At 35.7% G+C, this 72,089-nt stretch overlaps 2 protein-coding genes across 3 annotated transcripts; one reads left to right on the top strand and one right to left on the bottom strand.

The window, feature by feature from the left end:
- Window positions 1-2,557: 2,557 nt before the first annotated feature.
- LOC131166838 (protein WHAT'S THIS FACTOR 1 homolog, chloroplastic) lies at window positions 2,558-4,792 on the bottom strand. Its single transcript, XM_058125433.1, has one exon. The coding sequence runs from the start codon at window positions 4,559-4,561 to the stop codon at window positions 2,969-2,971; it is 1,593 nt and encodes a 530-aa protein (XP_057981416.1). The 5' UTR covers window positions 4,562-4,792; the 3' UTR covers window positions 2,558-2,968.
- A 41,172-nt stretch (window positions 4,793-45,964) lies between these two features.
- LOC131166225 (uncharacterized) lies at window positions 45,965-54,116 on the top strand. Of its 2 annotated transcripts, XM_058124574.1 has the most exons (9): window positions 46,004-46,316; window positions 46,567-46,640; window positions 48,902-48,982; window positions 49,522-49,606; window positions 50,313-50,410; window positions 51,350-51,437; window positions 52,255-52,606; window positions 53,208-53,432; window positions 53,713-54,116. In XM_058124574.1, the coding sequence occupies exons 1-9, from the start codon at window positions 46,065-46,067 to the stop codon at window positions 53,736-53,738; spliced, it is 1,281 nt and encodes a 426-aa protein (XP_057980557.1). In that variant the 5' UTR covers window positions 46,004-46,064; the 3' UTR covers window positions 53,739-54,116. The 2 variants fall into 2 exon arrangements, with proteins under 2 accessions (XP_057980556.1, XP_057980557.1); XM_058124573.1 differs by lacking the exon at window positions 53,713-54,116 and having other exon boundaries at window positions 45,965-46,316; window positions 53,208-53,654.
- The last annotated feature ends 17,973 nt before the right edge of the window (window positions 54,117-72,089 follow it).

Genomic DNA, 72,089 nt, shown 5'->3' with positions numbered 1-72,089 from the left:
TTTTCAAAGGCACAACTCAATTGTCTTGAGAAGAGTGATTATCTTGTATAAAAAAGAATAAAAATTAGAATTAATGAAAAATTCAAGTCAATTAACTTGGTGAGTAAATGTCTATCTAGTGACATAACCACTATAAATTTTATGTCACTCTTTATATATCACTCTAACTATCTCACTCTCTCTAAACTATGCATTAGTGATTGATATGAGATAATTATGTGGGTGATTATGGTCTGCATTATGTTTCTTGCCCTATTTTAAAACTTGGTGAGCATCATTTCAGAAAAGTAGAGTGTGCACTAAAATTGTTGTTTTTAACTTAATAGATATTTTTTAAAACTCAATTCACCCCCTTTGATGCCTCAGTGGACCAACGGTTATCACTGCATCCTGGTTATTATAAGCCATCACCATAGTTTCCTTCTTTTCCTTTCCTTCACATTACCTTTTGAATAGATTAGCAAAATCAGCATTAATATCCTTTTTTTTATCCATTTTGATTTAGCATATCTTCTTGTAGCAAGTCCAAGATGTAGAAAATTTTTGACATTTTTTTTTTGCCTCCAAGCATACTCAATTTAAACCGTGATAAAGTTTATAAGGAGTTTTCAATTCCACGGAAACATGCAACTCATCATCAATATTAATTTCAACAGACTCTTGCATATGAAAAATTTCTCAATTGCTTAATAAAAGTCTTAAAAACAAAGGAACTCCAACAACACTTACAATACAAACTCAATCCATTTGAAGTCTAATAAATTCATGGAATATTATGATATTTAATCCATATTGGGATCTCATCACCTTTTATCCTAGGTTTGAAGAGACCTTAGTTTCAAATTTGTATTGAGTTTAAATGAGACGTAATATAAAATTGTGTTGAAATTTGTCCAAATCTATCTAAATCCAAATTCACGGTCCAAAATTCATGCTCTTAAAAGACAACTTTATTCTTCGACCTTCCAATAGAGGATCCCAATTAGATGAGAAGATATATGAGTTCTTAATAAATCAAGGGTCATTTTCTCTAAAGCAAAAAAATTTTCCTCCTTTTAATAAAGATTTGAAGACATAAGCTCACAATGCTGAGAAAAATATTTCAATTATTCCAGCCATAATCTAAATTTTATCAATGATCGCCTTAATGTTGAGTAAGGAGTAACCTTACTAATAATCCTCCCCATTTTTTCCCAAGCATTTAAGACTTTCACCTAAACAGATTTTGCATTCATGACCAACTTTATCTATCTTCCTACAGCACTGCAATACAGTTTTGTTAAATTGTGTGACTTAAAATTACAATCTGATCAACCAAACCGGCCAAAAATACTTCCCTTACAAGTGGTGCAGCATTTTGTAAAATAACCAAAAAAACAAGAAACTAAAATTAAATGATGTTGATTGTCAAAGCATTCTTCAAATTTATGTGAGACAAAAAGATCTCTCTAGCCAAATTATTGCATGCCATCTTTAAAATGTTCGATTCTAAAATTTAATTTTACTTCAAATCTATCACAAATAGTCTCATGATAAACTTAAGTAAATCTTAGAAAACTAAAATACATTTATAATTTCTATATATATTGCAAAACCAAACTGCATTCATGATCATTATTCTAAGATTTTGATAGATATATTACTTGCTCGCTAGTCGCAACAGCTCATGCCATCAGCATCGCTCCCACACCTATACTTCTGCTTATTAAACTGTAGAAGAATTTATAGAAACCCAATGCCTTCCAAGAAATCCAATAGAAACTTGACCCAATACAGGTTAGTAGCTGGCAAATACAAGAAATACAAATAGATATGACAACATTTCATATCAACTAGGTAAATAGAGCTGAACAAACATTTATGATATCATCTTTGTCCACAAAATAACTGAGAACAATTCGTGAAAACCTTTTTTACTGGAAAAGTGAAGTATAGAGTAACTATCAAACAAGTAAATAAATGAAATGATTTGAAATGTCAGCAATTAAAAACTGAAAGAAAGTAAACAAGACTAGTAAGCAGCTAAGAAGCTTTATCATTTTGAAGGAAAAACTGTGAGAGCAATAAGTCAAATGCTATAGCTTGATTAGTCATTCCTTCTCAAACTATGGACCATCATACATTTCATGAAGGTTATAATGCAGGTTTCCTAACACCTTGGTCAAGACAATACATAGAGTAGCCATTACCAGAGAAAATGTCAATACCTTCATGTCCATGGAGTAGCCATTACCAGAGAAAATGTCAATACCTTCATGTCCATGGAGCAGCCATTACAAGAGAATATGTCAATACCTTCATGTCCAATATGCATTTTAACAACACAAACAAGGTAGTTTTATTGCTTCCCAACCTCCACCATTCAATGATTTTACAAGTAACTAGTCCAAAAGATACATTACCTACAAGTAGGATTTCGAAGCTCAAGGCCAATGAAAACAATCTTTCAAACATCCCAAGCTCAAGCTTGAGCATTTCTTTGTCCATTTCACAGAAAAAAAAAAAAGAGTAATAAAAAAGAATTTTACGCAAGCATAATTCACAAAAGGACATTATGTTAAAGAAAAAGAAAAGCTTCACATTGACATGCCATTCACACAGAGATACTTGTTCAGTGCTCTTACAGGATATTAATCAATTATATTAACAAAAGTCATATATTGTTACACAGTAGAGATGAGCTATGCTAGTTTCTGTTGAGTGCTTTCATGAGCAACTAAAACCTTTAATTATCTTGCATAAAGACAAAGGAAAAAAATATTTATTATCAATCTCTGCTTCTTTCCTCGAGCACTTTCCTGAACCTCATGCAAGAATGAAGAACCAGATCTTGCATCTTGCATTTATCAAGGGATAAAGAACCTCAGAGAGCAGTAAAGTGCACTGGTACTCCAAGGCACATAAGAAGGCCTTGTAACTCAATTTACCAAAGCATTTTTATCCTCTAGACAAGGGCCATTTTTATCATTTACCACCGTTCTCTTCTCCGACCATCAGGAAATGCAGGAACAAGCACCTTCTCTTCATTTTTAGTTAAGTGTTTAGCCTGTTTAATCATTTGATCTGATTCAAGCTTCGGGGTTCTATCATCTCCATAGAAATCTGGTGGCATATCATCATCTTCATCACTCCAATCATCCTCATAGTCAGCCTCGTCATCGTCGTCATCATATTCTTCTTCTTCATCCAGTCCATCAATCAATAAAGTATCCACATCAGACCATTCTTCTTCCTCCTCCCCAGCACTTCCACCTTCGGGATTGTCAGATCCTTCTACACCATCTATATCACTTTTATGTGCACTCCTCTTGGGAAACTCAACAAGTGCACGAAATTTTTCCTTAATGAGCAACCGCCTATCCTTCTCAATCAGCTGAGAATCATGATATGCATCCCTGAGGAAAACTGAATCCCTATCCCCCTTCAAGGACACATAGAACATATCAGGATGCCTTATCAGCATCCCCCTCAGCTGCTGCGAAAATTTGAACTCCTCTCGAAAATGAGTGAAGTGATCCACAAGTGTTCTCTTCTCAATAGTGAGACTCAAGATCTCATGAACAACCCCACAAGCATGCTTTTCTTTCTCCATTGTACCAGACCTCAATCCAGAAAAATCAGAATATGGCGACATGTAAGGCGTGTCTCTAAACCTACAAATCCTTTTCATCTCATCCTTAGGAAGATTAAGACCCTTTGGTAAATTAATTCTATTAAATTTAAGGGGTCTATCTATAATTAGATTCTTCTCTTCCAACACTCTCGCGCGCTTTTCTTCTTCATAGAGCTCAGCTGCAGAAACAGCAAGCCTGGGATCCCAATGAGTTAATTCTAGAGCATTGCCTCGCGCAGTTGGTACGACCTTAAAATAGTGGGGATACCTTCGACAGATTGTATCGCGAAATTCAAATGGAAGCCCAAAATCAGTTCTCCAATGAGCAATCTTCTCTAAAAGAATCCGCTTCTCTGCCGACATCATCAGCAATTTCCTCAACTTGACAACTGCTAAATCTTCCATTTCATTCCTAGCTTTCAACTCCTCCAAGTAGAGTCTCTCAGCCTCCGGAGTCAATTTGAATTTAAGTGAAAAAGCCCCTTCTTCCACAATCTGGAAGACCGCAGGGAACTTCTTCAATAAAGCAGTGAATCTTCGCTTTTTCTTAATACCAAGATGCCGCCTGAATCTACCCAAGTACTGAAGCGACATTATCCTATCAGGTTGACTCAACAAAATATGCCTTATCCTCAAAACCAGTTTGAGCTTTTTGTCTCTTTGGATAACATTATCAAAGGGAAGCTCTTTTCTTCTCTTCACAAAAGCTCTTATTGGGTGAAATGGGACATGGGCCTTTCTCGAACTAACCAAAGCAGCGTTTTTCTCTCGTAAAATCAAACCTTGGCCAAAAAATTGTGTCCTCTCCGCTTGTTTTGATGGGAAGGAGAGATGGGACTTCACAGAAAGTCCCGAATTTTCAAGGAAAGGGGCCTTGTATGGGAGAAAGATGGGAGAATGAGTACATGCTAAAGCTTTTGGGGAAGAAAGGCAGAGATTGGGTTCCATGATAGCTTCAAGGGATTGAGTTCGATAAAAAATTATGATGATGAGAGAACATTAGAAAAGTGTAGAGGAAAAGAAATACAAAATTTACGAAGATGACTCACCACCTCTGCTTGAATATAGTGGAGGACTGAAAGCAAAGTCCGAGTTAGGGTTTGTGTTTCTGGTAAAACCCTTTCCGGCACCGCAGCTTGCAGTTTTGCGTTCTCCGATCTCTTTCATCTAACAAGGTAGAAAGTTGGTTATGTTATTAATTTTTTTATTTTTGTTATCAATTTTTAATTATTTTAAATTTAAGAAATTAAAATTTTATATAATTTTTAACGGTTTTAACAACTTGTAATCAGAAAACTTTCATATGTAAAATTAAATTTACACGTAATTTAAAATTAAAATAAAATGATTATGTGAACTTTAAATATAATTAAATAAAAATACTCATGTAATTTCTTTAAAAATAAAAGAAAATTAGTTTTACTTTTTTTTTTCTCATGTACCATAGCTAGCATCTTTTTGGTGCTAAAAGATGAGTTTAAAGATGGAAAATTATAAAATTTTGTATTATAGTATTTTTGAATTATATTTTTATTTTTTATTTTACTGAAGAATAAAAATGAGTATTCCTTCAATCAAAATTATAATTTGTATTAATTTTATAAATGTTAACCGAATAAGTTGTTGGTTCGATTTTCAATTTTTGTTTTTTATTTTTAGTTTTCTTATTTTTTATTTTTATATTTTTTTATAATAATACTAAACGGTCGCCCAACTTTTGTTTAGTATCAATTTTATTTTTTTATTTAAGTTTTTGATTTTATAAAATGAAAAACTAGATTATGAAAATACGCATGTCAATGTTATTGGTTTTGAGAAATTTTTTAACTACTTTAGAAAAAATCTAAAACTAAATTTTATAATTTTCAATTATTTTTACAATCTATTATCATAATATTTTTTTATATTCAAAAGTGGAGTAAACCATTCATTTTGTACATAATTTTAATTAAAATTGAAATAAAATGACATTTTAAAGCTAAAATATTATATATATATATATATATATATCATCTTTATTTTGAAAAAAATAATAATAAAAACCACTATTTTTACTATTTTTCAATTGTGATGAGAAGTAAAATTATTTTTATAAAATGAGCTTTGAAGTTAAGTAAAATAACTATAAGAATTTATATTACTTTTAATTTGTATTTTTTTTATTTTTATGATTTTTGATTGTTATGTGTTTTAAGGGCAAAAAAATTGGATCTCTTTAATCAATTTTTTTTTAATTTTAAAAACATTGACCAAATGGATTGTTCATTTTCAATTTTAAATTAGTAGTTGCTTGTTTTTGTTTTCATATTTTATTTTATTTTTTTACAATGATCTCAAACAACCCACATTAGACTTTAAAGCCCAAACAAATATGTGAATGAGATGTCAAGGTCATCACATCTTGAGAATGTTGAATGATGTTGTAAAAATCCCAAAAAAGAGATATAAAAGATTAGTGGATTGATTTCTAAAAAAAAAATTAAAGAATTAAAAATTTTTAAAAAAAATTAATTAATTAATTAATTAATTAATCAGATTTAAAAAGAAAAAAAATTAATTAAAATTTATTTTTATTTATTAATAAAATATATTATTATTAATATTAATTAAATATATTATTATTATTATTATTATTATCCTCCTATTCAAAGTTCCTTTTCTTCTTCTATCTTCTTCTTCTTTTTTATTTATTTTTTTTTTCTTTTACCTGCAACTCTCAGAACTCTCTCTCTCTCCTCACGTTCTCTCTCCCTCTCTCCTCGATTTCGTGATGGATTTTCACCCGATCAAAAATCCGAAGATACCACTGGACTCCATTCGCTGCTGCCGTCATTTCTACCCGAGCGGATCGGTGATAGGAGCGGCGTAAACGTATTCACTGGGGTAAGCCATTTTTTTCTTTTTCTTTAATTTCTTGCAAAATATAAGCCCAATTGACGAACGGACACCATCACGAGAATCTAGAGATGATTCTCTACAAGTCTAGTGGGACGAAATTCTCGTGGGGGTGTCGGGCCAAAACTCCAAATTTGGGGTGCGGCGATTATTAAGGGGCTTATTTTTAATTAATTAGCATTAATTTAGAAATGTTAAAATATTAAGCATTTGGGACTGAAGTAGGATTTCTGGAATTTAGGCCTCGGGTGAGCGCCGCGGGTGTAATTTTGGGACCCGCAGGCAAAATTTGGAAAAATTAAGTGGGGATGTTAAATAATAGTTTAAATGTTAATTTGAGGTATATGAAGCCTAAGGAAGGCTAGATGAGTATTATTTTGAAGAAATAGATTAATTAATCTAGGGAAAAATGTAAATTGTAGGAATTAAATTTCGGGCGCCAAGGGTGTGAAATTTTGGGTCCTAAGGAATTTCTCAGTAGTCAGGTAAGGGAATAAACTAAAGCAGTAATTTTCCATACAAATTATTATTGATTATGAGTAAATTTATTTTCAGAAAAGCATATGTTATATTGTGTATTACGAATGAAATGTACGATTGGGAAAATACTGCTATGATGATTAAAATGTATATGTATGTATGAGATGCAAGTAATTCACGATTTTAGAATATGAAGTATGACTTTTCACAGTATATGTGTGGCATGAATATTATTTTGTGTGAAATGTATTATGATGTGAAAGATTTTACGAACAAAGCATGATTTCAGGTATTATGAAAATATGAGTTATGTTGTGATGGTTTTGACGATTATGTGATAAATGATGTATTTTCAGTATATATATACCTGAAACAATTTTGGCACGAGGCCATATATTTATGTTATCGGCACGAGGCCGTAGTTATGTTTTTGGCGCGAGACCATATATTTATGTTATCGGCACAATGTCGTATTTATGTTATTGGTGCGAGGCCATGTATTTATGTTATCGGCACGAGGCTGTATTTATGTTATCGGCATGAGGCCGTATTTTTGTTATTGGCGCAAGGCCACGTATTTATGTTTTCGGCACGAGGCCGTAATTACTATATTTTCGGCACGAGACCGTAATGATGTTATATATATGATCATGTATTATATGTTTTCACAATCAGGATGTTAGTTTAGTTCAGACCAGGAGTTCGGTACCATAACTATGGGTTAATTTTGGCACAAGGCCTTATTAGTGCTACCGTCCCACGAGGGGATGGGAGATGGATAGTCGATGTGGCTTTCAGTAGAGTGTGGACGTCCACCTGGCAGTCCGGACCAGGGTGTGGCGGGCCCATCGTACTTACAGACATATTTGATTCGGCAGTGGTCGGCCAACCATTGTCGGGTCCCGCCTTCGGGCTGCACAACCCGTCATGGGGGGTAATACATGACACCAGCTAGTTATTCATCCTAGGTTTGTTTTCAGTACTACAGTTATAACAGATGATTTTATGTATGATATGAATTATTAACAGATGTGAAAATATATGTTTACCCAGTACGATATGATGATGTTTATGGAATTATGAAATGTACTATATATGTATAAATGCATTAAATATTCATGTTGCTACACAGCTGTATTTAGTTTATTTTCCCTTACTGTGAAGTGTCTCACCCCTGAACATTAATTGATTTTCAGGAAATCCAGTGAGACTGGCGGGCTAAAGCCGCCGTTGAGTGATTGGAGCTTCCCTACTAGAAGGGTAAGCATTGAACTAGGATCGGGAGTTTTTGTTATTTAATCCTAGTGTTATTTTGACTTTTGGAGGTTGTATATCATAACAGTATTTTGATGTTATAGAAAGCTCTGGTATTATGTTTTATAATTGGATGTTTGAGATTTTATGTTTACTGCTGCTAGGTTTTCCGCTGTGTTTGACAGGTGTCCCCGCTACCCATGGGTTAGGGTTGACCATTTGATTTATTATGTGACATTTTATGTTAAGAAATTGAGGGACGTTACAGATGTCGAATGCCCGAAACATTGCAATGATTAAAGTTTGACAATTTCTTATTTTAAGTATCGTGTTCAAATTCTTTGAGGGGTGGATAAAGGCATGGGATGTGACAAAAGACGACTCTTTTTCTTGTATAGCCTAAGGGGTGTTTGTTTGATCTTGAATGTCTATAAATAAAAGTTATGTCTGAATTGGTGCACTAAATTAGTGAACCAATTAAATACCATATCGTTTGGTCCTAACTCCTAATTTTTTAAGGGGAGTTTTACTAAAATTAGTTTTATTAAAATTAATTAAGTAATAAGTGTTAAATATTGAATTCAAATATGATTCTATAAACAAACTTTAAATTTTAACTTGAACGCCCATTTTTTAAATTTAATACTAATTATTTTGTCTATTTGATATCTAATATTTGAATATCCATTATTTATTAATTTTGACCCTCTGAACTATGCAGAACAATATTGTTTAATAAAATTAAAAAATCGCATAAACAAAGTTTTGTTATACATTAACAATTTTTTTGTTATGTATTTTAGTGAATATTCATAAATAAAAATAATATATTATTATTAGACAAAATTAAAAGTTTATTTTTAAAAAAATGTAACCATTAAATTTTATCAATTACCCAAAGGCATTAGTGATCAGTGTACCATCTAGCATAAAATATCAAAATTAGTGAAAATAATGGGTTTTTCTTTTTAACTAAATGAGGGCGCCACCTCCAATTATTTATTGATATACTCTCACTTTTGGAGGAAAAATACCGTGGTTACATGACAATCATTGGGAGATTGCAGATAAAAAAGACATTAAAGGCCTCTCAAAAACAACACCAACAACCAACCAAAACAGGACTACAAATCCAACCAAAACTAAATAAGAAACAAATCTAAACAGACCTAACAAAAACAAAAATAATAAAATAAACTCAAATCAAAAAATCTAAACCAATCAAACAAAAATCGAGAGGATGAACTAATGATGAAGGAAAGTGAGACCCAACCTATCCATACCAAGGATACCTTTCGGAGAATGTGGTAAAAGATGTTGTTCTTCGTAGATGACATTATTTCCCATTTCTCCTTCTCTAGTGAGAAAATCAACCGCACTATTGCATTCCCTATATTGATAGATCACCATGAAGTCCACTCCTTCTAGCTCCGCCACAAGGTCCTCCCAAAAATCTTAAAGATACCACAAGGTACATTTACCTTCCCGAAACCAATCAACAACAATTCTCAAGTCACTCTCAATAATCACATTAAAATAATGAAGTCATTTACATAAATGAATTCCTTCCAGGATTACTTTTAATTCTGCACTATTGTTCATACCATTGCCAAAATAGCTTGAAAAAGCCGCTTTCACCATGCCATAGCAGTCCCGAATGATTCCTCCACCTCTTGAAGTACCCAGATTGCCCCTACAGCTCCCATCACAATTAAGTTTTATTCACCCTATTGGAGGTTTAACCAACAACATAATTTTTTCAGGCCTAGAGCAAACTCCCTGATGCTGAATTTGAAACTCTTTCAAAATCGTAATGTCTGATATCTTCGATTTTCAAAAAGAAATAGAGCTCTTAGTTAAAGAACTAACCCAGTATTGAACACTTCTCCACGTATGATCTGCACTTTGGTAAATTCCTTCTATTCTTACTTTGCATCTTCGATTTCAGAGGCACCACGTAATCAAACACGAAATCAGACTAATTAAAATACCTTTAATAGATGATTTTCGAGCATAGTGGAACCAGTTTGCAATTTTGTTTTTCCAGGGAAGGAACCATTGGAAAGGAATCCCTAACACCACACTAGTCCGATGTCAAACCTCTGAAGCCACCTCGCCTAAAAAAAGAATGTGATCAATGTTTTCCTAACTTCTCTGCACCCAGTAATCACAAGCCGAAGCTATCGATATTCCTTTTACTTGAATTCTATCATCTACTGCCAAGCATCTAAACTAGGTTTTTCATAAACACATTGAGATTCTTCTAGACAATAGAGAATGTCAAAACCACTCATTTCACTCAAAATTATCACTTCTACTCCTCACTGCCTCTCATGCCATTTTTGTAGAGAAATTGCCGTCAGGGGCAAGCTTTCAGATGATAGATACTATGAAATTCCACTAATCCGATACCTTCTAATATATATATGTATGTATGTATGTATGTATGTATAACTATCAACCTATGCAGTGGTAAGTTGAATTCATATAACCAAAAATGCAAATATACAATACTAGAGTGCTAAAATGCTCCCAAATACATATACTTAGACCTGGCAAAGCGGATCGGGTCGGTTTATCCGTGGCGGATAAGGGAGATTATCGGGTGAAAAAATCATAATCCATATTCGACTCGTTTAAGTGGCGGATTAGGCGGTTTCGGGTCGGATAATTCATGGCAGATGGGCGGATAATCCGCCATTCTCAAATATAATTTTATTAATAATTTATTTTTGTCATAATAATTTAAATTGTATACAATAACTTGTAATTAGTTTGTGTATTAACTTTTTTAGTAACTATATCAATCATTCAATCATTTATATTAATTAACAACTCCTAATTCATGCAAGTAAAATTGTAAGCAATAAAACATAATAAATTAATCTTAATCCAATTCAAAATAAAAACTCAAACTGTGTGACTCTTGTAAGTCTAAAATCTAAACATTATAATTGTTCTTACAGCATGTGAGTTTCTTTAAATACAACTATTTTCAAATCGTGTGAATCTCTCAAAATAAAACTATCAACAAACTAAAAAAAAATCTCAATCCATCCTTCAAATAACTTCAAAATCATTTGAATGCCTTGAATTAATTGAAATGCTTTCATTTGTGACATCAAAGCTTTCATCTTCTTCTCCTCGTGTGCCTATTATGAAAGAATTCAAAATATAATTTAAGTTATGAATTGAATAACATAAATTGAACTTATTAATTAGTATCTCAAAAGTTACAAGTTATCAAATTGGAAAAAAAATTACAAATAATTTATTCAACACTACAAGTTAAAACAACAAATAAACAATAATTTATTGACTACATAATTTTCAAAAATAAATAGAAGCACTAGCTGCACAGCCTGTGCTAGTGTAGTAATATTCAAATAAGGTCAAATAGAGCAAGATGATACACTAGATGAGGTACGACCTGCTCTTTCAGCTTGAGCAATATCTTCAGCAAGTTCTTCCTTATCTACAAAATCTTCAACTGCATTCAAAATTCAAAATATAAATAAATAAATAAATATTGCATAATACATAATAATTATAATAACATAGAAATATAATTAAATAAGCATACCTCCTTGACTATACAGCCAATCACGAGTTAAAATGATAGTTTCAGCATTATCAGGCGTAAGAGAACTACGTGACATATTTATCACTTTTCCTCCAATACTAAATGTTAATTCCGATGCAACAATTGATATTGGAATTGATAAGATATCTCTTGCCATTCGAGAAAGAATCGGATACCTATATTCATGACTCCTCCAAAAGTCCAAAATATCCAATTCTTTATCACAATCTACCATCCTCTCTCTAAAAAACATTTCTAGTTCTGACATAGGAGCTTCTTCATCTTCCTTAGCAAAAGCTTTAAAACCCTAAAAACAAGTATATAACAATAGAAATATAAAAATTCTATAGATGTATAATAAAAGTAAAATAAAAGTTGTACTTCAAAAAAAAATCTTACTTTTAGTGTCACATCAACTGATGTTGCAATAGGTGTCATATGACCACGGTCATGACTAATAGTTGCTTCAAAGGAATGCATTTTCTTAGAAGTCGAAGGAGAGTGGTGCTTCACATACTCATCAAAAAGTGAATGCATCTCACGTTGGATGTCGTTTACTCGATCTTTCCAAGACATTGGTTGCACTTCTTTTAAACAAAAAGATACAAATTGTATCTTGAAACGAGGATCCAGAATAACAGCCATTGCCAAAATTTTACTATAATCTGACTAGTATTTGTCAAATTTCCCTTACATTTGAGTAGCCACATCCCTTAAAAAGACATCATCACCCAATGCCGCATTAAGTAAAGTTACTTGTACCTTCCATACTCCTTGAAAGTACAAATTTGCAGTTTGATAAGATGTCCCAGAAAAAAGATTTGTCAAGTCATAAAAAACCTTCAAGAAACTAGCAATTTTCTCAATTTCCTTCCATTCATCATCGTTTGGGTAAAACTTGAAATTCTCCTCACTAAACCTGAATTGGCAAATAGCATCTCTATAGTATAAAGCACTTTCAAGCATTATATAAGTAGAATTCCACCTAGTAGGACAATCTTGGCGAAATCCTCTCACACATGGCACTCTCACCTTTTCACAACATTCATGAAATCTAAACTTTCGATGTTGTGAATGCTTCACATATTTGACATAATCTCGTATTTTGTCCACAGCGAAATGAGATAATTTTAGGCCATCTTGGACAATGAGATTCAATATGTGAGTGCAACAACGAACATGAAAAAATTGTCCTTCCCTTACCAAAGCATTTTTCAAGTTCAGTTTAGATTTCAAAAACTCTACAAAACAGTCATTGGATGAAGCATTGTCCAATGTTATGGAAAATAATTTCTTGTCTATACCCCAATTCACCAATAAGTCCATAACTTTGTTACTAAGTGCTAGACCAGTGTGTGTAGGAGGCATGCTTGAAAAACTCAATACTTTCTTCTAAAACTTCCAATTTTTATCCACAAAATGTGCAGTTAAACATAAATAGCCATCAGTATTTAACGAAGTCCATAAGTCCGAAATAAGAGAAATTCTACTATAATTATTCAATAAAAGCTCACGAATGTGCTCTTTTTCCTTGAAAAAAACCCTCATAACATCAGCTTTTACAGTATTTCTTGTCACAAATTTTGTCTCTGGATTTAATTCTAAAGCCCATTCATGAATTCCTTCATACTCAACAAAAGAAAAGGGCAAATTGTGTCTCACAATTGCCATTGCCAACTTCCTACGTTGTACAACTTGATCAAGTTTTCGTGTATGTAAAGACAACTTTCCATCACCTTGACTCATTAGCATTTGTTTCAGATCATTATTTTTCTTTTCCATGCATTTTTTTATATGACAATGTAAGTTTGATGTCCCAGAGTTCTTACTACGGTAGAGATATCTCTTAGGACAATACTTACATTGGGCATATTGTTTATCTCCATTTTCCATCAACTCAAAATCTGTCCAAATAATAGATGTTTTTTTCCTAGCTCTTTTTACCTATGGAGTTGTTTCTTTTGTAGGTTCTATGTTTGATGAATCTGGCAACTGAACTTCTTCTTCACTCATTTCATCATTTTGATCAATTGAATTCGCTACTAACTGAGACATTTTTTTTTCTCAAATCCTTGTAATGCACTGCAAAAAATTAAGAAATGGGATTAAAAGTTTTCATTGCCCAGCGAATGATTAAATTCATCTTGAAACAGAAACAATGCTACTATGCAGGCCTACAACAATAGCAATGCAGAGATGTCATCATGTCAAAGTATTTAAAATGACAAAGGTATACACTTAGTTTCCCTTAGTCCTCTGTACTTTTTATGAACTACTATATTTGTGTACTTTTCCTCTTATCATATCACAAACTCTCCTTTGAAAAACTCAAAATGTTAAAAGGATTAATGCTTATAGTAATAATTTTAACAAGTTAAAGAGAAATACGATTAATGCCACCATACTTTTATCATGATTATTACCAAATACAATCACTTGAGTACTTAAAGAGATAACTTTACCACCGATCATTTGATTTTTTTTACTAATAAAACACGTAGTCACTCTGATTTGGTATTTTTCCTCCATGAGGGTTTTCCTGGAAGACTAATTCTAGAAAAGGATTCCAATATGCAAGCAAATATGATTTTCAGGTCAGTCAAACAAAATGGTGAAAGGCTGGAGTAAAAGATAACATTCTAACCAAATTAAATCACTAAAACAGTATGCCATACAAACAAAACAAAAAAAAATGCATAATACCCTATTCAATTATACAATCAAGACATTAAAAACATAACAAGATAAATTAATGAAATCACAACCTCTTTAGCATCAAGAAAGGGAGTCCCAACCAAGACTGCATTATGAAAGCCCTCATTTTGACCAACAGAAGGAACAACAACAGAAAACTGGTCTAATTCGTGGGAGCCTCGTACGAGTAAAAGCAAAGTTCAAAAAAATTTGAAATAACTGTGACCTTAAAAGAGTTTCCAAAATATCACAAACGAGGTTTTTAAAATCAGGATCCTATGTAGTTTGCAGGAATAGTTTGCAGAATTGGATCGTACAGTGAGGGGAGTTGAAGACCATAAGATTCTACTAAATACATAAATAAATATGAAAAGTGAATTTGTATGTTGTTTTTTTCATGAACATCTATAATATAAACCTACAAAATTAGCTGGTAACTGTAGAAAGAGTCAAAAAATTATATCTATTGTAAAGCCCTCATATTACAAACATATGAACAAGGTCTTAAATTCCGATTTCGACTCAAATTTTGAAGCTCCGAAAGTACGAAATTTTTTATTTCAATGTCAATTTCAATGTCGGCATGTGAAGACACAAACAAAATGGTGAAAGGTTGGAGCTCAGAGTCGGGACTACCTTCTGAGAAGTGAGATCTGAAGCCCCTTCGGATAGAGGAGATGAAGAACACCCGTGACTTGCCAGTTCTAAATAAAGGTGTTGCTGGTTCAAAGCGTTGAAGAAGAAGGATCAGAGTCGTTGGACACTTGGAGGGTAGAGGGCTTCGAAGGGTCGAACTGTCGAAGAAGGGTTCTTGTGCGGCCACCGACTGGCTCTCTTCTCCTTCTCTAAGTCTCTGTTGGCTCAGGCTGAGGCTCAAATGAAGACGATGAGGAAGGTCTAGCCGGCTAGGGCTCTTTTCGAATGGGAATGGGAATGGCTGAAATCAAATGGGGCTGGAAATCTGGCATTAGGACTGGCCTAGGCTGGGCTGGGGGCTGGGACTGGGAGTGGGGTAGGGCGTGCCGCGTGCGGGATGTGTGTGTGAAGGCACTTGGGACTTTGGGCTTTGGGGGCAGTGGGCTGCTATAGCGGGCTAGGCAGCAGGCTTTCATGGGTTTGGGTTTATATTTCATAAGCGGGTTGGCGGATATCCACCAGATAAATCCGACCTGACCCGCTAAGGGGGCGGATATGAAAATGAAAACTCATATTCGACTCATTTAGCAAACGGATGATTATGAGTCGGTTAAAACGAATTGGATACGGTTCGAATTAATGGATTTTTATCCATTTTTCCAGGTCAACATATACTAATGTTCCCAAAATACCCTCAGCTGAAACTAGGCTATACAGAGGTGAGCTCCCAAAAATACTCACATTACTGACAGTGCAGCACTGTAGCCCCTCTACCTGTGAGCCTGATCTGCTCGCCTACTTGGATCACCTAAAAAATGTTAATTTAATGGGATAAGACGACGCTTAGTAAGACGAAATATGTTATTGCTAGTGTGTGGCAAGTGAATTACATTTCTACAAAAATCTTATTCTATAAAATCATAAATAATTGAAGCTGGGAATACAGGTACAAATAATATATAATATCACCTTGTTCACGTTGCTTAACATAACTAATTTTATAAGTTTTCTATTCATAATACTTCTAATATACATAAGTACATCCTCTATTTCTGTAAACTGTATATACATATAAATACTGAAAAACTTCCCTATGAATAACTGTATGTCATAATTTAACCCCTCATGACAGGGTTGTGCGGCCCATAGGCGGGATCTATCACTGGCTAGCCTACCAGGATAAATCACTATACTCCATCAGTAAAATCGGCCCCCTCAACCCATATCTAATGGAGAGCCTGTCCACAACATAGGCACGATCGACTCTGTATACCACATATTATCTGAATATGTGGTTGCACTCTGAACTGTATATAGCTACGATACTGTGCTCTGTAAACTGTATATGTAATGGTCCATTAGGGTTTGATACTATATATTACGTTTCTATATACAACTATATGTTTCACCATGATTCTGTAATAACTGTATTAACCATGACGTTGTAATTAACTGTATCTATATTAACTGTGTTTTTGAAATTAACTGTAAACTTGTATGTCATGGTACTGTAAAACTAAATAGTCATGGTATTCTGAAAAATACTATAAAATATGTCCCCTGTCTGTATATTCTATAAAACACAATCCTGAAAATACTATAAAACATATTGTTATATTGTATCCATATTCTCATGCCACACAGTAATTAAAACATCTTAAACATAATTGATAACTGTATAAAATTCCTGTTGTGAATAATAATCTGGTAAAAATATATATATCATATTGAAAATCATACTAGAACTTCCTAGCCTAGCATATTCCCTTACCTAATTCCTACTAAAATCCCCTACTATGATGGGTCCTACACCTGCAGGGTTCCCTACTCAACACCATGAAAGCAACATTTTCCAGAACAAAATATCATTATTTCTACGTCTACTATATTTTCTACAACTGCTAGAAAGTCTAACTTTGAATAAATTGTCTTACTCTGAATCTGGGATGGAATTCAACTCAGTTCCACGAACGATCCTCTCTGACAAACTTGGAGAGAACCTCCCCAAGAGTGTCGTGGTGGCCTCTGATCGTCGATTCAGTGACTAACGGGGCCGAAATTCAAAAGAGAAGAGGGAGGAACTATAAAGGGGAGAGAGAGGGTTTTTCGGCTGAAAATTTCTGCGTAAAATCCGAGTTTAACACTATTTATACACTAGCCTTTGTCGACGAGCCACGTCACCTTCGTCAACGAGCCACATCACCTCGTCAACGAGGTCAAAAAGGCAAATCGTCGACGAACTTCCCCCCTCCCCCCTCGTTCACAAAATTCAAAGTCACCCATGTATCCTCTTAGTATCTACTCGTCGACGAAGCATACCCTCGTCGACGAGCCTAAAGTGCAACGTCGTTGATGAACGTGAAGCGTTCGTCGACGAAGTCTGCTACCTCCTTTTGTTCTGTTTCCATTTCCCTCTCTCTTTATTATTTAAATACCATTAATCTTCGGGTCATTACATTCTCCCCTCCTTATAAAATTTCATCCTCAAAATTTACTATTCATATAACTCATCATCCCTTAAAGGCAAAACAGTCTACTTATTTTATTACTTACCCTCACTTATGGCGGAGGAATACCGTGGTTACATAAGTAGCTCTAGGAGATTAAAATTATACAAAAGAAAATTCCCCCAAAACCAAAGTACTACCTATCCTATACTCTACATTACAATTACACGGTACTAAACAAAATAAAATTATTATTATCTTAACATATACATCACTGCTATAATTCATGAAACAAGTGGGGGTATTTCTGTATGATCTCATCTTCAAGCTCCCAAGAAACTTCTTCTATCTCGTGATTCCTCCATAAAACTTTCACTAGTGGTATCTTCTTATTGCGCAATTTATGTTCTTTTTTTATCTAGGATCTGCACTAGAGCTTCCTCGTATGCTAAAGCATCACTGAGTTCCAATTTTACATAGCTGATGATATGGGAAGGATCTGAGACGTATTTTCTTAACATGGAAACATGGAATACGTCATGAATCCTGAATAAAGATGGTGGTAAGGCTAGCCGATAGGCAACCGGCCCAATCTTCTTGAGTATCTCAAATGGGCCAATAAACTTAGGGCTCAACTTACCCTTCTTCCCAAACCTCATGATTCCCTTCAGTGGTGCTATTTTTAGAAATATATGATCACCCACTTCAAATTCTAATTCCCGACGGCGAGTATCTGCATAGCTTTGCTGCTGACTCTGTGTTGCACTGATTCTATCTCGAATAAGTCAGACTTTATCATATGCCTGCTGTACCATTTTTGGCCCCAAAACTCGCCTCTCTCCTAACTCACTTCAGTATAAAGGAGAACAACACCTCCTACCATAAAGCGTTTCATAAGGTGTCATGCCTATGCTAGCCTGATAGCTGTTGTTGTAGGAAAATTCCACTAGCGGCAAATATTGGGTCTAGCTACCCCCAAAATCCAACACACACACACTTGCAGCATATCTTCAAGCACCTGGATTATTCTCTCTGTCTGACCATCTGTCTGAGGATGGAAAGCAGTACTGAATGCCAACTGAGTCCCTAAAGCCTCCTACAAGCTCCTCCATAACCGCGACGTAAAACGTGGATCACGGTCTGAGACTATGGATATCGGCACTCCATGGGGTCCAACAATCTCCTGTATATAAATTTATGTTAATTTGTTCATAGGGTAGCTAACCTTAATGGGCAGAAAATGATTCATCTTTGTTAGCCTGTCAACAATCACCCGAATGGCATTCTAACCATGCGGTGTCGGCGGTAGCCCAGTAATAAAATCCATGGATACGTGGTCCCACTTCCATTCAAGAATGAAAAGTGGTTGTAATTTTCCTTCCAGCCTTTGGTGCTCAGCCTTCACCTGCTAGCACATCAAGCACTACTGCACAAATTCTGCAATCTCTCTCTTCATGCCGCTCCACCAGAAATACTCTCACAGATCCCTATACATTTTCGTACTGAGCCTCTCCTAGAATTGTTCTTCTAATGCCATCATTTGCAGGCATGCACAATCTAGTGCGAAATCTGAGAACCCCGTCATCTGAGATGCTAAATTCCTCTCCTTGACCCTCTTGTATTTTGGCTATTACTTCTTCTAATTCTGGATCATTACCCTAAGCAATTTTTATCTTTTCATATAGTGTAGATTGTACAACCAGACTGGCAATAAACGCCTAAGGATCATCTTCGAGTAACTCCACGCCGAGCCTTTCCAAGTCCATCTGAATTGGGTGCTGAATTGCTACTGCTAACTGCACTGAGTCCTCAGACTTACGCCTCAATGCATCAGCCACCACATTTGCTTTACCTGGGTGGTAACTTATGGTGCAATCGTAATCTTTGATGAGTTATAATTGAAAAACTTCCTTGTGGATAACTGTATGTCATGATTTAACCCATCATGACAGGGTTGTGTGGCCCGTAAGCAGGATCTATCACAAGCAGGCCTACCAGTATAAATCATTATACTCTGTTAGTCAGATCAGCCCCCTCAACCCATATCTAATAGGGAGTATGTCCACAACATAGGCACGATCGACTCTGTATACCACATATTATTTGAATATGTGGTTGCACTCTGAACTGTATATAGCTACGATACTGTGCTCTGTAAACTGTATCTATAATGGTCCATCAGGGTCTGATACTAAATATTACATTTCTATATACAACTTTCTGTTTCACCATGATTATGTAATAAATGTATTAACCATGACGCTGTAATAAACTGTATCTATATTAACTGTGTTTCTGAAATTAACTATAAATATGTATATCATGGTACTGTAAAACGAAATAATCATGGTACTCTAAAAAATACTGTAAAACATGTTCCCTTTCTGTATATTTTGTAAAACACAATCCTAAAAATATTGTAAAACATATTACTGTACTGTATCCATATTCTCATGTCACACAGTAATTAAAATATCTTAAACATAATTGATAACTGTATAAAATTCCTGTTGTGAATAATAATCTGGTAAAAATATATATTTCATACAGAAAATCATACTAGAACTGCCTAGCATAGCGTATTTCTTTTACCTGATTCCTGCAAAAATCTCTTACTGTGATGGGTCCTACACCCACAGGATTCCCCTCTCAACACCCTGAAAGCAACATTTACTAAAATAAAATATCATTATTTCCACGTCTACTACATTTTTTACAACTACTGGAAAGTCTAACTTTGAATAAAAGGTCTTACTTTGAATCTGGGATGGAATTCAACTCAGTCCCACCAACGATCCGCTCTAGCAGACTTGGAGAGAACTTTCCCAGGAGTATCGTGGTGGCTCAGTAGGTTATGGCTGAGAATGCTATGAGCTCCAGAGAGCAGGGTGGGCAATCTGCAGGCCATGGGTGCACGATAGAGAAATTTACCAAGATGAATCCTTCGGCATTTTCAGGAGGATTTGATCTTGCAGCTGTTGAGAAATGTATGCAGGAGATTGAAAAGGTTTTGGTAGTGTTACAGTGCACGGAGGAGCAGAGGGTCCTCTTTGCCACCTATAAATAACAGGAGAGGCCGAGAGGTGGTGGACTGCAATCAAACTTCAGGAGTAGCAGAGGACGACACCGATTGTTATGACATGGGATCAATTTAAAGAATTATTCTTTGACAGATATTTCCCAACTACTGTTAGGGAAGCTAAAGTGGAAGAGTTCTTGAATTTAAAGCAAGGATAGCTAACAGTCCAGTAATATGCGATGAGGTTTATCAAGTTGTCTTGCTTTGCCCCCTATATTATTCCTAATGAAGTAAAGAAAGCAAGACAATTTGAAAGGGGATTAAGGCGTGAGATCTACAGGCAAGTTATGGTATTGAAAATACAAGACTTTGCTAAGTTAGTTGATAGAGTAGCTTTGGCTGAGGCCGGTGAGCGGTTAGGTGTGGAGGAACAGGGACAGAAGAAGAGGTCCACACCTTCAGGCTTTCAGTAGGGTTTTGGACAAGGTCATTGGAGGAGAGGAAACTACGGCAGAGTTCAGAGGCAAGAGACTAGGGGCCATGAGGTTCAAGGTGCTCAGACCTACCCTGTATGTCAGATATGTGGAAAGAGGCATCAAGGGGAGTGCCAAGCTAGGAGAGGTGTATGTTATCATTGTGGAGGATCGAGGCATCTGGCACAAGATTGTCCTACACCTATTGGTATTGCTCCTGCTCCTAGGCAGTTTATGGGAGGTTACCTGGCGCCTCATGGAGGTCAGCAGAGGAATGTGGCCCTGGCGAGGGTTTATACTCTGACGCTAGGAGACGCTGAGATGGCATTGTGGAGGATCCGGCATCTGGCACAAGATTGTCCTACACCTATTGGTACTGCTCCTGCTCCTAGGCAATTTAGGGGAGGTTACCAGGCGCCTCATGGAGGTCACCAGAGGAATGTGGCCCTGGCGAGGGTTTACGATCTGACGCCAGTAGACCCTGAGACGGTCGCAAACATCATGACAGGTACCCTTACTATTTTGTCATGCCATGAAATTGTTTTATTTGATTCGGGTGCTATTCATTCTTTTTTGTCTGCGAATTTTATTAAATTGTCTAGAGGCGAGACCCAGTTATTAGATGTAGAAATGCCAGTAGTTTCATCGGCTAGTTCAATGATAAAGTGTCGTAGGGTACTGAGGGGCTATCCCGTAGAAATTTAGGGGAGAGTGCTACTTGCCGATCTAATTTTACTTGATATGCATGGGTTCAATGTAATACTGAGTATGGATTGGTTGGCAACTAACTATGCTAATATTTACTATCATTTGAAAGAGGTGATTTTCAGACCACCAGGCAAGCCAGAATTTAGGTTTATGGGGTCGCAGGTGTGTTCCTCGCCTCAGTTAGTGTCAGCTATGCAAGTGAGAAGGCTACTCCTAGATGGTTGTCTGGGATTTGTGACTTTTCTAAAAGAGATGTTAGGAAATGAATTGAAGCTTGTTAATACGCTAGTGGTAAAAGAGTTTTCAAATGTCTTTTCAGATGAATTACCTGGGTTGCCTCCTGATCGCGAGGTAATTTCCCCTATTGATCTACTTCTTGGGACGGCACCGATATCTAAAGTTCCTTACAGAATGGCTCCTGCAGAGTTGGGAGAGCTAAAGGATCAGTTGCAAGAGTTGTTGAATAAAGGGTTTATTCGGCCCAGCATATCACTGTGAGGAGCTCCAATGGTATTTGTAAAGAAAAAGGATGGGTCTATGAGGATGTGTATAGGTTATAGGGAAATTAATTAGGTGACAATCAAGAACAGGTATCCTCTACCCCATATAGATGATCTATTTTACCAGCTTCAAGGTATGCTAGTCTATTCAAAGATTGATCTTAGATCAAGCTAACACCAGGTGAAAGTAAAAGCAGAGGATGTCTCGAAGACAGCCTTCACGACCAAGTATGGGCATTATGAATTCCTTGTTATGTCTTCTGGTTTAATGAATGCTCCTACAGTATTCATGGATTTGATGAATAGAATCTTTCATCAGTATTTAGACCAGTTTGTTGTGGTTTTCATTGATAATGTACTAGTCTATTCGAGAAGTTTTGAGGAGCATAAGGCACACTTGCGATTGGCACTTCAGATGCTCAGAGAAAAGAGATTATATGCCAAATTCAGTAAATGTGAATTTTGGTTGGAGAGAGTGACATTTTTGGGGCTTGTCATATCAGGGGATGAAATTTTAGTGGATCCCAGCAAGATTGAAATAGTAATGAATTGGGTCAGGCCAAAGAATGTTCAGGAAATCAAAAGTTTCTTGGGGCTAGCAGGTTATTACCATCAGTTTGTTGAGTGATTCTCAGCATTGTCAGGGCCTCTAATGCATCTGACCAAGAAGAATGTCAAGTTTGAATGGGATGACAGCTATGAACAAAGCTTTTAGAAATTAAAACAGAGGCTTGTCACTGCACCAGTGTTGATTATTCTGTCATAGGGTAATGGTTATGTCATTTACAGTGATACGTATTTAAAAGGGCTCGACTGTATTGATGCAGCATGGTAGGGTTGCAGCTTATGTCTCATGACATTGTAAAGAGTTTGAAAAGAACTACCCTACCCATGATCTTGAATTGACTGCAATGGTACACACGTTAAAGATTTGGAGGCATTACTTGTATGGTGAGAGATGCGAGATATTCTCCGATCACAAAAGTTTGAAATACTTTTTCACTCAAAAGAAGCTGAATATGGGACAGAGGAGATGGTTGGAACTTATTAAAGATTATGACTGTACTATCAATTACCACCTAGGAAAGGCAAATGTGGTAGTTGATGCACTGAGTAGGAAATTAGTGGGATCAGCAGTGGCAGCTATGGAGGTTCAACATCCGATCCAGATGGATCTGGAGAGACTCGATGTAGAGTTGGTAAAGAGTGACCCTTAGGCAATTATTGACAGTCTGGTAGTACAACCTACTTTACAGGAAAGGATTAAGATAGCTCAGAGAGATGACGCAAATTAGCATAACTGATAGTTAGGGTGCAAAATGGACAGGAAGAGGAATTCGGTATTTCTGATGACGGGGCTTTGAGGTTCTGTTCTCGATTGTGCATACCTGCAGATATGGACATCAGGAGGACGATCTTAGAGGAAGCTCATAGTTCCTTATACACGGTTCATCCAGGTAGTACTAAAATGTCTAGGGATCTGCGAGAGTCCTTCTAGTGGAACGATATGAAGAGGGAAATTGTCGAGTTCATACAGCAGTGTCTGACGTACTAGTAGGTAAAAGTTGAGCACCAAAGGCCAGCAGGCCAGTTGCAGCCACTTTATATCCCAGAGTGGAAGTAGGATCATGTATCTATGGACTTTGTGACGGGTTTGCCACTGACACCGCATGGTCAGAATGCTATTTGGGTGGTTGTTGATAGATTGATGAAGACCAATCACTTCATTCCTATTAAAGTCAACTACTCCATGGACAGACTGACAGAATTATATATTCAGGAGGTTGTATAATCACATGGAGTGCCAGTGTCTATTGTATCAAACCGAGGCCCACGATTCACGTCACGGTTTTGCAGGAGCATGTAGGAGGCTCTAGGGTCTTAACTATCTTTCAGCATAGTGTTTCATCCTCAGACAGATGGCTAGACTGAGAGGTTGATTAAGACATTATAGGATATGTTGCGGGCATGCGTGCTAGATTTTGGGGGTAGTTGGACCCAGTATATGCCGCTGGTAGAGTTTGCATACAATAACAGCTATCAAGTCAGCATTGGCATGGCACTTTATGAGGCACTCTATGGTAAGAGATGTCAATCATCTCTTTACTAGGACGAGATTGGTGAAAGGCGAGTTTTGGGACCAGAAATTGTGCAACAGGCATATGATAAAGTTTGGCTCATCAGATACAAGATCAGTGCAACCTAGAGTTGGTAGAAAAGTTACGCCGATACATGCCGCTGAAAGTTGGAATTTGAAGTAGGAGACCATGTATTTTTTAATATAGCGCTATTGAAGGGAGTTATGAGGTTTGGGATGAAGGGTAAGTTGAGCCCTAGCTACATTGGCCCTTTTGAGATTCTTGAAAGAGTAGGGTTAGTTGCCTATCAGCTGGCTTTACCAGCAGCATTACTTAGAATTCATGACGTATTTCATATTTCCATGTTAAGGAAATACATCCCAAATTCCTCCCATATCATCAGTTATGCCGAATTAGAACTCAGTGATACTTTGGCTTATGAGAAAACTCTAGTGCAAATTCTAGACAGGAAGGAACAGGAACTGCGCATAAGATAATTCTGTTAGTAAAAACCTATGGAAGAATCATGGAGTGGAAGAAGCTTCTTGGGAGCTCAAGGAAGAGACACAACAGAAATACTCGCATCTATTCAGCAGGGAAATGCAGTAATCAGGAAGAGATACAAGTAGATATGTAATGTTTCTTTTATGCAGGTTAGTCAATATATGTAATAATTTTCAGTTGTAGGTAGTATTTTAGTTTTGGGAGAATTTTATTTTATGTGTTTGTAATCACCTAGAACCCTGAATGTAACTACGGTATTCCTCTGCCATATGTGAGGGTAAGTAATAAAATAAGTAGCCCATTTTGTTTAAAGGATGGTGTCAATACAGATAGTAAATTTCGAGGACGAAATTTTATAGGGGGGGCGAATGTAAAGACCCAAATAATTATAGTATTTAAATAATAATAAAAAGGGAGACTCAAAAGAAGACATTGTAGGGCTCGTCGACGAACCATTCGATTTCATCGACAAACTCATTACTAGATTCGTCGCACGCCACGTGTCTCGTCGATGAGAAATTACCGAAAGGGTTGTTGCAAGGCCTAAAATTCATCAAGGATAAGTAAATGTTCATCGAGGAAATCTCTTCTGGACTTCGTCGACGAAATCAGTGGTATAAATGGCTCAAATTCAGATTTCAATGACCATTTTTGCATGCAAACCCACCTTTCTCTTTCTCTCTCTCTTCATCCTCCACCCCTTCTCTCTAGAAATCTAGTTCGATTCTTCACCAGATCGACGGTCCGAAGCCGCCACGCTACTCCTGGGAAGTTTCTCTTCATTTCTGCAAGAGTGGATCATTGGTTAGGCTTACTTGGGAACCATCCCAAGTTTTGGGTAAGTTAGTTAATTTCAATTTTATTTGGTATTTGGAGTTTCTATTCTAAGGAGAATATGTTAGGAAAGAAAATACTGAAGTTTTCTTGGGAAAAATGTTAATTTCAGGGTGTTGTGTTGGGAACACGGCGGGTGTAAGAATCGAGGGTTTTGTGGGCTTCTCAGTAAGCCAGGTAAGGGGATAAATTAATAGGAATTTTCTATGAAATAATTTATTATTTTATAGCATTAAATTTTAGGAAAGTAAGTATATTATATAATTATGTTTGGGAAATACTATTATGAACAAGGATATGATTTAAACGTGTTTAATCAGAAAATATGATTTTGGAACAGATTTTACATTCAGGAGGTTACTCTAATTCTGTGTGGCATAAGTTTAATTTCCATATAATTGTGTATATCAAAATAGATGTGTTTCCTAGATCAAGCATGATATGATAGTTTTCATGGCAATTATAAAACAATACAGGAATCATGATTTTACGTATTTAAATAGTATAGAAAATTATGTTCAATATATTATGTTATGCCAGCACAGATGTCGTAATTCATGTTATGTTATGCCGGCACAAATATTGTGTTTCATCTTATGTTATGCCAGTGCAGACGCCGAGGTTCATGTTGGCGCAGATGCCATAATGAAGTATGATCAGACAGAATTTATGAAATATGTACATGACAGTTATTATTATGAAATACGAAACAACTATGTTTAGTATATGAAACTTATTATATGTTATCAGAACCCAGATAGTATGGTTTAGTTCAATTTCAAGAGCACGATACCGTAACTATATGTTTAGAATTATGATAGTGCTACCACACGACCAGTAGTGTAGGAGATGGTAGTCGATGTGACTTCAGTGTAGAGTGGAGTAGTCCCCTTGGCAGTCCGGGACCAGGTTGGGGCAGGGCCATCGTACTTAAAGACTTATGATTGATCTAGCATGGTCGGCTAGCCATTGCTAGGTCCCGCCTTTGGACTACATAACCTAGTCATGTGGGGGTAAGACATGACATCAGTTAACTATCCATCGTAGGTGCAATTCAGTGTTGTACAGTTATATAAGATGATTTTCATGTTAGTAATTTAGTACGTTATATTATATTATGAGGAATCATGTTTTATTCAGGTATGATATCAACAATTTTTACCAGATATGATGTATGTACTGATATTATGTATAACACGAAAACACTCTTGTTGTCACACACTGATATTAGTTTATTTCTATAACGACCTACTATTTCTTTAATAAGTTTTTTTTTATATATTCATAAATACAAATATTCTCTTTATGTAATACTACTGATAATTTCTCAAGCTCAAAGGAGCACTGACAAAATTCTAGGCACCATACATATCTAAGCAGCGGTATACAAAAATTGGGAACTACTATATACAATACCAAATAACTACCCTATTCTGAAATATATTTACAATACAGAAATACCCAATGATGTCACTATAATCTGAAAACTATCCCAAAACTCTGGTATCTCAAAATACCTACCCTTTCCTGTATAGACAGTACAAGCTAATCTCTATCCGCGAGCTTGATTTGCTCACTTAGCTGGATCTCCTAAAAAATAGTAAGTCACTAGGATGAGACAATGCTCAGTAAGAGGAAATATGCTATTACTAGTGTGTGGCGGCTGAGTTACACATTTGAAATACTAAAATAATACTGATATTGTAATCTGAGTAAGCTGATAAACTGTACAGAAAATATATATATATGGAATATAATTTAAAACATAGTTGTGTATCTGAGTTTGCTATCTGAAGGTACTGCTAATATAATAGTATAAACTTTTGCTATATGATATAGTTGTACATAGGTACTTCTACTATACCCTGGGATCTGTATATCATGATATATCCCCTCATGATAGGGTTATGCGGCCCATAGGCTGGACATACTCTGGTTGTCCTACCAAGCAAGTCAATTTGAATCTCTAACATCCGCCAATCTATGTAAATCTAGCCCACTGCAATCACTTTGTGCCATCTCTAACATTTATCATCGTCTAACCGATTACCTCAACCCAACATGCTGGGGAGACTGCAATCTCTCCTCGCATGGTTAAACAGAATCCACATACCTCTAAGTCATGTGGTTGCACGTGTCTGAAATAGCAATGGTACCGTGCTCTGCTGTATATCTTTGTCTATAATATCCACAGGGGTCTGAAACTGTGTAATAATGTATACATATATAAATATATAATCATCTTGCTGCTTTTAACATGATTTCAAAACAACCATAACACTATAAATATGAAGTATCTGTAATTTCTATCTGTAATATCTGTGATTACTATCTGTAATATCTATATTATCTATCAATAACATCTGTACTATATGTTTGTAATATATGTACTATCTGTATATAAAATTTGTAATTTCTAAATAACATAATTGTAGCATATTGATGCTATAACTGTATAATCTGTTGTATAAACTGTCTAAGTGTTATGGTTTAGGAATTGTGTTATTCTAAGAAATACTGTAAGTCTCATTCATTACTAATAATCTGTATAGCTGAATATCTGTAATATTAAAAAATCTACGTACTATACTGTAATAAACTCATGCCACACATTTGAGTAAACAAAGTCTCATGCTTAGTTTCTGTAACCCTGCTGTAAAAATAACATTCATAATATTCCGAAAAAATAATCTGATCTGCATGCTTATAAATACACATTCATAGTCTTTTGAAATATATAACAAAATTTCTAACATAGCATATTTTCCTTACCTAAACTCTGGAAAAACCCCTACTGTTCTCTGGCCCTATACCCGCAGGGTTCCCTATTCAACATCCTGAAAATATCATCCCTTAGTGCTCCCCAGGGTGACACACTGGGCCTGATAAATCCCTTATCCAATAATTCTTGCAATTGTTCCTTTGATTCTTTTAACTCGACTAGGGCCATCCGATAAAGAGCTTTAGATACTAGCGCTGACCCCGGTAGAAGATCCACGGTAAACTCAACTTCACGATCTGGTGGCAAGCCAGGTAATTCTTGTGGAAATACATCTGAAAATTCTCTAACCACAGGAATATCAGCTTGTTTCAATTCTTCTTTTGACAATTCCTTAATATAGGCTACAAATCCCTGGCAGCCTTCTTGAATCAGTTTTCTCACCTGAATGGCCGATACAAGCTGTGGCGAAGAACGTACTCGCGAACCAAGAAATATGTATTCTCGCTCGCCTGGAGGTATGAAAATCACTTCTTTCAAATGATAGTCAATACTAGCATGATTGACTGCCAACCAATCCATACCCAAAATTATGTCAAACCCCTGCATATCTAATACCACCAAATCAGCTGGTAACATCTTTCCCTGTATAGTCACTAGAAAGTCCTTGAGTACCCTCCTACATCTCACCACTAACCCAGTCGGCGTAGCTATAGCTAACCCAATATCCAACAATTAAGCCTCATACCTTGTAATTTAGCATATACCAAAGAAATAAAAGAGTGGGTGGCACTTGTACCAAATAAAACAACAGCTGTATATGAGAAAGCAGTAAGGGTACATGTAACTACGTCTCCATTTGCATCGGCGTCACCCGGCATCAACGCGTATACTCTCGCTAGTGTAGTGTTCCTCTACTATCCTCCATGGGGCGCCTGATAACCAGCCCGGTATGGTCTAGGAGCTGGTGCCTGAGCTAGCAATCCCTGACACAACCAAGATCTATGCCTGGGTCTCCCACAATGGTAGCAGACGTCCTCTCCCATCCTACATTCACCTGTATGTCTACGGCCACATCTAGGACAGGTAGGAATAGCCTGTCCACTCTAAAATCCACCACGACCCATCATCTATCCCTGACCACCCCCATATTGATCTCTTCTCCATGGCCCTCGGCTAGAGCTCACCTGTAAATCCTGAGGCGCGGACCTCTTCCTCTGACCCTAAGCTGCAGCACTCCTCTGCATACCACTCTCAATAATAGCAGCTCTATCCACCACCTCTACAAATGTCTGAGCCCAAAAGCCAATAACTTGCTCAAATAAACTCTAATTCAGACCTTCTTCAAACTTCCTTACCTTTTTCTCCTCGTCCAGTGCCAAATGTGGGGCGAAGCGGTACAACTTAAGAAATCACGCAGCATACTGTGTCACTGTCATCAACCTCTAAGTCAGATGCATAAATTCCGCTGCCTTTGCTCTCTGAACGATAGCAAGGAAATATCGCTCAAAGAATAATTCCTTGAATCGACTCAATGACACTGGCACTGGATCTGGCCTCTGCTCCTCAACGATCCGCGCTGATCTCCACCAGCGTTTTGTTTCTCCTGTTAATTTAAACAATGCAAATGCCACTTTCTGCTCATTTGTACATGCCAGTACTGCTAAAATCTCCTCAACATCCTGAGCCCAATTCTCAACTACTATCGGGTCAGGTCCTCCAGCAAAAGAAGGATGCTTCATCCGCATAAACTGCTCAATCGTGCAGCTATGCTCTCCTCCGCTCCTAGCCATCTTAGTTATCACCTGCGGGGTGACGCATCTATATCTCCACCTCCCATATTGGAGGGTTCTAGTCTATCACCTCTAGCATCTATACCATTGCTACCCGGATCCATCCTGAAAATACAAAGAACGCTATTTCAAAATCCTATTTCCCGCACAGATCTAATTTATCCTATTCAACTAAAATCTCAGTTTCTCTATTAGCAACTCCTTTGTTCTTACCCCAAAATCCAATCATGCAACCTAAACACATGACTCGTTGATAGTTTACTATGGTTTTCCTAAAATCGTCACCCCAAGAAAAAACACAAAAACCATCACGAAACTCCTATATTCAGACCACAGAACAAATCCTCAAATTCTTTTCCTATATTCTGGTATTGTATCCACTGCATTCTAGAGTCTACAAAACCTAGAAACCTAGGCTCTGATACCAAACTATAACGACTTGCTATTTCTTTGATGAGTTTTTTTTTTATATTCATAAACACAAATATTCTTTATATGTAATACTATTAATAATTTTTCAAGCTCAAAGGAGCACTGAAGAAATTCTAGGCACCATATATATCTAAGCAGTGGTATACAAAAACTGGGAACTACTATATACAATACCAGATAACTACCCTATTTTGAAATATATTTACAATACAAAAATACCTAGTAACGTCACTATAATCTGAAAACTATCCTAAAACTCTAGTATCTCAAAATACCTACCCTTTCCTGTATGGGCAGTACAAGCTAATCTCTATCCGCGAACCTGATCTGCGAGCTTAACTAGATCTCCTGAAAAATAGTAAGTCACTGGGATGAGACAACACTCAGTAAGGGGAAATATGCTATTACTAGTATGTGGCGGCTGAGTTACACATTTGAAATACTAAAATAATACTAATACTGTAATCTGAGTAAGATGATAAACTATACAGAATATATATATGGAATATAATTTAAAACATGGTTGTGTATTTGAGTTTGCTGTCTGGAGATATTGCTAATATAATAGTATAAACTGCTGTTGTGTGATATATTTGTACATAGGTACTTCTGTTATACCCTAGGATCTGTATATCATGATATATCCCCTCATGATAGGGTTGTGCGGCCCATAGGCTGGACTTACTCTAGTTGGCCTACCAGGCAAGTCAATTTAAATCTATAACATCTGCCAATCTGTGAAAATCTAGCCCACTGCAATCACTTCGGGCCATATCTAACATCTATCATCGTCTAACTGACTACCTCAACCCAGCATGCTGGGAAGACTGCAATCTCTCCTCACACGGTTAGACAAAATCAACATACCATCTAAGTCATATGGTTGCACATGTCTGAAATAGAAACGATACCGTGCTCTGCTGTATATCACTGTCTGTAATATCCACAAGGGTCTAAAATTTTGTAATACTATATACATATATAAATATATAATCATCTTGTTGCTTTTACATGATTTCAAAACAACCATAACACTATAAATCTGAAATAACTATAATTTCTATCTGTAATATCTGTGATTACTGTCCATAATATCTATATTATTTGTCTATAACATATGTACTATCTGTCTGTACTATTTGTACTATCTGTATATAAAATCTGTAATTTCTAAATAACATAATTATAGTATCTTGATGCTATAACTGTATAATTTATCTGTATAAATTGTTTGAGTGTTATGGTTTAGGAATCATGTTATTCTGAAAAATATTGTAAGTCTCATTTATTGCTAATAATCTATATAGCTGAATATCTGTAATATTGAAAAATCTACATACTATACTGTAATAAACTCATGCCACACATTTGAGTAAACAAAGTCTCATGCTCAGTTTCTGTAACCTTGCTGTAAAAATAATATTCATAATATTCTGGAAAAATAATCCGATCTGCATGCTTATAAATACACATTCATAGTCTTTTGAAATATATAACAAAATTTCTAGCATAACATATTTTCCTTACCTAAACTCTGGAAAAACCTCCACTGTACTTTGGCCCTATACCCGCAGGGTTCCCTGTTCAACATCCTGAAAACACCATCCCCCAGAACAAAATATTAGTATTTCATTGCATACTACATTTCCTATAACTGTGAGAAAGGTAAAAACTGGATAAAATACCTTACCTTGAAATTAGGATGAATTTCAAACCATCTCCACCAACAATCAGCTCCGGCAGACTTGCAGAGAACTTCGCCAGGAGCGTCGTGGTGGCCTCAGATCTTCAATCCGGCGAGAAATGGAGCTGGGATCGAAGAGAAAAGGAGAGGAAGACGTTTTAGAGAGAGAATGAGAGTTTCTCGCTAGACTTATTGCTGAACATCCGAGTTTCAACTATTTATAGGGTCAGCTTTGTCGACAAGACACGTCATCTCGTCGATGAGTCTTGTAGAAAGCTCGTCGACGAACCTGCACCCTCGTCAATGAGTTTCAGTCTGCCTTAAACCCTCTCTCGGTATCTTTTCATCGACGAGGTCCTCATGTATCCTCGTCGACAAATCCTCTATGTTCTTCAATAAGGCCTTGATTAATTTATCGGGTTATTACAATTTCCCTTATTGAGAGGTGTCTCACCCCAGCTATATAAACATTTCACGAAATCCAGGTAGAGGAGCGGATAAAGCTCCGCAACAGTAGAGACCGGTGGGGTTACCCTGTCTGAAGGGTGAGTTGTTAAGCTAGGGTCGAGTTTATTTTTGGGTTGAGACCCTAGGGTACTTTTGGAATTTTTTGGATGTTGTATATATAGCAGTTTTAGAAGAACTCTGGTATTGTGGTTGGTTGTATATTATGTTGTAGTTTACGTTTCCTGCTCTTTAGGTATCAGAATTGTACTTTGAGTAAATCCCTAGTACCCATGGGTCTAGGTTGATTATGCTATTCAGTTAAACAGGATTATTATATTGAATGTTATTCAAGGAAAAAAAAATGGGTAAACTAGGCAGATCGTTACAATTTAGCCCTAAAAAACCTGACCATAGATTGTCAGAGGTGAGTAGTCTGAAGGCAAATTTCATGAGAAGTGATTTTTGGACTTCTTTAAGATCTCTCAAGACCATACCCCATTTCGAGGTGGGTTTACAAATTTTCTCCCAAGAGCGCCAATGAATCTTCCTTTTACCTTTCACCTCTCCTCATAAAAAATTAACAAGAAGAGAGTTGATGTGAGAAAATGTGACCTATGAAACATTAATAATCGATATCAAATGTATCGGCATGCTAGACAACACGTCTTAATAAAATTAATCTTCCACCTTGCGAGAGCAACTTAAATTTCCACCCTGCAATTTTCTTCCTAATCTTCACCACAAGAGGCTCCAAGATCTTGGAAGACAATTTTCCAAAAATCAAAGGCGCGCCCAAATACATAACTGGGAAATTACCTTCCATGAAACTCGTGATTCTCAATAACCCACATTTCTGAGCAAGAGTAATGTATTTCGAAAGGAATAACGTAGACTTTATCTTGCTGACTTTTTGACCCAACCACTTCTTATACATCTCTAGAGTGTAAACCAAATTTCTAATAGACCTTTTCCCACCATTTTCAAAAATAAGAATATCATCCGCATAAAGCAAATGCAAAACCAAAGTGACCCCAATCGGATGATTAAATTGTCAATATGACCTGTCTCACAGTTTTTCCTAAGAAACCTTGTCAAAACATCCTCCATATTGATGAATAAATAAGGAGAATGTGGATCCCCTTGCCTCAAGCCTCTAGTCAATTGAAAAACCCCTTTAAAAGTTTCGTTCATCATAACGGAAAACCACGGGGACTCCACATAATTTTTTATAAGCTTGCAAAATCTCTTAGAAAAACCAAAATTCTTAAGAACCTCTAGAAGAAAATTCTAATTTGCTCTTTCATAAGCCTTAGCCATATCCAGTTTTACCATCCCTTTGTTCTTGTTTTATTGTAATTAAAGTGTCAATTTCTTCACACAAATTACTCATTAATTGTTGGTCTTGCACACTCCCACATAAATCATTTGCCTTATTATATGATCCCTATGATCTTGTTCATCATCCATTCAAACTATCATAGGTCTATCAAAATGCCCCCAAGGCTTGGCTCAAGTTGAAATGGGTGGGCTGCAAAGCTTCCTAGAAGTAGGAGGTCATGGATTTGATTCTGCACAAAGGTCAATCCTTAATTTATCAAGAGGGAGTTATGAGATCAATCACGTCCTCTCTAGTTTGGTCTTGTATGGGGTTCTAAAGTGATCATTCAAATTGGAGTTTCGGGTTAACAAAAAAACGTTGATTAATAAAAATTTGGGAAAATTAATCTCAAAATGACTCTTTCTATATGAAATTATGAACCACAAAACAAGAAATGGCTATATCTATTTTAAAATCACGGTCAAAAGGAGTCATCCTCTTTAACATTAGAAATATAACCTTCAATAGGCCATTTGAATGTTCAATGACATTTATAAGTTGGACATGAGTATAATTGAATCTTTTGTCCCTAGATTTTTCACACCTTCCATAAAACATCATCATCATCAACCAAAGTAAGGTAAGACTTGAAAGCATATACACGAGCTTGTATAAGTATTATAATGGTAAACATCATCATTATTTGTTGGCTAAGCATAATCATTATAAAGGCTTAATTTATGTCCAACTAACTCAATCCATGTTCTCTCAAGATCAACATCATTAACATCACATAATTCATGCATTTGTATAACTTTGGCCCCTCACAAATGATCTCATGGCAACTATGTAATGACCTCAAAATTCATACCATTTATATATATATATCCATATCCATACCTAGGCAGCGAAAACACATATCATGCAACCATTTACATATTTACTATGCAATACCAAAATTCTATATATACAGACCATAGTCACACAAAAATACCCCCTCCAGCGTCATCTACTCAAAAATACTCAGCTCTAACAAAAACTCACCCTATAACCAGGGTGATCAAACAACTTTCTATCCGCGATCCTGGTCTGCTCGCCTAGTTGGCTCACCTGAAAAATGGTAAAGTAATGGGGTGAGTCAACGCTCAGTAAGTGGAAATATGCTATTATTAGTGTGTGGCAACTAAGTTAAGAATACTTAAAAATAGTACAGAACTATAATGCAATAAAACATCTGTAAAGCTTATTTTCCTTTCACAATTTAAGATATACTGTATTGTCTGTATTTTTTACTTTTCATATTGATAATATCATACTATACTCATCATATACTGTAAAACTGTATACATTTACATATCTATATTTTATCCCTAGGACTCTGTACATCATGATTTGACCCCTTATGATAGGGTTGTGCGGCCCATAGGCGGGACTTCATCTGGTCGGCCCTCCAAATAAGTCAATATACTCTACACTACCTCAGCCCGGCCAAACTGCATCCTCTCTTAGGCACGGGACTGGCTGCTACCTCGTCTAACTAGCCCCCTCTACCCAGCGTACTAGGGAGCTACATCCTCTCCGAGTATAGTTAGACGGTACCCACACACTATCTAAGATATGTGGTTGCACTCTATCTGTATATAGCAACGGTATCGTGCTCTGTAAACTGTATTTGTATTGTATTTGTCTGTAATCTTTCCACAGAGATCTAATACTATATACATATGTACTCTTTTACTATTTTCACCATGTTTCCAAAGTTACCATAATGCTATCTTTCTATATTGTAAATACTGTAATCTCTGTATACTATATCGGTAGCATCTTGATGCTACCCCTGTATATCTGTCTATACACTCTGTATGTTATGGTAATACGAAATATGACATACTATAACTCTGTATATACTGTTCTGTATAAAGCCGTGATATAAATACTAATCCAGACAAAACTGTACCCATGTATACGTATATATATATATATATATATCTGTTTCATGAAACTATTCATATAAAAGCTGTATATGCAAGTACATTTCTATGTGAATATATATATATATATATATATATATATATATATATATCTGTATATCTAGTATAGTACGATTCATCATGAAAGTTGTATACATTTCTTCATTACATAAAAATCTACTTAGGCCACACATGTATTTAAACTCATATTCTATAAACACTGTTTAATAAACTGGTATAAATATGTATCTATGAAGTCTCTGATAGCATTATGAAAATCCCTAGCATAGCATATTTCCCTTACCTTAACTCTGAAAAACCCCTATAAAACTCTGACTCTATACCTATAGGGTTCATAGCTCATCATCCTGAAAACACAATCCCCTATAACAAAATATCAATATTTTCTTACCTACAACATTTCTTATAACTGAGGGAAAGACAAATACTGAATAAAATGTCTTACCCTAAGATTGAGACGAAATCCAACCCAACTTTTCCAGCGATCAGCTCCAACAGACTTGCAAAGAATCTCGCCAAGAGCGTCATGGTAGCCTCAGATCTTCGATCCGGCGAGAAACAGGCAAGGAAACGAAGAGATAAGTGAGAGAGAGAGTCGTAGAGAGAGAGAGAAAAGAGAGAGGGGCGCGGATAAGTGATAAAAATCCAATTTTTCCCCTTATATACTACGGCCTTCGTCGACGAGACACGTCATCTCGTCGACGAATCTTTCAATAAATTCGTCGACGAGTCCCTATATTCGTTGACGAAATTCTGGTTGCCCCATAACGCCTCTCGGTACTTTCTCGTCGACGAGGCCCTGTATTCGTCGACGAATTTCCTTATGTACTCGTCGATGAAGCCCTGTATTCGTCGACGAATTCTGCCAATTCCTTGAAATTAATATTATCATTATTATCTCCAAAATGCGATTTTGTCAACGAAGTTTACTGCCTCCTTATGTTCCTGTTTCCATTTTTCCTCTCTCTTTAATATTTAAATATCAGTATTTTCTGGATCGTTACAAACTAAGTATAAGATGTCTGAGTTCACTAATCCAACCATCTGTAACTTTAATGTAATCATCACAGACTATTTCTAATAAGTTTAGTAATGTTGATATACATGCATTTTTTTTTCCAAATACATGAATTGGACGTGGATATTCCTTTTAACTAGGTTATAACCCACATGATGTGCAATATTGTATATTATTTGTCATTAACCAATTTTTTAATATATAAAAAGTACAAAATTATAGTACACATCAGTTTATTAACTTTAAAAGTCACTTGTAGTTTAATTAATTTAATAGCCCTTACTTACCATCTAAATACTTATAACCCTTTAGAGAAGCATCTAGATGCTTAGAATAAAGCAAGTATCAATTGCCTTTGTCCTTTGCTTGCCTTTGTTGGTGAATGAATGATTCGGAAAATTATACCAATAGAATAGGGATTTTTGAGTCTTTTGCTGGTTAGGCGCGCAACACCTGAATTTGAAATTCACATCATTAATTACAAAATGGTAAACCCATTTCAAATACTTGATTATTTTATCTGCATTTCTCCAAAGTTAACAGTATTTACCATATCTTTCATTTTGGCAATGCACACCTAATATTGCCAAGAAAACTAATTCTTTGAAAAAAATTCATCTCAAATAAAAATAAAAATCTATAACTTCTCAAATATATATATATATATAAACAAGACTAAACTTAAAACCTATAAGTAAACAACATCTTTTTATTTCAATTTTCATGTTATTATATTGGATAATTTCTCTTAGAAACTTCGTCAAATAATTGGTGCTTGAATTTTCTAAAATTAGTTTCTAAAAATTCTCAATGGTTTGTAGTTATATGTTCTTTAATACTCAAAAAGAAAATATAATAAACATTTTCAATTTTCGATGGTAATAATTACAAATTTTAGCAATGTTGCTGCTTGAAAATTGAACGATCTTCGTGAATCGTTTCCTGATCACGACCACCTGAAAAGAGTCACGTAAGGATGGCTTGAAGGACCCGAAGTGCACTCCAGGGATCACTCTGATGTCTAAGTAAGTGACTAATGAGAGACTATGAATTGCAACAGTAGAAAGAGTGAGTATTAATGAGATGTTTTATCTCTTCTCCAAATCTCTTTTTATAGTGGTGGAGGTTGACCCTCCATTGATTCGACATTGATGAGCGCATTATTGCGTTTATGGGGATTATAAAATTTTATGGGCATTTATATGAGGGTTTTTATTGTAGCCTTATAACGATTCCCTCTCATGAATGTGTATGTATTAAAGTTTCCAAGTTGGTTATATGGGGGTGTTTTAATGGTGGATTCGTAACTCTTTTTCTCTTTATGAGTATTAATTTTGGGTAGATCAAGCAATATTCAAATAAAATAAAAAATTACATATTTTATACAAATAATTTATACAAGTAATTGAGATAGTTTTCTTTGGTGTTGTCTCAAAAAATTCATCAAACATTTGGTATACATTATTTTTCTAAAATTTGTTGAAATGAAAAAGAATACAAAAACAAAACACATTTTGATAGTATTATATGGGCTAATACCTTCACAACTCAACATACGAAAAATTACAAATAGCAACTTTGGCATGACCTTAATTAACTATTATCTCTTAGTATTATGGACTTATTCCCACATTAGGTACAAAAAAGTAGTCATATCATGACCAATTAATGATAGAGTCCCGACTCTTCATTGTCAATTATACCCGAACTCAAAAGCAACCAAAACAAACACAATCCTTAGTTTTGATTCGCCACCGCAACTATTCCACACAAAGGCCATTTTTTAATAGTAACACCTACACATATGACCCATGCTATTAGCCTCACCATTCTTCTTCTTCCAACAAATTCTTTGTCACTCTCAATGATAAACTAGAGAGAGTCAAATATATCCTGTGATAAATGTGGTTGCGGTTCCAAAAAACTCAATTATGATATTCACCACAAACTCCTTGGTTGTTTCCACTGCCTAAAAAAGTGGTTGTTACAACCCCGAAGGAATAGTGAATCCCAACTACGAATATATAAGAGCCAAACTACTAAAGGCATTCCATCCAGCATATACATCTGGATAATTTGGAATGCGACATGGCATGCTTGAAAGCCTTAAGAAATGCATGGGAAAGAGGGTTGGATTAACCCCAAAAAAGTGATCCAAAAATGGATTTCAATGTAGATGGACACAATGCTAAAATAGCTACCCTACTTTTTTTGCAATAGAAAAGCTCACTTGCATAAACAATACTAGTTAAAATTAACATACCTTAAAGGAGACATTAGTATAAAAGTATTAATTATTATAAATAAAAATGATTTAAAGTATTTTGTTAAAAAAGATTGTAATTGAATGTTGAGAAAAAGATTAGCAAAAAAGTTCATATTTGCCTTGTAAATCTTGAAATCTTTATTTTTTCGCAAATAGTTCGTTGCAAAGCCTATTGTCACCGTCAATGCATAACTTAACGTCCAAAGTTTGTAGGGCTAGCTCTTTTTAATTGCTTCCTTTCAATAGTAACAAAAAAAAAACTAATTAAAAACCAATAAGGTGAATAAATAAAAATTGTACAATCCATCAACCTAATGGTACCTAAAAGCACTAACTCAGTTGCTATAAGAATACTTACAAAAGGTCCATTTCATTGAAATTGTTGGGAGAGATGAATGACATTAATTGTGAAGTGGACTCCAAAATTAATTGAACAACCTTGTCCTTAGTGTTGTAATTAGTAATATAAAAATCATTCAAGTTGCAAGAAAAGTGTCAGGTAAGGAGTTTGGATTGCAATCACCAAAGTCTTGCCTGCATTGATTGCTGAGTAACATCACTGGGAAGAAAGAACTTCATCAGAAGTCTCCACCTACAATCTCAAATTGCCACATCAAACCAAAGGAAAGGTAGAGCATAATCACAATGACAATGAAGATGACACCGGCAAGAGTTGTTAGCAAAAGCATCCTCCACGGCCCAAGACGCCCCCTTAAATAAGAGAAGCTCCCACCTTTGTCTTCAATTGAAGCTCTCATAGGTTCCTTCTATTAGGATCGGAAGAGCCCATGGATGGGTTTGATACACATGGGTGAATACCAACTTGATCCAAAAGCTTAAACCTATTGGGTCTTGGATCCAACCATGTATATAAGCATCCATCATCCACTCTAATTTTCCAATATGGGACAAGCTCACAAGTGAAATTTTTAACAATCCCCCCCTCACTTGTGAGTTTCAACCGCTCCCCCTTGAACGGAAATTGTCTCCCTTTTGGGAGCAAGCACAATTCTCCAACAGTTGCTCAAGTGGGCCTTACCATTGGCGTCTTACATGCGTAGGATTGCATTCCACGTGCCTCCGAACCAATCCTACCTCTCACGTCTTGACCCTATTCGGATCCATCTGCAGCCTAGATGATCCTTATTGGCCTCAACCACACACTTAGTCTTCCAACTGTTAGCACGTCAGGAGAATTAGTTTCACACCTCAACGTTTTACGATGTCACACACCCAGAGTTAAGCTTATTGGGTCTTAGATCCAACCATGTATATAAGCACCCATCATCCACTCTAATTTTCCAATGTGGGACAAGCTCATAAGTGGAATTCTCAACACTTTCGCATTAGGCTTTATATCCAATGGGTTGTATGAAAACTTGGAAATGAAAAGGTTATGCAACAAGAAGAGACAGTCTTAAGAAGTGCATAGGAAAGTGGGTTGGATTAACCCATAAAAAAGTGATCCAAAAATGGATTTCGATCTAGATGGACATGATGCTAAAATATTTATCCGGCTTTTGTGCAATAGAAAAACTCACCCACATAAACAATTAACATAAAGGAGACATCAGTATAAAAGTACGCAATTATTATAAATAAAAATGATTTATAAGATTTTGTTAAAAATATTGTACCTAAATGTTGAGAAAAAAATTAGCAAAAAAAAAAAAAAAATCATCTTTGCCCTATAAATCTTGAAATCCTTGTTTTCGTTTTCGCAAATAGTTCATAGCAAAACCCATTGTTGCCACCAATGCATAACTTAACGTCCAAAATCTATAGGATTAGCTCTTTTTAATTGCTTTCTTTTAGCATGCAACAAAAAAAAAATTAACTAATTAAAATTTTATTAGGTGAATGAATAAAATTGTATGATCCATCAACCTAATGGTACCACAAAACATTGACTCAGTTGCTAGCAAGAATACTTACAAAAAGTCTATTTCAATGAATCTATTTGGAGAGATGAATGGCATTAATCGTGAAGTGGCATCCAAAATGAATTGAACAACCTAGTCATTAATGTTGTAGTTAGTAGTAATATAAAAATCATCTAAGTGATGGGGATCAACATGCCCTGCCCATTTTCTTTGCAGACATGGTGACATGTGGACGATCTCCCGATGTCCACTCCTTTACCAAGATAATGACACATGGATGACCTCCCAATATCCGCTTTTGTTCTTAACTATTTTGAAGTACATACGGGATTTGAAGGCTTTTGATGGATGACTTTTATGATGGAAGACTTTATTATTATTTTCCTTGGATTTGTATCTGTTTGGACATTTCATTTGAAGATTATTAGGTGCTTTCGGATGTTAGGATGTTAGTTTTAGCTACCCAAAGGACCTGAAAACATTTGTATATACATTCGGGGTGAGACACCTCTCAGTAAGGAAGAAAGCAAGTTATATCAGTGTGTGACATACCAGTATTATTTTACGTAAAACATAACACCATACAATACGTTACAGTTTCGAAACATTACCATATAGTTCTATACAGTTCTAGTATTTTCACAAATCCATTCTAGTACATACAATACCCAAACATACGGTCAGTGTCGTCACACTCAAGCAACTGATACCCTGTGATAACCGAAGCCTCACAGCGGTACGTCGCCAATACGGTGTAGCTCACACCCTTCAGTGACTAGCCAGAACTAACAGACTATATTTCACATCCTCGGATATAGAGCCTGATACTCTCGCCCACGATAATAAACCGACACATGGCACAACGTACAGTAATTAGTCGCCACATAGTTGTTTCAGCATACGGTAATTAGCCGCCACTAGCTGATTTCACAAAATATGGAATCATTTTGGAACTCATGTTCGTATACTCATCAGCGTACAGTAATTAGCCACCACATAACTATTTTACAAAATACCTGGAACAATTACATACAACCATACATTCCACATTTATTTGATATACCGTAAATCATATCGTTTTCCAACTCAAGCATACAGTTTTATACAAATAGGGATACGGTCACCTCAATAATACAGTTTAAATACCACATACAGTTTTCCACACAAAGTAGAGATGATACCCGAAAATCTTGATTTTCTCGAAAACTGTAACCCAAAATCCTGCATTTTTACTTGATAAATTTTCCCAAATAAGTAGTCAAAACATACATACGATCATAATCTACAGGTTAACCGATCTTGATTTCAAAAATAAACTGATATAAACAGAATCCCCTTACTTTAACCCCGAAATCGAACCACAAACTGTACGGCTCCCAAAACTACGAATCGAGACACCAAAACCTAAACAACGCAGAACAATACTTCCTTGCAATTCGCACTACTACACATATTTCGAAACAAAAATGGAAACTGAGCTTTACCTCGATTTTGGACTAAAACCCGAAATCGCTCGAAACAAGATTCCGATCCACTATTCGCGAAGAGAATCCTACCCTGATCTATGTGGTAACGTCAAATTTACGAATTAGGCGACAAATAACGAAGGAATCTAGAGAGAGAGTGATCTTCAAGTTCTAGAGAGAGAAGGAGGAGATTTTTTTTAGATTTCTTAACTTGGAAGTAATGGAAACTGATATTTATAGCCCTTGACTCGATCATCCTTGTCGACAAAATGGCATCCTCATCGACGAGACGGTGACCTCGTCGAGGAGCTTAAGATTCCTGGTTTCCCAAAACCTCTTGGCTTCTCCTCGTCAACGAGCACCTGAACTTCGTCGCCGAGTACAGAAGGGACTTCGTCAACGAACTCTGGCTTCGTCGACGAAGCTTGCCCACATAACCAATTCACCCTTCTTTTATATAATTAATCCATATATCACTCCATCACCATATCCTCCCTCTCTAACCCACACGGAAACACCCTTCATACGCCCACACGGCCATCATCATCTACTCTCCATTGTTGCGTTTGTCTTGGTATTTCAAAGCTTGCACGAGGGACTTAAGGTGTGGTCTAACTTGTGTTGAACGACGTCAAAGTCATCCAACGTATCTATAGGTAACTCAGTATTTGTTTTGAACCCTTACTCATATTGTGTATGTCTTTCTTGAAAATCTAAAATTCCATATTTGAATAGCACATTTGAATCCATAGATTTCAATATTGATACTTGCTAGCTTAAATCAATTGTATGAATGTTAGCTTGGTAGCTTAAAACTTGAAATCTTGATTTTGAAAGTAACATCTTCCGCATAAAACTAGACTCCTTGATCAGTAAACGCTTGGGACTTATTTCTGGATAAAATCTATACCTTCTCAAAATTCCAACATGTGAAATATAGCATGATTTATGGTGTTTATGTTCGGATAATTAAATTATTAATTTAAAGTGTTTTGAGTGTATGTGCTTGTGTGAGGGTTGACCCGTAAGCCTAGGTCGATCCATCCCGTCCTACATCACTAAGTTGCAAGAAAAAGTTTTGTCAAGAGATCACAAGGAGTTTGGATTGCAATAACCTGAGTCTTGCCTACATTGATTGTTGAGTAACACCACTAGGAAGGGAGGACTTCATCAGAAGGCTCCACTTGCAACCTCAAATCGCCACATCAAAACCAAAGGAAAGCTAGAGCGCGATCATAATGCCCATAAGGGCCATGACACCAGTAAGAGTTGATCATGAGAGCACCCTCCACGACCAAAGAAGCCCCCTTTAAACAAGAGAAATTTCCACATTTGTCTTCAATTGAAGGTCTCTATATCCAATAGGTTGCATGAAAACTTGAAAATGAAAAGGTTATGCAACGAGAAGAGACATAGTCATGAGTATAAAGAGATAAAGGGGTTAAAGAGAGATCTGAAATAAAAGAATGAAAAAAGGAAGAATATTGCCACATAAACATATGGAGAAAGCCTCATTCCGTTTTTACACATTGTAAATTTGTTCCTTTAACACATATTGTATTAACTATTTCTTGTTGTTTATCTTAAGAAGATGTCACTCAAATGTCCAAATTGCAACCTAAGGTCCTCCCCACATAACCCAATGTAATTCAAGTTAAAAAAAAAAAAAAGACAATCAATTGGTATAATTCTAGAACTTTTTATCTTTTGGTTTAGTCATAATTAACCTCCTATGATAGTATGTATCACATGGTCTAAGTCATTACCGCATACCTTCACACTGCAATGGCACTAAGTCTAACTTAGTTAAGCCAATGACACTCAAATACATTGATTAAGTCCTGCAAGTGTTGAACAATGAAATAATATTCATAATGCATCAATATTTGCAAGAGGAACACCTCACAACCTCTTTCTTATTCAAAGATAAGGATTACACACTCTTAACATGTGTAGAAACGCCCTGCATGAATTCCTTCCAATGCCCCATGCCACCCACATATCATATAATACACATTTGACACCCTTAATTATATACCTAGAGTATACAATTGACAACCCCAACTGCCTAAGTTGTATTAGATGCACTCAACAACTGCCAATAAGGTAAAAGAAGTTATATCTACAATTATGTGGTTAGAAATATGTCCAAATGTCAACCCACCACTTCATCCTTCAAACAAACTTGTATGTCAATCTTACAATGAAAACTACTAAGTAATTGCCCAACATATTCAACATGCCAACATTATCACGTTTAACATTGAGATTGTACACTGCCCATAGGTCAACACCTTTGTGTCAAACATGGCTTTCCCTTAATCATGACTTATTCCACATAATAGCAACACCATATGTCAATGAGGCACATGACATACCAAGTTAACCATTGCCCCTACCATGTCCAGCATTGACCATGTTGTGCAAACAACTTAGCATCTATGTGTTTCTCGTTTGACAATATAAATTGTTAAATCATCGTATCAAGATAACCTCATGCTAAGTATCTCAAGCTACTGCCTTAACTTATGAGTTTTCCACACTATGCACCTTGATAATTTTAAAGTAATTAATTAAGAGTCTAACGATATAATATTACAGGAATTTTTCAACTATTATTATATACTTGAAATTTAAAGTTCTTAAATTTAAATTTATATAAATTTAAATAAAATATAATACAAAATTATATTACTTCCAATCCAAACCCATACATATTCAAATCCATCCTAAAAAAAAGTTGTAATTTTTCCTTCTTTAAGCATAAAAGAGATTGTACTATGGATAAAAATGTAAGGCTAGTGTGACACATTTCTATTTTTTTTATTTTCATTGCAATACAACAAATAATAAATAAATCTATTTTTTTTATTACGTCGAGTGTCCTGACTTCCCCGGTTCATCCATTTGACACTCTAGTTGATACTCTCATTAACCGAACACACTCTGGCACACTCTGGTGGTGACACAAGGTAATTAGACTACTCCCACGTCCATGCAACAAGACCCCTCTCACTGCGCAGGGGTAAATACAGGATTTGCTCACTTGAGACAGGAATCGAGACTTAAACCAGTAAGTGGCCCATCCCAAGCCCGCCCTTGCCACGTGAGCCATTACCCAAGGGCATAAATAGGTATATTTTGTTTTAGTTTTAACTATTTTGACAAATGAAAATAGATTTTCTGCTAACGAGTGGCGTCTTATCGTTGGTTTAAGAGTACGGATGGCGGATGACGTGGTACTCTTCTTCTGGTCGCTAATATTTTCTTTTCAAATGGACCATGTGCTCTCTGCTCCAACGAGGACACTAAGTCGAGCGTGACTCGGAATGGCCAGGAAGCGAGACCGCCGAGTAGCTGCCGATTCCAGTGGCCGTCGAAACCGAGATGGAACGTCAAATCGTCAAAATCAAAGCAAAGAAAGCAAGCTCACCATCGTCTTCTTCGTCGTCTTCCTCGTATCTGCTTCAATTTCCATGCTCGTGTACCGCATAAAATACGCTCCACGCAAGAATTCACTCTTAGACGTACACCAACGTGGCCTCGTCAAAGCCAATATGAACTATCGAGAAATTCTCGCTGTATGTACTGTAATCCCTCAGTCTTTTGGTGCATTTGATCTTTATCTACTGTTTGACTGCAGAGAATGATTGGAGGGGGGGGGGGGGGAGGGGGGGGGGGAGGAGTAAGAAATGAAAATTTAGGATTTATTTTTTCTTCGTAGTTTTCGTCATTTTCTCGGCAACCTTGCGGATTTCTGCATTATTTGTTCTGATTCCGTTGTTTAAGAGGGCTTTTTGTGATTGTTCTTGGAATTCGTAAGAAATTCAGGAGAATGAGAATGTTTTGGGAAATATGTCTCACCGGCATTATACATATCCTGTACTGGCCTACATTACTCCATGGTATGATCTCCTTGTGCTTCTGTTTTGTTTTATTTAATTACTAATACTGTAGTTGTACTTAATTGTTCTAATAATAGGAACACATTTTCAACTTTAATGTGATGTTGTTAGTGTGATTGAAATGCTATGTTTACTGATTGAATTGCACAATTATTAAATGCCCGTCCTGAATTGATGTGGTAAACAGATTTGTATGTTTGTTTTTTGAATTTTTTTATTGTTATGTTCTCAGGTCATTGTCTAGGTCATTTCCATGGTTCTCTGACCGTGATGAAATTTTTTTTTTTGGGATAATCATGATAAATTTTTTCAGTCTCTTCAGAACTTGTTTTGGCTAATTTTTCAGCTTCTTTAACATTATGTTTGCTTATCTTCCCTTTTTCATTAGCAGTGCTAAGGTGGAATTATTAGCAGTCCTTGAAGCATGTAAACAAGTTGCAGAACACATGTTGGGGCAATTTTACAAGTTCTCATGAAGATTTATGCCTGTGGTTTCTACATGATCTCACAAGTAGTAGTTCATGCATCAACCTGTTGTTACGCAATAAGTGGAATAGGATATAATTAGAATTGATTTATTGTGCATCCAAGGGAAATTTGGAGCAAAGTAATGTCAAACTGCGGCCTGAAGAGGTTATTTTTTCCTTAGGATCAGAAAGTTATTTGGTTAGGCAGCCAATTAAAAGAGGATGAACTCCTCATAGCTTAATATGTTAGGCTACAGCTCCATGACTGCAGAGCAGTGTTTCGTATTGAGAAAGACAGGGCGTTATTGACAACCAAGAAACTGATGTTAGGTTCATGTACAAAGAGATACCAATCAGCAGATGGAAAACTCCTCTTTCCGGGTGTGCACTGCCAAAGATTGATGGGTCCTTGTCATATTCCTTTGATGAACCTGTATTATATTTGTTTTGGGGAACAGGGGAACTATAAGAGACCATCTAGGCATCTCATTGATTGCTTATGCGGTAGTAATTGATCCTAGGCCCAATCTAATGCATGAGTTATTGTCAATTTTGAGAGGCCTTCGCTGGATATACCTGGTCATTACAATCATTCTCCTAAAAGAAGTTGGTATGGTGAAGCCGGTTATTGAGCTAGCCAGGCTTTTTGATGTTAATTGTTTGAAACATTGAAAATAGTGATTCTAATTTTGTGTTTTATTTTTGCGGCTTCTTCGCAGTTCTATTTTGTTATATTCTCATGGGTCATGAGCTTCCTGATATGGCTAGGGATATGATCATACAGGATGTCAAAGCTCGTGTTTATTTTGGGTGATCTCTAGAATTCACATTTGTCAAAAGAAAAAATTAATATAATATTAGGCTTTTACTTATAAACTTGTTTATGGGCTTTTTCTGATTATATATTTCAATTTTTTTATATTACAAAATACACTGACCTCCTCTAAGGTTTGCCAAATAGTGCAGACCTCCCCTACCATTCAAAGCATGGCATTGACCTCCCTAGACATTTAAATACAGGGATACTTATATGGGTGTAACACTATAGTACCTCAATTTGTTGTTCGCCATAATGGCATCGGCGTGATATATTTGTCTTAATAACCAATTCGATACCTTAAATGTTAAGTGAAAGAAGCCCAAACGCCAAAGAGGTCAAAGTCACATACCTTTCATTTAGATTTCAAAGAAACTGCTGATGCTAGTCCATGGAAAGCTAGCTGTATTGAAACATATACTAGTGCAGAAGAAAATGCATACCTGTGAAAAGGCGTGTTGAATTTTTGTAACTGCTTTCATTTTTTCAAGTCCTTTCACAATTTATATGTTGGTTTCAAGTAAGGGCAGGCCACCAATTGACTTCTGTTTTTATAAGACATGATAAACTTATGGAGGAGGTATAAGTGCCATCAAAACATCATATTTAAATGTTAGGAGGTGGTATCATTTTTTGAACATCAGGGGAGGTCCATGCACTTTTTGCAAACCTCCAGGGAGGTTAGTGCATTTTGTGTTAAAATTTTGTATTGGATTGTAGTAGAATTGCTCTCTTTCTCTCTCTCTCCCTTCCTCCCTCCTGCTGCCCTTTGAGGCCTTCTACGAATATGTTGCATTATGTATGTTCATAATTGCATACATTTTCCCTATTCTAGTGTTCCTTTTTTTCTGGTTACTGAACTTCAACATCACGCCATTTATTAGGTTTTTGCTCAATAACTCATGGTCCTCATTTTTTGTAACTGCATACCAAGCTTTAAAATTGATAAATTCCTGATCACATTTAAAATTGTGCAGGAATTCTAAAGGCTATGATCTGGCAAAAAGGTTCAACTCTAAGTTTACACATTTATCCCCTATCTGGTATACTCTAAACAGGTATGCTCAATTGATATTTTATGATGCTTTAGTCTTCTCACTTCAATCTTGGTTCTGCTTTGAAGCCTTCTATCTGCTAGCTTTTAGAATTTAGCCTTCTTAAAAAAGATTTGTTAGAAAACTCAACTTGATTTGTTAGAAAACTCAACTTACTTTTTCCTTCTTCTAAACATTTCTACTTGAGGTTTACTTTACCTATTCTACTTGGTGTTGTCAGCTAAATCATGTTTGACAAATTTATGTTCTTATTCCTTAAAAAAACTTACCACTTTTTTTTTTTTTTTTAGATAGCTGCTAAGATGCAAGGCCTTTATCGCCTTTAAAGTTTAAAATATGGGCAGAACTGCCTTTTAAACTATCTATCATGATGGCCTAGGCCATTTGGCTGTCTAGGCAGGATTTTTTGAATCCTAGAAACTCTTAGTGACATTTCTGTAACCTTGTTGGATATTCCCAATTTTTATGCTGAAAATAATTTTTAACTTGGAAAGATAGATAGAACTGTCTCTGCTAATTGTTTCTTTTCTTTCAACTACCAGCCAAGGGACAAAATTAATTTTGGAGGGAAGGCATAATGCTGATATGGGATGGATCTCGGATCTTAGAAAGAAAGGAGGTGCTCAGGTATAACAAAAAATCCTCATTTCATTATTTACAATACAGTGTGCTACTATCAAGTATATGACTTTGCTAGCTTTCTAAAGAAGACAATAACAAAACAATTCTTAAGTAACACTAGATGGGGTTGGGTACATGAATTTTTTTTTTGCCATTTTATGTGATTGGTAAGGATTCATATCATAGTGATCTAACAAGTTTTATGCTGGCTGTCAACAACCTAATGCCACCACCCTCCTTTACCCAGGCTTGGGACCAATTGTGTGTGAAAAGATTAGGATATTAAGTGCATCACAAGCAAAATTATGTAAAACCATATCAAACACCTAAAATAGTTTAGTACAATTTTTCATCTGTGCTAATTACGTCCACTAATAGAATGAAATACTCATGATGTATTCTACGAATTGAGAATATTGACTTAAAAAATTTTAGAAGGGAAAATGCTTAGAGACGCAAGCACGGGCCTGTGTTATATAGCACACCTTTTTACAAAGTGCTTCTCTGTCAAAATTCTCTGATAAAATGCTAGTGAAGTTTTGCAGTACTGAATGTTTTGAGGTGTCCAAGAGAAACTATAAAAACTTAAAAGATTATTTTGTTGAGCATTTCTAAATAATTGGCCTTTTTTATCTATATTGTTTTAAGTACATTCTTCTTTTGCAAATATGAGTGAATCATTAAGTTGGTAAACTGCTTTTCTGATTTATAGGTTGTACCCAGAGTCGTTCTGGAAGCTTTTCATAAGGACCTGCTTAGAAAGAAGAAGTTAAGGGATAAAGCAATTAACCTCATTGTGACAGAATGCAAGTAAGGCTCCACTTCTATTTTTGTTTGGTACTTAAGTTCTGAATTTAGAATTTTAGATCATATTGTTAGAGAGGAGTATTCTGTTGGATGTGTTCTTAAAGAATCCTTTCAGTTGATATTGAATGTGCTTTTATATTTTTTTCATTCTTTAGCTGACATTGAATTTATGATGGGATGTGACCTTGGGCATGGGTTCAAAGGGATGAGAAGTCTTGTGTTCTTACTCAAACAGACAAATGGATACTTGATGCCTTTGAAATTAGTTATGGCATCTGGTTGGCTTAGATTGAGTATTTTGAGTGGGATTCAGGATGGATGAGGAACTGCTCATTAAAAATCCTTTTCTAACCTTGCCATCTTATGGATCTTAAATATTGTAAATGGCCCTAGATATATTTTGGAGATGGTTAGAGGGTTTCTATAATTGGAAGCTGACAGTGAATTGTGGGGAACGTAATGAAAATTTTAAGGATGATGCACAATCCTACACAAGAATTAATTTTCTTAATACTTCCTTTTGGAAGTATGCAGTTGTGTAGCGCTGGACCAAATATTACCATTTTAGTTGTTTTCCTTTTTCCCTTTTATTTTTCTATTGGTTCATTGGAATACCATTGAGCCTTGAGTTACAAAATGGGGATAGCCCTTCCCATTCCACAAACTCCCATCCATCCTGCTGAGATTTAACAGTAAGACTTCTAAGAAGGAATTCCATGTTCAAATCATTGGGGTGGCCCCTTGGGGACTAGTATTACTACTATGATCTATTGTTTATGAATTAATTCTACTGGGCCTGTCAACATATAGTGCCTCTGAGGGTCAATTAATTCCACTGGTTAGATTTCAGGTGGGTAACATGTTTCTTTTTCTGCCCTCTTCTTATTTATTTTTTTATTTTTTATAATTTTTTTGGGTGTGGATCCTCTCCTTGATGTATAGGGAAATGGATTATGATGGCATCGTGCTAGAATCCTGGTCAAGGTGGGCAGCATATGGTTTCTTGCATGATCCAGTCATGCGGAATATGGTAAATTTAACTTCTATAGCAATATTTCTTTTTCATTTTGGTAAAACTCTACTCCGCTTCATGGAACTAATTTCTTGAGATTTATACTTTTCTTCAATAAGTTATTATAAGAAAATGCAAATATCAGTTTGTTTAATTAGCTCAAGTGTTTTGCATGTTTCTGTTTTCTGTGTTCTCGTAATAAGTTGGCGTGGTAAACTTGATTCTTGACCGCACATTGTTTTTTGTCCTTCTACAGCTAACTAGCATCCAATGGTTCAGTTATCCCTCTCCTTCTTTTCCATTTTTCGAGACAGGAAAAGTAGATTTTTGGAAGACAGGGTCAGTGTTGTTCAGTGTTTATGATGGAATCTCTTAATCAAACATTCCTGAGTTTCAGCCTATGATATTCACCTTCTCTTAATTTTCTTCAGCTCACCTCATGTTTCATGACTATTAGACTTAAGAAAAACAATTAAATATTTAAAAAATAGGAGTCTGATTGCTGTTATGATGCTTGAATTTAAGTGCCTCAACATTTGAGATGAATGATATAGGGGAAAAGATTTGCTAGTTATATAGCTGCAGATTCTCATTTTGCCTTCAACAATGTTTTTTAGGGACTTAACATCTGAGAAGGATGGAAGGAAAAATATTGCTATTTATCAAACTTTTCATTTGTTGCTTTCTTGGTAATCCATTTGATGTTGCCATTGCAAGTCTTTAGTCGTACTGGAATTTCTAGATCATTGGTGTTAGTATCTAGTGTACTATCAGACTATTTTTTACTTTTAGGAGAAGTGAGATTTGTGGGCTATTTGTTGTTTTGCAAGAATAGGCAGTACTGTTCATAAAGCAACTTGGTCAAGCATTGCATTCTGCAAACTCAGGGACGAACAATAAGCAGCTGCAATTGATCTACGTCATAGGTCCACCACATTCAGAGAGGCTCCAAGAGCATGATTTTGGGCCACAAGATCTTCAGATCTTGAGTGATGCTGTAGATGGATTCTCTCTTATGACTTACGACTTCTCAGGTCCTCATCATCCAGGTCCCAATGCACCTCTTAAGTGGGTTCGTTCTGTCCTTCAGATGCTCCTTGGTAGTACCAGGGAAGGAGCCCATCCACTGGCCCACAAGATATTCCTTGGAATCAATTTTTATGGGAATGATTTTCCCCTTTCTGAAGGTATGTCATTTTTATGCATATCTAGTTTTCAGGTGGTGATTTTGAGTGGTGTCCAAATCATTCAATATTCAAAAAGTTAAGATTATGAAGAACATAGTAACTTTTGGGGTAGGGGTAAGTTCTACATCCCTGAGGATTTTTGTTGTTATTTTACCTTAGCATCTGGACATACTTAATATATACCAAGTGCAGATTGATCTAATATATGTTCTCAGAGTAGGGTACAATTTAACTCAATCCAAATAATCAGATAGTTCTTCTGACAACCAATCTTTAATGTACTTCAACTGCTCCAGATCAACACAATGAGAACATCTCACAACCCCCACTACTACCAAAGAAAAAAAAAGATGTGATATCCATCTATTTCATTGAGTTTTTGAATCGTTTCAAGAGAATGTGTGCATTTGTAGTTTGAAGTTGCTGATTTCTTGACTGGTAATCTCTTGTTAAGGCCTGGTGAAAGACATAAAAACAAAATAAATAAATGAATAAAAACTTTTGTTGTTGTTAATACATTCCATTTTCTTTGAAAATGAATAAAAGTAGAATAGTAGAAGTGGGCTCCTGTTGTTGTATAAAATGGTTTTATAACTTGCAGGTTCAGGTGGTGGAGCTATTACTGGAAGGGATTACCTGTCTTTATTGGAGAAGCACCAGCCTGAATTGCAGTGGGAGAATAACAGTGGGGAGCATTTCTTCTTGTACTTCGATCATAACCAAATCAAACATGCAGTGTTCTACCCAACATTGTTATCTATTTCTATGCGGCTGGAGGAAGCCCATCTGTGGGGCACTGGCATATCAATTTGGGAAATTGGGCAAGGTTTGGATTATTTTTTTAATCTTCTTTAAACAGTTCTTCAGTCTTTCTTTTCGGATGCTGTGTAAGTGTTACAGAATTTTGTCTCTGTTGTTCACCTTCTTTAACAGCGTAATTTGGTTACTGCCATCGTTTATCGTAAGTTGGTTAAGCACTAAGCAGTAATGCAATATTAGTTAAAATAGAGTTCTAGCAAATGGACTAAAGTAGCATTTTGCTTCAAAACGTAGCTCCATTCCCTTTGGACTCTTGCAGAGAACCAATTTACCTTATCATTTCTCAGCTTTTGGAGGTCCATGTTGGGTTTGAATGGGGGACTTTCGACGAGAGGGTTGGCGAGGCTCGTGGTATGCGGATGCGAATGTAGTTGACACACTCAGTACTTAGGTGAGTACTCTAGGGGGAGGCGGGTGAAGTGGAAAATGAGAGTAGGATATATATATATTAAGGTTTAGAAATGCTACACTTACCTTCTAAATATCATGCTTTTATTTATCCATGAGCATTGTACTATGTATATGGGACAACTATTTAAAGCAGTGGATAAGAAAAATTATGATATTTGGTAGGTAAATGCAGCATTACTCATTAAGGTTACATTTAGTTGACAAAATTTAACTAGGTGAAAATGAAATAGAAATTGTATACAAATATAATATTAATAAAAAATAATTATTCATACAAAAATTTAAGTTTTTTTCTATTAAATACGAAATGGAATAAAGATAGATATTTAAAACTCGAGATTACTTATTCATTATCTATTCCGTGTTATGTTATGGATGGAAAAAAAAATTGCATATTCATTTGTGTTATAATGTAATAATGTCAACGCACTTTCTTTTGTAATTTATTAAACCTCTATATTATTTTTATTCCATCCCTAGAAATCTTCTATTCTGCGATTAGCTTAACTAATCAAAAGAAGAAAATAAAGTAAGTGGTTGCAAATAATTAGTTGAATGATTTCAATGAACTGATAATTTATTTAGTATAAAAAATTTACGAAAATACTTTGTGGTTTATGACTAAAAAAATTAATGTTAATGACACTGATTTTCATAAGGTTTAATAAAATCATGTGCATATTCCTTGGGGCATAAAAAATTTCATAGACCTCTCTGCATAATTGATTTTAGGAACACTTTCTTTCCTTTGAATTGAGGTAAATTAATAAATCAAGTATAATAGTCTCAAAACTCAAATGTTCTAGGGGATTGTCAAATATCTGAGAAAGATTGGTGTCTTTTTGTTAAATATTTGAGGAGGGTTTGATACTTAAAAAACTTCTTTTAATCTCGAGGCAAGTCGTATTTTTGTTTCAAAATTATTATTTTTGAATGAGTCATATTTATTTTAACTTATAAAATTGTGAAAATTAAAACTAAACTTCTATGCATGAATAGAAGTCACAAGTTGTCAAATACCACCTTGGTAGGATTTGGCCAATAAATAGCTCCAGATCAATTTACTAAAGAGTTGAATACTTCTAACAATCTTGATTAGTCCTAGACTAACAAAGCAAGCTTCTACGCACCAAGGCATTATGCGTTTATATTTCCTCATCCAAAAAACAAAAAGAAGTGCTAAAAATTTTCTATTATATAGCATACTCCCATAAAAGGTTGCTAATAGTTAAGAAATTAGGGTATATTCAGTCGAGTCGAGTCGAATTGAGTCAAGTCAACATAATAAAATACTCAAACTCAACTCGACTTAAATGTCAATTTCAAAATTCAACCCAAACTCAATTGATCTTAAAGTTATGTAACTTGAACTAGACTCAACTTGATTAAACTCAATTTAATTATAAATTAACATTAAAAATGTGTGTGTGTGTATAATGTACTATAATATCAATTATATCTATAAAATATATATATAATATGACTTACATAGTATAAAGATAGTAAAATACCCCCAAGGTGTGGTTCAGGTGGTAGTATGAGCTGCGGGAGTACCTCTCATGAGGTCAGGTGTTCAAACCCTCCTGCGCTCATTTCCGCCCCTGAACTCTTGAATTTACCCTCCCTTTAAAGTTGTGAGGTCAACTTCAAGGGGCGCAGGATTAGTCACGTGGACCGTAAAATGGACACGTGGATACCCGGTGCGTTATACAAAATATATATATATATATATATATATATATATATATATATATATATAGTAAAATTAGAAAAGCTCTAAACTCAACTTGAGTGACATTACCGAACTAGAATTTAACTTGTTAAAAATACTTGAATAGCTCGAACTCAACTTGATCTCGAGTAAAATCAAGTCAAGATGAATCAAGAGACGAGTTGAGTTCGAGTAACTTGTGAGTAGACTTGACTTACCTCCTTACAAGAGACTATAAATTTTAAAAATTAGCCCATTCAATTGTCCTTTTGAACTACTTCAAGTAATACTCATACGACTTTAGATTAAATTTAAATCCTTGGATGAGGTCCTTTTTAGATAAACAGAATGGATTGTAATTATCTTGTAGAAAATAGATTAAAACAAAAAACAAAAACAAAGGAATATCCACACAAATTCATTTAACCAACAGACAATGAAGGCAGATTACAATATTAAACTTTATTGTGAATAATAATAGGTGATTTTATTCAAATAAAGTTGAGGTTAAAAAGTAAATCATTGATATTACTAAAAAAATAGCTAGTAGATCTATTAGATCAACCTCCCAAATGAACTCGGCTGAACATAGAAAGGTTCATACACTAAAAAAGATGGGAAAAAGATTTTTGGCTGAAGATCAAACCCTGAAATGTAAGACAGATAGGAAAATTTTGTATGTATAAAAAAGGCTAGACTTGTTTAAAAGAAGAAAGTTAACTCATTCCTTTAGAATTGGATCCAGAAATTATGGTTCACTTTGGAAGATCTAGAAAAGATCAATTCCAAAGATGATGTCCATGTCAAAAGGGAAAACCCACTCCATATATAGGACAGACAATTTAAATAAGCTCACCACTAGTAATGGTGTACTAATTTGAATTTAGATGTAGTCCATCACAAAGACAATGAAAATAGACAATTGAGCACAATCATTCTCAATATTAATGACTAATTATAAAAGCATATGTATGGGCAAAAGAAAAATTCTTACATTGTATTGGAAGAGGAGATGTTTTAAATTAGTTAAATGAAATATGGACAAGGCTAAAAAAATTAAACTGATTAAACAATTTCAATAATTTCTCTCGAGTTTTGAATGGGTTTGTTGCAATTCTGCATTCATTGGAATGGTCTCCAATGATCAATATCAAAAGGATGTAAACTGTGTCTTAACAGAGTTGAAATTGTGCAAAATTTATCAACACACATGTTATGCAAAATATTTATTAAAATAGACTTTTGTAATCTTAAAGTCGAAGAAGATTAATTTTGAGGTCATCTCATACAAAGAAGGACGAATAAAGTTTCTTAAGGAGAGTAGCAACCTTGAATAGATTTATTTTGAGATCAAGAAAGATATGTTTTCCATTTTTCCAGTTCCTCAAAAGCATTGAGTAGGTTAGGTGGGCTATAAACATGAAAATATTTTTCATTAACTAAAAATGTACCTTGTATTTCACCACCTTCAATTGAGGAGGACCTATTCTTGTACTTGGTTGTGTTAGACATAGCAGTCTGCTCAGTCTTAGTGAGGGAAGAAGCTGGCCTTTATAAGCTAGTGTAGTACACTATAAAATTTTATGATGGCAAACTAGAACTACCCTTATTGGATAAAGTGGCTTACGTTTTGATCATCACTACAAGGAAACTCTACCCTTACTTTTAGGCACATCAAATAATCATCCTTGTAAATTAATCTTTACAAAAAACTTGATATATCAAGAAGACTAATTAAGTGGTCGATTAAGATAGAGAGTCTAATGTTCTAAACCAGCCCCATCAAGCAATTAAAGTGAAGTTTTTATCCATTTCATTGTTTAATTAACTACTTCCAGATCAAATCACATGATGGATGAAGAATTAAGGGGAAGAGAAATGAGATTCTATTTGTAGATGGTTTTTATAATGTTGACTACAATAAGGCTAAACCAAGTATCTTCACTGAGGCCACAGAGGTGAGATGCAATCTTGAACTAGGATTATCCATGAAAAGCAATGAGTTATATCATAAAGCTTTATTAGTATGGTGATGGGACAAGTCTAAATTGAATTTGAAGCTTGTGAAGATTAGATGGACAAATACCTAGAAAAGGTTAAAAGGCTAATAATGCACTTTGCAAGAGAGATAAGATATAATAGATTAGCATAACATACTATCAAAATGTTGAGAACATATCTAGTTTGGCATCCATAATTCACTTTAATTAGGGAAATTTGATGTGCATTGAAGGGATGTTTGGATCATTACATGAACTAGAATAGATAGACTTAGGACTTAATGATGGAACTTATAATAGATAGAACTTTGCCAAAGGATCCCCCTAAATATGTTATCTACAAGAAAGGCCATATAAATATTATCATTAATGGTAGCTTTATTCAATGTTATTCACCCATGTATACATGAGTCACTTACACCTATTAAAGAAAAACTACTTGATGCATGAAATTCATTAGGGGGGTATATACTAGCCATGTAGTCCTTAGCCTATAAAGTTTCCTAGAAGGACTATTGGCCTATCATATAGAAGGATGTTTATAATCTAATTAAAAAGTGTGATTTTTCCAAAGTTGTACATGTAGAAATCACACAATGACCCTCTCTACACACCTCTTCTTTGCCAATAGCCTTTTACTTAGTGGGGTATGAACATCCTCAGTCTCCTCCCAATAGCCCTAAATAAAAGGAAATTCATAGCAGTGACAATTGACTATTTCATGAATTTGGATGATCCCCATTGATCATAGGTGGGAAACATCTTGATTCACAATATGGAACTCAAAGAATTTTGTAAGGTAGTTAAGGGTGAAGCCTAGGTACTTATTTGTGAGTCATCCTTAGAGCAGTAGTCATTTAGAGAAAATAAACATAACCATCTTGAAAAGTTTGATGACCAAGTTAGGAAAAGCTTATGGCAAGTGGTTGGAGGAGATGCCAATGATTCTTACCCCACCAACAAAACAACTATTGTGGAAATCCCATTCAAATTAGTTCTTGCAATGGAAGTCATGGTACTATCATAGATTGGAGTGCAAACCTATAAGGTTTAAGCCTTCAACCCCAACATAAGTAGTAAAAGGTTAAGAGCAAAACATAACTAAATTCATGAGGAGGTAGGAGAGCAAGCTCATGTCAGAGCAATTAATTATCAATATATAGGTACTACTGTGCTAGGGTAAAAGTAAAAGAATTTCTATCAAGGACTTAGCATTGAGGAGGTTGGACTTTACTACAACTAAATTCAAGTATAACTCTTAGGACCAAGTTGGAGGGGTCCTATTTAATCGCTTGGTTTAACAAGGATGGAATATATAAACCTCAATAACTTGACATAGAAGGGAATTCATGCCCAAGATAACGAGCGTTATGCTTCTTAGTGTACTAACAATGACATAGAAATCATGATGTATAAAAAAATTTTAGGTAAAGCTTAATGAAATCATTATGAGTTTGGTCTTCTCTTTTATTATTACAGATTTAGATGGAAAATACAAAGACATGAAGACCAAGACCTTAACTTTATAAAGTGAGAATGCTAGCTCAATTGATTTAGGAAGCCTCATAGGACCATGAATCTACTGCCTTAGCCTCATAAGTCCATAAAAAGAGTAGGATAACTTAACGAAGAACCTATACATGGCTGAAGATCAAAATTTTAGCCATCAAAATAGGCCAATTCAACTCAAATGATTTAAGAAGCTTAATAAAGCCACAAAAGTAGGATCTTACCCCTATAGGGTCAAAAGATGCTAGGTAGGCTCAACTAACTAAAGAAGTTTTAAAAGGGCACAAAGAATAAAACCTCAACCTCATATGGCTAGAGGAGTCCATGTCATTTAGTTGATCTGAGAAGCCCCATAAGGCCACAAAAGACCGCGACCTCATTTATGTAGGGTTGAAAAAAATCAACTCTATTGATTTAAAAAGTCTCACACTACCATGAAGGTTGTTAAACAAATCAATGTGTTCGGAACCGATCGTGCAATGCAGCAATTATGATGAACAATATGGAAAACACAATCACACGGACAAAAAAAGAAATAAACACACGACACAAGAATTAACATGGTTCGGCAGAATGCCTATGTCTACATATGGGAGCAAGCGGCGGCTGAAATTCACTATCAATCAAAACTAGGGTTACAACATTGTATTTATGCTAACCCTACACATACAAAGGGATTATAAAATTCTCTAAATACCCTTGTATTAATCCCCAGAGGATTTTCCTCTGTATCCCCAACTTATTGATCTTACCAATTCAAAAATAAAAAACAGCACTAAACAAAACCATTGACAGTTTCATCAAACTGTCGATGATTTCCTTCTAAATTAGCTTATGTCTGAAACCATCGATGTAACTGTCTATGGGTTATGCAAAACCGTCGACGATTTTCTTCTTGACTTGGCTTTTGCCTGAAATTGTCGATGTAAAGGTCGATTCACTATGAAAACCATCGACGGTTTTCTTCAGACCAAGTTTCTTGTTTTTCCTCAACATGCTTTCTCTATACATGTGTTCTACTCGATATGAGCCACATACTACAACAACCTCCACCTTGGAAAATATTCACCCCTTAGGAGAAAATGAAAACATAACCCGTAGCTCCACCTGGGACAATAAATTGGGATGCCTCCCATCTAGCATCTGGAGACGTTAATCAAGTTCAAGCAATACTTGAACTTGTATGTGGTAACAGGCTTTGTCAACATGTCTGCTATAGTCTTATAAGTGTGAACTTTCTCAAGCAATAGTTCACCTAAAGTAACCAATTCCCTGATCCTATAAAACCTCACATCTATGTGCTTGGTCCTCGCATGATACGCCTGGTTCTTCGCTAAATAAATGGCACTCTGACTATCACAATGTAGCTGAACTCCACTTTGTTGAATACCTAGCTCCTTGACTAATTTTGTAAACCACAAAGCTTCTTTGGCAACTAGAGACTGAACCATGGACCTCCAATAAATAGGTCCTCCCACAAGAGTGAATACATACCCTGTGGTAGACCTTTTGGCATCCAAGTCCCCTGCATAGTCTGCTTCCACATATCCCACAACTAAAGGATCACCCTATTAATTGTCTGCCAAACATGATGTCATAGTCTATAGTACCCCTCAAGTATCTGAAAATCCGCTTGACTGCATTCCAATGTTGTTGAATCAGATTTGAAAGAAACTTGCTCACCACACTGACAGCTTGTGCAAATTCCGATCTTGTACAAACCATAACATACATCAAGTACCCTACTGCACTAGCATATGAGACCTTTGACTTGTCATGAACGTCATCATCTGTCTTTGGGCACTGGGCAGTTGACAATCTAAAAAATTCACTAACGGTGTACTCATTAGTTTTGCATTACCCATGCTAAACCTCTCCAACACCCTCTCAACATAGCTACGCTGAGATAACCACAATCTTTTGGAAGTTGTGTCCCTGCGAATCTCTATTCCAAGAATCTTCTTGGCCACACTCCAATATTTCATGTCAAATTCTTTACTCAACAAGGTTTTCAACTTGTTGACCTCAGTCATACTCTTTACAGCAATCAACATGCCATCCACATAAAGCAAATGGATAATGAATGAACCATCATCAAGGCTCTTCACATAAATACAGAAATCACATTCACAACTCATGTAGCCAATCTGGATCATGTAGGTGTCAAATCGCTTGTACCACTGCCTCTAAGACTACTTCAGCTCATAAAGTAATTTTCTTAATTTACAGACCAAGTGCTCCTGTCAGGCTTATTGAACTCTTCTGGCTGTACCATGTAAATCAGCTCCTCTAAATCACCATGAAGAAATGTTGTCTTTACATCCATCTACTCCAAATGCATATCAAAATGCACCACCAATCCTAACACTGCCCTGATGGAAGTGTGTCTGACCACAAGGGAGAAGATCTTATCATAATCAACCCCTTTCCTCTGTGAGTAACCCTTTGCTACTAGACGAACCTTGAATTTTTCTCCTTCTTTTTCTGATACGGCTTCTTTCTTCTGATACACCCATTGGCATCCTATTGCTCTCGTCCCCTCTGGAAGCTCCACCAACTCTCATGTCTGATTCTTATGTAGAGATTCCATATCCTCCACTATGACACCCATCCATCTACTTCTATTTTGGTTGTGCACCGCCTCTTGAAAAGTAGTAGGATCCCAACTACTAGTAATAAGTGCATAAGAAGCTAGATCATTAAATCCATATCTAGAGGGTGGCCTGATAGTGCATTTGGGCCTGCCTATAGCTATACTGTGATGTTGCTGGTCTCTTGAATTAGAACTCCCTACATATGGAACATTGTCATATTTACCTTGATTCTCTAGCTCCACCTTCACCACATGCTCATTATTGCTACAATTTTCTAGCACCTATTTCTCTTCTTCCTAAGTATGCTGCAACATGGCTTTTTCATCAAAAACCTCATCTCTATTGATTACCACCTTGTTTGCCTTCATATCCCATAGTTTGAACTCTTTCAGCCCTTTCTGATATCCTATAAAGAGACATTATCTAGACTCGATCTCTCCTCACTAGAAACATACACATAGGCTGGACATCCAAACACTCTCAAACTAAAGTAGTCTACCATGCTATCGGTCTACACCTCCTCTGCTACTTCCCCATGTAGTGCTGCCCTTAGTGATCTATTAATTAAGAAATAAGTCATATTCACTACCTCTGCCCAAAAGTTCTTTGCAAGCCTTGTATTTAACCTGAGACACTGAGCTCTTTCAACTATTCTTATGTTCATCCTTTTCGCCACACAATTCTGTTGTGGTGTATTACGTAATATGAAGCGTCTCCTAATGCCATACTACTCGCACAACTCTATGAACTTTGAATTTGTGTACTCAGTACCATTGTCGGACTTGAGGCATTTGATCTTCCTCCCTGTCTGGTTTTCCACTTTAGCTTTCCACAACTTGAACTTGGCAAATGTCTCTGACTTGTACCGCATAAAGTACACCCAAACCTTTTGTGAGTAATCATCAATAAAACTCACGAAATACATATGTCCTCCCTGTGATGCTACCCTTACCGGCCCCTAAATATTTGAATGAATATAGTCAAGAATTTCCTCTGTCTTGTGTGTGGTTGTCTTGAACTACACCTTATTCAGTTTCCCAAGAACACAATACTTGTAGAAATTCAGCTTGCATTTTTTGAGACCCTTCAATAGATTTCTCTTATGAAGCTCCATCATCCTAGCTTATTCATATGCCCTAAAAGCATATGCCACAAGACAGTACTATCTGACTAAGACTCTGTAGCTGCAGCTCCACCTACAACTGTGGTACCTAGTAGTGTATAGATATTTCCTACTAACTTCTGCCCCTTCATCGCTTTCAAGACACCTTTACTCACCTTCATTACTCCACTTACAAACTTGTAATTAAACCCATTACAATCTAAAGTGCCTAATGAAATCAGATTCTTCCTTAAATCCGGTACATGTCTAACATCACATAACATTCTAACAACACCATCAAATATTTTAATTGTGATATTCCCTATTCCAAAAATTTTGCATGAAGCATCATTTCCCATTAAAACAGAACCAGAATTTACTAACCCGTAGGTGTCAAACCAATCTTTTTTGGGTTTCATGTGATAGAAGCACGCCGAATCTAGGATCCAAGAATCCGTGAGACAATCTGAACTGGATGAAACCAAAAGCATATCACCATCACCGCTCTCTAAGTCTCCTTCTTCCACTACATTCGTAGATTTTGATGAACCCTTTTTATTTTCTGCATTCCCTTTCTTCCTCTCTAGACAATCTAGTTTTATGTACCCCTTTTTCCCACACTTAAAACATCATATGTCATTCCTTTTCCTAGAATTGGATCGAGATTTATTGTTACTCAGTCCACCCCAAAACTTGCTTCTCACATGCTCCCGGTTACCCTTCCCCTTGTAAATTCTCATCGCTGACTTTCTTCCTCTAATGAAAACCTAAAAAAGCACTTGTGATCTCCTCCAATTCGAGAATTTCCTTTCCCCACATCAGAGTTGTAACTAAATTTTCATACGCAGGAGACACAAGTAGGGAATTCAACAGCTTCAACGCCCTGTCTTCATCTTCAAACTTCACGTCAACTCGTTTCATATCACTGATGATATCTAATTAAACGTATTGATATGTTGGTTCAGAACTGAACCCTTTAACATCTTAAGCCCATACAGTTTCTTCTTAAGATAAAGTTTGTTCATCAATGACTTGGACATATACTAACTTTCCAGTTTCAGTCAAACTGCTATTGGTGATTCCTACTTCGTGACGTGATACATCACATCATCAGCCAGACAAAGCCTGATAGTCATCATAGCTTTCGCTTCCAGCTCCTTCCAACTTATGTTGTCCATGCCTTCTGGCTGCCTTCTATGCCTTCACTATACCCTGTTGCATTAACAAATCCTTAACCCTCCTCTCCCATAGCCCGAAATTTTCCGATCCTTTGAACTTGACAATAATAAACTTTGAAGAAGAAATCCAAGCCATAATAACCAATAGCTCTGATACCAATTTTTTGTGCAAATCAATGCGTGCAGAATCGATCGTCCAATGCAACAATTATGATGAATAATATGAAAAACATAATAACACAGATAATAAGAGCAATAAACACATGACACAAGAATTAACGTGGTTCAGTAGAATGCCTACGTCCACGGGAGCAAGCAGCGGATGAAATTCACTACTAATCAAAACCAAGGTTACAACATTGTATTTATGCTAACCCTACACGTACAGAGGGATTAGAAAGTTCCTTAAATACCCCTGTATCAATCCTCGGAGGATTTGCCTATGTATCCCCAACCTATTGATATTCCCAATTCAAAAATCAAAAACAACACCAAACAAGATCGTAGACGGTTTTATCAAAATGTCGACGGTTTCCTTCTAAATTAGCTTCTGTTTGAAACTGTCGATGGGCTATGCAAAATCGTCAACAATTTTCTTCCTCACTTGGCTCTTGCTTGTAACCATTGATGTAACCATCGACTCATTATGCAAATCATCAACGGTTTTCTTCAGACCAGCTTCCTTGTTTTTCCTCAGTATGCTTTCTCCATACATGTGTTCCACTCAATATGAGCCACATACTACAACAAAGGTTAAGAAATTTACCCCATAGAAGCAAAAGAGACTAGGTCAGCTTAGCTAATTTGAGAAACCTTGTAAAGGCCATAGATACTTAAGACTTCAAACTTGTAGACCATAAGGGGCTAGGGTCGATGCAACTAATCCTATAAGCTTTAAAATGTTGTAAAGACCAAGGCCTTAGCCACGCAAGGCCAAAATATCCTAGGTCCAACTCTTTTAATTTAAGAAGCCTTATAAAGTCACAAATAATAAGACCTTAACCCCATAAAGCTAGAAGTGTCCTTACTTGCAGAGTTTAGATTATCTCTATACAACAATACAAGACTGAATAATAAAGAAAAGTAAGTTAGCTTTAGTTTAGAATAGAGAAACACCCTCACTTGGAGAGATTGGGCAAGCTTAATTAGTACAATGATTGAAGATTAAATGATGTAGATGGGCTAAGTCAACACTACTTGTTCGAATTTGAGGGCTAACACTCTAACTGACAAGTAGGTTATTTTTGTCTAATGGACTAAGAGACCCAAGGCAACCTTATGCATAGAGAGGTTAACTTGACCAAGGTTGACACACTTTAAGGCAAACACAAGGATTATTTCCTCTAGTGGTGTTCAATTTAAGTCAAAACAAACAACTCATAAAGAAAACATATGCAAAATACTTGGTCAAGAAGGCATTCCATTAATCCTCATTGAACCAAAAATAAGAAATAAAGACCTTGTGTTGCGAGAAATGGCATGTCATGTACGACAGAAGAGCTTGAAAGGACAAAGCATCTCAATCGGTGCATTTTTGCCCCTAACCCCTTAAACTATTCTTTGGCAATGAGGTGGAGATTGACTCATTTATCAAGTAGATCTCACCAAGTCGTGGTTTGGGCACATAAGGTTGCTCAATTCATAGCCTTTTGGGGGTGTGATCATCTTTCAGCCTAATTTTCTTTTTCAATCCATTCATGGATAGGCACTATAACTTGGAGACATCAACTAGGAATATGTATTTGTAATAAATTGAAATGAAGAAGAAAGGCAAGCAAGTTAGAGCCACTTAATGGAATAAGTATCATCAACACAAGAAGCCTCATTTATCTATAGAATGTAAAAAAAAAAAAAAAAAGAAAGGAAAGGGTCATAGGCCTTCTCAAATAAGGTTTACCTTGAAGATCAAGCTCTAATAATATAAATTTTTAACTCGAGCTACTAACCCCTTTCCATTCTCTGGTCAATTTGACTTTGGCCAAAGATAATGTGGTTGAATGCTACTAGAATAAGTTGCAATACAACGAAAAGGTTAGCTAGGATCACTTTAGCTCAACCTATTTTTGCCTCAATCACCTAAGATTAAGACATAAATAAAAAGGGAAAATAATATAGCATAGATATCAAATTCACCTACGAAACCTAAGGTGTAGTTCCAAGAGGGGGTGAATTGGGTTTATTAAAAATTTCTTTGATCCTCTTTATGAGCTCTTGTCTCTTTTTACAATCTCTTAAGGTTTTCTCGTATTTTCGTTAATTAGGCAATACACACTAACTCCTATTTCCTTTTAATCAATTCACAATCAATAAACACAATCAATTAATTTACCATTCACACACAACAACCACAAGACAAGAAATCAATTCGGAATATTTAAATGTCCTGCAATGGAATGTTCAATTCTTGTTGTTGATTTATGAATTTGAATATTGCAATGACAACCAAACACATTTTCAATATCAGAACTTAATTAAACCTTTAGCTAACAAGTTTTGGGTGTTAACCAATCAACGTACTTCCTTTCGGTTTCCGCAAGAGATCGATTAACCAACGTACTCCCTTTCGGTTTCCGCAAGCTCAAGAAAAAATTAGGCCTTTTTGGGTTTACTTAAATTCTAATAAGTATTACTTTATGATTTCAAGTATTAAAACATTCGCGCAAGTTATATTGTTGCTGAAATTAAAAGGAGAGTAAGGAAAAGAGAATAACACCACCACTTTTTACGAGGTTCGGCTTACCCCAGCCTACGTCCTCGCCTTAGGTCAACCACCTAAGGATTTAACTAAATCTTGTTCCTTATAGGTGGAACAAAAAACCTTACACAATTTACCCTCTTTTTTAGGAAGAGAAAAACCTCTCCAAGCACCAGCCTGTGCTTGGTCCAACGATCCAATCAATCCTTTGAACCGTTCAAAGTACAAGAAGATGGAAAATAAATCTGCGTATAAAAAATACTCTCAAAATTTAGAGCAGATTGCACAAATTGAGATCTAAATTGTACTTCTAAAAACCAAAGCAAAATAGAATATATGAAGCTTTAAAGTTTTAGAAGTCACCGATGGTTCTTAAAAAAAATTGAATTGCAACCCAAAACCGAGTTTTGATATTTTCAATCTACCAAAATGGTAGAATTCCTCTCTAGCAAAAGATGTGAGCAAATTGAACTCAAGGAGAATTTCTTTCTCTCCAACAAAATGATGTGGGCAGATGGAGCTCTAAGAGAATTTCAGAACAAGAAGAGTTTCAGCAAAAGACTTACTAATCTCTCTTCTTTTGTATTCTATCTTGTGTATATTTTTTCATTACCTAAGGTGGTATTTATAGGCTTTTTCAAAGGTCAATGTCCCCATCAAGTTAGGTAATATTTGAAAAAAAATGTTGACTTAGTTTTGAATTTCAAAATTTTTCATTACCCAAGGAGGTATTTATATGCTTTTTCAAATAGCAATGTCCCCATCAAGTTAGGTAAAATTTGAAAAAAATTGTTGACTTAATTTTAAAATTCAAAATTTTTCATTACCCAGAGGTATTTATATGCTTTTTCAAATATCAATATCACCATCAAGTTAGGTAATATTTGACAAAAAAATTGTTGACTTAATTTTAAAATTCAAAATTTTTCATTACCCAATGAGGTATTTATATGCTTTTTCAAATATCAATATCCCCATTAAGTTAGGTAATATTTTTTAAAAAAAATTGACTTAATTTTAAAATTCAAAATTTTAAAAGAGAACTTCCCGTTTGAGATATGAAATCTGCTCCGCGTGGCAGTCGTCTGCCACGACATGGCAGTCGTCTACCATGGTTAAATCTGAAACTCAGAATGCTGGCAGTCGTTTGCCAGAATATAGGCAGTCATCTGTCATGGTTAAATTTTAAACCCAGAACACTAGCAGTCATCTGCCAGGACACTGTCTTCAGTTTAAAAACACTCAAATTTTGACAGTCGTCTGTCAGGTGCCTGGATTCTTTTTATTTTTGAAAAATTTTCTTCCATTAAGACCTTTGTTGCTTTAATTTTAAAAATATATTTTAAACTCTTTTAACAAGGTGTTTCTTAGTTTTTTTTTTATTTTAAATTTTATGAGAGCTTCACATGTGACGCCCCAAACCCGCCAAATGGGGCCCGGGTGCCACGTGTTTCAATCACCTATATCTGATACCATAATTATCATGCACGCAACATAATATAAATAAATAACCTTAAATAAATACTAGAGTTCTATATAACAACCCAAAAACGAATACTACAACATCCAAATATTCGTATCCACAACCAGCATTTAAAACATAACCCAGTACAAATATATATCTGTATATATGTATCAATATCTCACAATACCTCAAAAAGAAACTACCAAATACAATCCCAGCCTAGGCCTTCAAACTCGGTCTCCAGAAGAACCTGAAAAATTGTTAATCCACTAGGGTGAGACACTTCTCAGTAAGGGTGGAATAAATTATAACCGTGTGTGACAAATGAGTTTTAATATTTACATATTAAAATAAACTATTTCTCACATAATATCAATAACAACTGAGAAAATGTACCATTAATAACATTCCCGACATCTAATGTCATACACACATCCAATGTGCACAAGTACATAATTTTTATGCAAACGAAAGTTCCCAAGGATAGGGAAGATTACCCGCCCATACAAGTAGCTTCCCTATGCTCTGGTACTAAAAACTACCTACCAGAGCACTCACCTTACTCAGTAAGCCCTCAGGTGAAGTATTACCTCGCCGCCAATACATACATCTTTATTATTTTAAGGGCGAAGGTTTCCAAGGATCGGGATGTCTACCCACCCATACAAGTAGCATCCCTTTGCACTGATACTAAGAAACTACCTAACAAAGCACTCGCCTTTCTCAGTAAGCCCCCGGTGGTATGTTTACCTCGCTGCATGCACACACATGCATTCACAATATGTTATACCATTACTATTATGTTTTAATTAAATTCACATGCACAACACATCCACACAAGAATCACGCAACTTATACTTTGTCTTCCAATGTCCTCAGTACGTGGCCCACACAGAGCAACTGTGTACATATCAGTACGTGGCCCACATAGGCACCTACGTACTTCTTATTTACACGTGGCCCACACAGACACCACTACCCATAGAGGGTACATAACATGGCCCACACAGGCACCATTATCCACACAGGATATAACATGGCCCACACAGGCACCGCTACCCACACAGGGTACATAACATGGCCCACATAGGCGCCATTATCCACACAGGCACCACTACCCACACAGGGTACATAACATGACCCACACAGGCCCCATTATCTACACAGGATATAACGTGGCCCACACAGGCACCAAGCTAGCTTCCGCAACACGTGGCCCACACAGGCACCACTATTCACCAGTATCCAATCCTCATACCTACTCGTCATACATCAATAGAATAAGCTCCTTAACTTGCCAATGTCCTACCCCATATAAATGACAATATGACAAGCTCTTCGACCTGCCAACGTCATATCATGATTTATATCTAGGCAATATAACAACCTCCTCATGCCAACGTTATATTGAGATGCATACGAATAACCAAACCAGTTAATTCACACAAACGCATCAATGCATTTTCACACAGGCATCCAACAAATCAATACATTTCCCACATAGTATCCCAATAGATCAATACATTTCCACACAGGAGTCAAACATAATAACTCATTCATCATGTCATAATCATTCCAAACACCCCCACATGCAAACCCAAATACCACAGTAATTCATATTCAATTTATTAGGAAAAATTACTCCCATGTCACATGAATTTAATAACATATGCAATTATCCCAAATATAAACCTCAAACAAAATTATCATTTTCCAGTACTCAAACTATTCTAAAAAAAATATAGATAAATAATAAATTTCATATGCTCGTAAATAACCAGTTCACCTTAATAAAATACTGATATAATTTTATTCCCCCTTACCTGATTTCTTGAACCACGCCTATAGGGTTCCCAAAATTATACCCACGACGCTCACCCGAACCCTGATTTAATCAAATCAACCCCAAGAAAATATTATTTTAACCTTTCTTAATTTACAATAATTAAATAACAATTAATTTCTAAATAATCCATTTATCCTAGTTTTGGGGCTATGGCTACAACGACCCCACGAGAAATCTGCTCCGCTAGACTTGTAGAGAATTATCCATAGATTCTCGTGGAAGTGTCTGATCGCCCATTTGGCATAAAATCGTAAAAAAATTGTGTCAAGAATTAGAATTTATCTTACCCCAAAAGATATGCCCACGTTGCTCCTACAAAAAATCCACTTTGGTTGAAATATCAGTGGTGGAGAATGGAGTTCAGTGGTATTTTTGGATTTTCAATTGGGCAAGAATCCGCCCGCAAAATCGTAGAGAGAAGAGGAGTGGAGAGCGTGGGCTCAGAGAGTTTTTTTTTCTTTTTTCTGTTTTCTTTCTTTCTTTCCCTTCCTTTCCTGTTCTGCATGAATCCCTTTTTTTTTTTTTCTTTCTTCTTCTCTTCCTGCTTGCTCCAGGAAACTTAGCCTTTAAGTTTTCCTTCCTTTTTTTTTTTTTTCTTTCATTTATCCTTAGATACTTTTATATATACTTATATATATATATATATATATATATATATATATATATATATACAAAAACCTCAAATTTCTTAATTTAATTAATTTTCTTAATAATAATTAATTAATTGATAATATTTTTTAAATTAATTTTTTTTTAATTATTCTTTTTTTTTTTTTTTTTTTGGTCGTTACATTACATATCTAAATGGCATTTGGTTTAGAAGCACTTACAACAGTCCTTCTAATTATGATCTCCTTAAATTAGTAGGTCCTTCAGCCTTCTTCAGCCTCTTGAGGTTCACTTTTGACTTTGGGTTTACTTACCCTTAACTTCTTCATTTGTTGTCCATTGCCTTTGATTATTCTGAGGAGCTTCCACTGGACTAGCATTGAGCTTTTAGTTTATCAATCTTGAGAGTCCTTTTACCTAAAAACACATTACTCAACACCACATGTTAAAGCATCCTTTATTTTGTTATCATCAAAACAAGATTGAAAAACCTAGTTAGGCCCACAGCCTCTCCCTTTTTTATGATGACAAATGAGAAGCAAAAAAAAAATATGAATATGCGTTAAAAAAAATATCCCCCTTACAACTAGCATCATTCTACTCTCCCTTACAATAAGTATTACTTTTACAATTTGTAGATTCAAGACCGATCATGCTTATTGCTCAATGACGCTCAACATGCTCAAATAGTATTTTTGCTCAAATATTACTCCCCCTTTTGACATCAATCAAAAAGGGTAAACATTAAAATGTACATATGACCACATACTCCTCACTCATGCCAAGATTCAACATCATATCTCAAACATCCACTTGTAGCATGTTGCATCTCATTTATCATGAGCCTATGTTTCAAGAAACAAGGAAAGCAATTCAAGCTAAGTGTTGCATTATACAACACATCAAAGTACATGCCAAAATAAATTTTGATCACTCAAAAGTGTTGCATTATACAACACATCAAAGTACATGCCAAAATAAATTTTGATCACTCAAAAGAGACAAATCCTAGGTGACCCTGGAGACAGTTTATTGACTGTGGATTTTTCTTTAAGTCTTGTTCTTTTAGTTTACTTCTCTACTATGTAGTAGACCAAGTTCTCTTCTTATGGTTATAAATCTATCTTTTGAGAGAGGTTTATTAAAGATATCAGCCCATTGGTCATTTGTATTGATGAATTCTAGATTTATGTCTTCTTTTTGAACATGATATCTGAGGAAGTGGTGTCTTATGTTAATGTGCTTTGTTCTTGAGCGTGAAATAGGATTTTTAGATATGTTAATCGCACTCGTGTTATCACACTTAATTGGTACAGTTGTGTAGTTTAAATTGAAATCTCTTAATTGTTGTTTCATGTAAAGAGTTTGTGCACAACAACTACCAGCTGCTACATATTCGGCCTCAGCAGTTAACAAAGCTACGAAATTTTGTTTCTTAGAAGACCAAGAAACTAAAGATCTTCCTAAGAAGTGGCATGTGTCACTTGTGCTTTTTCTATCTATCTTACAACTGGCATAGTCCGCATCTGAATAACTGATCATTT

The sequence above is a fragment of the Malania oleifera genome, chromosome 10, assembly GCF_029873635.1.
Source record: "Malania oleifera isolate guangnan ecotype guangnan chromosome 10, ASM2987363v1, whole genome shotgun sequence".
NCBI classification, from domain to species: domain Eukaryota; kingdom Viridiplantae; phylum Streptophyta; class Magnoliopsida; order Santalales; family Ximeniaceae; genus Malania; species Malania oleifera.
Note: the sequence above shows the minus strand (reverse complement) of the source record. Positions and strands in the feature narration are given on the sequence as shown.

Excerpts from the sequence above, each read along its gene's own strand:
- LOC131166838 (XM_058125433.1), bottom strand. The coding sequence starts at position 4,561 with ATGGAACCCAATCTCTGCCTTTCTTCCCCAAAAGCTTTAGCATGTACT.
- LOC131166225 (XM_058124573.1), top strand. The coding sequence starts at position 46,065 with ATGGCCAGGAAGCGAGACCGCCGAGTAGCTGCCGATTCCAGTGGCCGT. Across the intron at positions 48,983-49,521 it reads ATCTGGTATACTCTAAACAG|CCAAGGGACAAAATTAATTT; the intron begins GTATGCTCAATT and ends TTCAACTACCAG. Across the intron at positions 49,607-50,312 it reads GAAAGAAAGGAGGTGCTCAG|GTTGTACCCAGAGTCGTTCT; the intron begins GTATAACAAAAA and ends TCTGATTTATAG.